This window comes from Nicotiana tabacum, chromosome 12 (genome assembly GCF_000715075.1).
Source record: "Nicotiana tabacum cultivar K326 chromosome 12, ASM71507v2, whole genome shotgun sequence".
NCBI lineage: Eukaryota > Viridiplantae > Streptophyta > Magnoliopsida > Solanales > Solanaceae > Nicotiana > Nicotiana tabacum.
In genome coordinates this window covers 107,245,012-107,317,100 of record NC_134091.1, presented here as the reverse complement: position 1 = coordinate 107,317,100, position 72,089 = coordinate 107,245,012, and the positions used below count along the sequence as shown (strand labels likewise).

The 72,089-nt window shown below is 39.2% G+C and overlaps 1 non-coding gene across 1 annotated transcript; it reads right to left on the bottom strand.

Annotated features, from left to right (window-relative positions):
* Window positions 1-49,607: 49,607 nt before the first annotated feature.
* LOC142167609 (U1 spliceosomal RNA) lies at window positions 49,608-49,766 on the bottom strand. Its single transcript, XR_012697704.1, has one exon. It is a non-coding gene; the product is annotated as a U1 spliceosomal RNA (small nuclear RNA).
* Window positions 49,767-72,089: the final 22,323 nt, after the last annotated feature.

Here is a 72,089-nt window from a genome sequence, read left to right as displayed (position 1 = left end):
GTTTGCTTACAATAATAGCTACTAGTCAAGCATTCAGATGGCTCCGTATAGAGCTTTATATGGGAGACGATGTCGATCTCCGGTGGGTTGGTTTGAGCCGGGTGAGGTTAGAATATTGGGTACTGACTTGGTTCAGGATTCTTTAGAGAAGGTCAAAGTGATTCAAGAACGGCTTCGCATGACGCAGTCTAGACAGAAGAGTTATGCCGGCAGGAAGGTCCGTGATGTTACTTACATGGTTGGGGAGAAGGTTCTGCTCAATATTTCACCCATGAAGGGTGTGTTGAGGTTCGAGAAGAAAGGCAAGTTGAGATACTTAAGAAGATTGGAGAGGTGGCTTATGAACTTGTTTTGCCACCTAATCTATCAGGTGTTCATCCAGTGTTCCATGTATCCATGTTTCGAAAGTATGTCAGGGATCCGTCTCACATTCTAGAATTCAGTACGGTACAGCTGGACAGTAATTTGACTTATGATGTGGAATCGGTGGCTATTTTAGACCGGCAGGTTCGAAAGCTGAGGTAAAAAAGCATAGCATCAATGAAGGTGCAGTGGAGAGGCCAGCCAGTCGGAGAAGCTACTTGGGTGATTGAGCAGGATATGCGGAGCAAATATCCACACTTATTTGAGACTCCAGGTATTGTTCTAAACTCGTTCGAGGACAAACGTTTGTTTAAGAGGGGGAGAATGTAACGACCCAGCCGGTCGTTTTGAGTATTATAACCCCGTTTCCCTATTTACTGCTCAATTTATGCTTTATAATTATTTTATGACTTACCGGGTTAGTTAGTTCGGGTCAGGAAGGAATTCTGAAAAACGAGACACTTATTCCCATAATTGAAAATTTAAGTTAGAAAAGTTGACCGAATATGGACCTATGTGTAAAAGACCTCAGATTGGAATTCTGATAATTCCAACAACTCCGTATGGTGATTTTGGACTTAAGAGCGCGTCCGAAAAATTATTTGGAGGTCCGTAGTGGAATTAGGCTTGAAATACCGAAAGTTTAATTTTTGGGAAGTTTGACCAGAGGTTGAATTTTTGATAACGGGGTCGGAATCTGATTCTAAAAATTTGAATACCCCTGTTATATCATTTATGATGTGTGTGCAAACTTTGAGGTCAATCGGATGTGATTTGATAGGTTCCGGAGTCATTTGTAGAAATTAGAAATTTCAAAGTTTATTAGGCTTGAATTGGGGTGTAATTCATTGTTTTAGCGTTGTTTGAGGTGATTTGAGGGTTCGACTAATTTCATATGATATTTTAGGACTTGTTGGTATATTTGGTTGAGGTCCCGAGGGGCTCGGGTGAGTTTTGAAGGGTTAACGGATAAAAATTTTGGACTTGAACAACTGCTGGAATTTTCTAATATCTGATATTGTTTTCCTTCTACGCAATCGCGTGAATGTGTTTGCGATCGCGTAGGCTTAGTTGGTCAGTGGAGATTTTTGTTCTACATGATCGCGTGGAGATATCTGCGATCGCGTAGGGTTAATTTGAGGTAGTAATATTTTGTGCCTCGCGATCGCGTAGCTATGTGAGTTTGTTGTTCGCGAACGCGCGAAGAAGGTCGCATTCGCGTAGAGGAAATGGGGTAAAAATGGAATTCACGTGTTTGTGCTCGTGATCGCGTGGTTAGGTCCGCGATCGTGTAGGTCTGTGATGTTGTGCATCGCAATCGGTGAGAAAGTCCGCAATCGCGTAGAGTTAAATCTGGCCTATGGAAAATTATTTTTCGCGATCGCATTGGAATGTTTGCGATCGCGTAGAGCAAATGTATGGGTAGAGAGTTTAAGTTCTGATAATGGGACTTCGTCCCATTTTCAGTTTTTGATGGATTGGAGCTCGGGAAGAGGCAATTTACGGGAGTTTTTCTAAGGAAAACAACGGGGTAAGTGTTGCTAACTCAATATTGGTTAAATTACCCGAATCTATGGTTGTTTTTATCATTTAATTGGTGAATTAAGTTGGAAAAGTTTGAAAACCCTCTTGGTTTAAATTGAAGACTTGAGGGTCGAGTTGGGGTCGGATTTTGATAAAATTAGTATGGTTAGGCTCGTGGTTGAATGGGCTTCAGGATTTTGTAATTTTTTTGGGGTCCGAGAAGTGGGCCCCACGGGCGATGTTTGAGCTAAAATTCAGATTTTTATAGAAAATTAGCATTTGCTTATGGAATTAATTCCAATGAATTTTATTGACTGAAACGAATTATTTATGGCTAGATTCGTGGCGTTTGGAGGCCAATTCACGAGGAAAGGACATTGCAGAATAAGAATTTCACAGCTTGAGGTAAGTAACCGTTTTAAATATGGTCCTGAGGGTATGAAACCCCAGAATTTTGTGTCATGTGATTATTTTGGAGGTGACGCACATACTAGGTATCGGGCATGCACTGAGGAGATTGTGACTTGGTCCGTCTCGTGGAAACTATATAGTTGAATAATTTATTGTTAGCTATATTCTCTCTATGTGTTGAAGAAATTTGACTGTAAATCATGTTAGAAATCACGCTTAGGCTATGTTATAGTACTGTTGGGACCCGCAGAGGTCGCGTACTTGTTGAATTATTTGCTAATTGCTATCTTGTACTCAGTCATGATTTTTCTTGCGTATTATACCTCAGTCTTTCTGGATATTTATTGATACACTATGTTATCTTTGTTTGAGCTGATCTTTGTGATTTCTGAGAGCCCGAAAGACTAGAGAGGTTGAGGACTGAGTAAGGCCGAGGGCCTGTTGGTGGAGTTAGGATATTATAACACGTGAGTTGTCCGGACAGGATATTATAGCACGTGAGTTGTCTGTGCAACACGTGAGTTGTCCGTGCAGATTATGGCGCTTGGGCTGTAGGAGCCCCTCCGGAGTCTGTACACCCTCAGTGAGCGCGGGTACCCATTTAGTGTGAGTGCTGAGGGTTGAGAGCCGAGTGATTGAGTTATTGTGGCCAGTAGAGTTATTGTTGCCATGAGAGGTTGTACTTGTTTTTTTATTTGTTGTTGCACTTAGTTGTTATTTGTCATTGTTGTGAAATTCTCTGAAAGATATTACATCCGGATTACATGAACTTGAACTGTATAAATTGATTCGACTTAAACTGCTCGATTTGAAAGCATGTCTATTCTTTGTTGGAATTACTGGAAATGAACTATAATTGTGTAGCTCGTCACTATCTTCAATTCCTTATTTATTATTGTTACTTGCTGAGTTGGTTGTACTCATACTACACCCTGCACTTCGTGTGCAGATCCAGGTGCCTCTGTACATTGCGAGTGTTGATTTTCTCGCACAATTGATTTTTCCGAGATTCAGAGGTAGCTGCCGCTTTTCGCAGACCTTGTCTCTCTTTCCCCTATCTCCTTGTTTACTGTATTTGGTCTTAGACTATTATAGACCGTATTTTATAGACTTGAATTCATATTAGATGCTCATGTACTCAGTGACACCGGATTTTGGGGAGTGTTCGTATCAGTATTTGTGGGATTTTATATTGTGTTTAATTATTATATTTTCAAACTTAAGAGAAATTGTGTTTTATTAAGATTATCGGCTTGTCTAGTATCGAGATAGGCGCCATCCCGACAGGATGAGATTTTGGGTCGTGACAAAACAGTACTGATAGGAAAGCAAGAAATACAGTATCACAAAATTGTGGACTAATATGTTAAACCTATAATTGATTATAGAGTTGCTTGCACTAGAAGTGTCCATTTGGTGAAGAAGTATATGCGTTAGGCTTTAAGTAGGATTAGCACAAAACACTAATATCGATTATGTGGAAGCAACATGGTGTTAGAAGAGGGATTTGTCCATCATTATCTGCCGTACGTTAGGCTTAAAGTTAAGCAATCGTTAAACTTAATTAGTGGCATCGGAGATATTGAGAGGTTTAAACATCAATTTCAGATCAAGGAAACCAATGATTAACTAATCTTTTTTCACATATATTTTTGTCTTATTAAGAAGTTTTAAAATATTATGCTTAAGATATGAACATCCATATGTTGCTTGCCAGAGTACTAATACAATTTTCCAATTCTTGAATTGGTCTGTAAAAAATAATCATGCTATTGACTCCAATTTTTAAAATAAAAATAATAATATCGGAAGGAAGACATCAGTGAGATTGCGAGACGGATAGGACTATGTTGATGGGCAATAAATTTATTTTCTGATTATATATTGCAATTAATTAATTAAGTTAAGGAGAGTTGCTTTTGTTTATTCTTCTCGTTTCTTCATGGAAGCTTAGTATTGGAGAAGATGGCATATTACGGAAATCTGGATTTGTTCATCTCCAGATTCCAAACATCTCCCCCAACTTAATAAAAAACGGAAAAAGATAAAGCCACAAAAAAAATATGATTAAATTAAATTCATCTAATTAATCGATAGGGGAAATAATCTTTTATTACCAGTTACAATTTAAATAAAAAAAATAATCTTACAAAGATCTGCTAATGTTTTATTACCAATCTCCTATGTAATTTCTTACTGATCTTTATGAAAAGTGCCATATAAATAAAAGAGCATTTATAATGAGTTATAAAATCTACCTTTTCGACAGATAAGATCGAAACGATAGTACATTAGGAGCATTATTTATAATTCTTTTTTTTTTTTTTTTTTGGTTTTTCACTTTTAGAGTGGGAATTGGGAGAGGGAAATGAAATTTCCGATTATATTTCGTGTAGTTCATCTAAGGGTGCTGCTCGTCGTTTTACAATCATAACATTGTTGAGGTTATTCTGCACGAAATCATCCCCAACTTTGTTCCAGAATCTAAATGATTAATCCTTGCACTTCCAAAATAAACAAAAAAGCCAACCTTGATTTCTTTAGTTGACAAGTTAGTCATGTATCTAATATTTTCTGTTGAGCTCAGGAGCCGAGCTAGAAGGGCTGCTATGAGTTTGTTCGAATCTGATAGCTGTAGTTCAAACATTATATTTATACATTTTAAAAAATAAGATTATATATGTATAAAGTTAAATTTAAAACTTAATTATAGACACATGATGTCGTCGTCTTAATTTGTCCGCTCTGTAATCTAAGCCAAGATTGAAGCTTAGATTCAGCTTTTCTTTTTATTAAGTAGGAGTAATTGCCAAGAGTTGACTAAAAGAATCAAATTTCAGTGTCATTCTGATATTACACGTTACAGTGTTATAGCAAATTTTCCATAAACCAATTTGTTTACCCTAAAAATCGAATAACAATTAAATTTGTAAGTGGTTTTAATGATACGCGGATTAACTTGACACAAAATAATAAATTAGAGTGCAATTTAAATAAATAACATTAAAGTAAATGCAAACCACACGAATTTGATAATTTCAGCCTTGGAAGGTTAGCCACCCTCGAGCAGAATGCACTTCGATCGGTATCAAGACTTAGAAGAATACAAGCTTAAAGAGAATAATAATAATGTATTACTTCGAAATGCGTGGTATTACGTGTTAAATGAATTATCAGATCCCCTTTATATAGTAGAAAAGTCATACTTTAGGTACAATTCTATAAAAGGTAAAAAATTTCTTGATTTGCCGATTGCCAGTTCCTCATTGATACGTACCGAGATTCCCGCCGTAATATCCGACCGGTCATAGATATTTCGATCTTCTATTATACTAACAATATTTCTTCGAACTCGTTCGGGGCTAAGATCGATTCCAGGATCACGACCCCGATACTCTCAAAGGCAGGCGCTCCAACCTCGGGTTCTAGCCCGGTAGACTTGAGGTCGATCTTCAATCCTTAATTGCCATGTTCCGAACTTGACCTACTATGTCGTAGGTGAGCTCGGTTTCAACCGTATACAGATAGTCCCCTCGTTTTTCGGAGAGTAGACAACGAGAAACGACATGAGCTCCCGATTCTTACTTCGATATCCCGTGACATAAACGACAAAATAAACAAAACGTCCTGTCAGTCAAGTCTTAATGACATTAAATACATGTCAACCGCCGGTCAGCCATTATTGGATGTGAACCACCACTGAAGAACTATAAATACCCCCTAATTTGTTCATTCAAACTTTACATCCAAACCTTATGTTCTCGTACTTCGAAATTTCAACACTTTCTAGCAGTCATACTTTGGTTATTTTGAGATCCTTTGCAAGAATCCTTGTTCATTTTCATCTCAAGCCATCAAGTGTACTCCTTTAACTTCATCGTTTTCATCAATTTTCCTACATTTTCAAAGAAATGGCGAAGACTTCAAAAATCGTTCCCCAAAAAGAAACTCCATCTACCTCACGACAGACTACTGAGGAGACCGTTCCGCGTATTGCTGCCGAGGAACAAATATCGGAACCCCAATTGAAAATGTTCGTCCCTGGAGGATGCTCGATAACCGCCGATTTCAAGGTAGAAAAACCTTCCCCTGTACAAGGCTGGTGTGAGGAGGTCTCAAGATACGTATGCTCGATTAGTGAAGAGGTCCTCCCTACGGTAAAAAAAATTGCAATTGGGTTGGCAAACACGCGGTGGTTCTCGGACCCCATGAAGACATCACCATCCACGTCGACGGATACTTAAGAGTTTACACTCATCCCTTTACACTGGGCCTATTGGATCCGGTGATCATCGACTTCTGCAAAAGATACGAGGTATGTCTCGGTCAAATTCACCCTTCATTTTGGAGGATCGTGATCCTTCTCCGGTTCTTCGTGAGCAAGATAGAGGGATGCTCGTTCACCGTCGACCACCTCATGCGCCTAAATAGTCTGATAACTAGGGGGTTTAGCCTATTATTTGCTCTCTTTTGCTTAGGTTTTGGGTCAAAAATACGTAAAGGAATTTTCGAAAACTAACTTAATGTGTTGCAGAGTTTGGTCAAAAGGAGTCAAACCTGCATGAATACAAGGTTGAGACTGGAGCGCTGAGAGCGGCAGAAAAGCGCGGCCGCGTAAGAACCACCACTGAGGCGGCCACTATTATGCGGTCCGCAAAAGTAGATTCAGAGAAGCTAGTTTGAGTACTAAAATCACCGGTGACCGCGTTGGAAAGGTGCGGCCGCGAAATCTTTGGCGCGACGGCGAAGGGAATTCCGCTGAGAGCGCATCTTGAGGTTCAGAGACCCTGCAAGTCGGGCTTTACTGAAGAACTCGATCTGCGTTAAAATTACACGGCCGCGATGGATGCTCATGTGTACACGGTTGAAATTACGTGGTCCGCGAAACTAAGCCCAATCCGAGCCTAGTATTGAAGAAAAGGAGACCGAGCTCATTATTACGCAGCCGCAAAAGCTCGAGCGCGGACGCGGTCAGAATTACGCGTTCGCAAATCCTCCACAGGGGCATTTTTGTCCTGAAATTTTAGCCTAGTATAAATAGATCATTTTATCAATTTTAGGTCAAGTTTTGTTGAGGAGAACACGTGAACGACTGGTTTTTCCCTTTTTGGGCAATTTTAGAGTAGATTTACCTTCAAACTTTAGATTTTCATCTTATACTTTAATATTATAACTTATTTTTCATCTTTATCTTTGATTTCTCCTGTTATTATGAGTAGCTAGACCGCATAGCTAGGGTTGTGACCCAACCCTAGTGTGGGTATTTAATGGGTCTTGAATTTTAGGGCTTAATTATTTATGGGTTAGTGATATTTAACCTAATTCATGCTAACATTGTAGAAGTAGTGATTGCAAACACTGATTCATGCCTTTGTGACTTAGGCTATTCTTGAGAAAGAGGGACTAAGTCTAGGAAAATTAGGCTAACAAGGAATTGGGGTGAACTCAAGAGATTGATAGCCCCAATTAAAGGGTTAAACATAGAGATAGTAATACCCGACTTGAGCCAATTTCACTTGTATTGTATGAACACCCATTTGGGCTTGAGAAAGCCAAATCGGGCAAAGTCACTCAAACTACCGAGAGGTATAGAGTGAGCACTTATGTGTGATGGTTATAATACGACCCCAATCATAACAATCTTGTCCTAGATTCTTGACACCCATTAGATATTCACCTAGGCGGAAATCACTTCCCTAATGCCTTTTAACACTTGAAAACTTTCACTAAAAATATTGTACTTAGCTTACACAGAGCATACAATAGTATAAAATTAGAATAGAATCAATCGCAACAATGTTTGAAAGTGCAATTAGGAACAACACGCACATCTAGATTAGTTAGATACCCAACTCCAAACCAAATTAACTCCCTGTGAAAATCGATCCCGACCTCGTTGGGTAAAACTGCATCGACCATCGCTGGGGAAAAGAACCCAGAATCTTTGGTTGCGAGGATGGTCGATGCAGGTTTACCCAACGAGGTCGAGATCGATTTCCATAGGGAGTTAATTTGGTTTGGAGTTGGGTATCTAATTAATCTAGATGTGCGTGTTGTTCCTAATTGCACTTCCAAACATTGTTGCGATTGATTCTATTCTAATCTTATACTATCGCATGATGAGTATATGCTAAGTACAATATTTTTTGTGAAAGTTTTCAAGTGTTAAAAGGCACTTGGGAAGTGACTTCCGCCTAGGTGAATATCTAATGGGTATCAAGAATCTAGGACAAGCTTGTTATGATTGGGGTCGTATTATAACCATCACACATAAGTGCTCACTCTATACCTCTTGGTAGTTTGAGTGACTTTGCCCGATTTGGCTTTCTCAAGCCCAAATGGGTGTTCATACAATACAAGTGAAATTGGCTCAAGTCGGGTATTACTATCTCTAGGTTTAACTCTTTAATTGGGGCTATCAATCTCTTGAGTTCAACCCAATTCCTTGTTAGCCTAATTTTCCTAGACTTAGTCCCTCTTTCTCAAGAATAGCCTAAGTCATAAAGGCATGAATCAGTGTTTGCAACCACTACTTCTACAATATTAGCATGAATTAGGCTAAATATCACTAACCCATAAACAATTAACCCCTATAATTGAAGACTCATTAAATACCCACACTAGGGTTGTGTCACAACCCTAGCTTTGGGGTATAGCTACTCATAATAGCAACAGAAATCAAAGAAAAATATGAAATATAAGCCATAATATTAAAGTACAAGATGAAAATCTAAAGTTTGAAGGTAAATCTACTCTAAAATTGCCCAAAAAGGGAAACACCAGCCGTTTACGTGCTCTCCTGAACAAAACTTAACCTAAAATTGATAAAAGGATCTAGTTATACTAGGCTGAAATTTTCGGACAAAAATGCCCCTGCGGAGGGTTCGCGGATGCGTAATTCTGACCGCGTTCGCGCTCGAGCTTTCGCGACCGCGTAATAATGAGCGCGATCCATGTTTTTTCAATACTGTGCTGGGATTGGGCTTAATTTCCCGGACCACATAATTTCAACCGCTTCCGCGTGTGCTTACATCGCGGCCGCGTAATTTGGACACATACCACATTCTTCAGTAAAGCCCGACTTGCAAGGTCTCTGAACCTCAAGATGCGCTCTCACCGGAAATCCCTTCGAGGCCGCGCCAAAGATTTCACAGCCGCGCCTTTCCAACGCGGTCAGCGGTGATTTTAGTACTCAAAGCAGCTTCTCTGAATCTACTTTTGCGGACCGCATAATAGTGGCTGCCTCAGCAGTGGTCCTTACGCGGCCGCGCTGTTCTGCCTTTCTCAGCGCTCCAGTCTCAACCTTGGATTCGTGCAGGTTTGACTCCTTCATGAGATAATTATGGCTTCTTTGCCTCATTTTGACCAAACTCTACAAGCAAGCATATTAAGTTAGTTTTCGGGAATACCTTTACGCATTTATGACCCAAAACCTAAGCAAAAGAGAGCAAAAAATAGGCTAAAACCCCTAGTTATCAACTCCTCCAAACTTAAGCTTTTGCTTGTCCTCAAGCAAACAAGGTAATTCCCACCTCCACAAGAAAAAGAAAGGAAAATTTGAGCTTTCCTAAGGTGACTTCATCAAGCATCAATTAGAACTAACAATTACCCTCAACACAAATGCATTATCAACAACATCATGCTATGATTTCTTGAGTTCCATAGTTCTAATGTGTCACAAAAGCATCAAGAGTTGACTCAATTCATCAAGGAATCTCACTCTCTCACGTAGGTCATTGTGGATCCCAGACTCCTCCTCTTCTACTCTCCATGAGCTAATCTCACCTTATAGAATGTGACACTCAAAATAGGGATTGTAAAGAAGTGCGCTCATCACTCTCAAAAGAATATCACAAGTCTGGCTCTAAGTACTATAAGCTTGCCCCTCATGTAAATCACCACTAATGTAAGCTCACTCAGCTTGAAATCCTATAGGGCTTTTGCGAGATGTAATGAAGACTTTTTGGATCAAGGTAGGATTTAATGAACTATGATGGTATCATCTTTCCTTAAGCACTCCATTTTCTCATTTCGGCTCATACTTTCTTGACTCTTTTGAGTCATTTTCTTCTTCCTTAGGGGAACTAGAGCGACACATTATCACTCTTTCTTCTTCATGACAATCTTTTTTCTCCTTTGAGGCTTTTGAGTCAATCCATGCCTTTCAACATTGTTTTCTTGAATCCTTTCAACCTCTACTTTCTTTTTGACATGCTTCTTTTTGGTTTTTTTATCCTTTCTTTGCCTTTCCTTTCAATAAATTCTATTTGTTTTTTGAACCTTTCATCACTTTGAAATTCCTTGTCTCTCCCCCAAACTTATACTTTTTCCAATTGTTCATCATGAATGCTAAGGAAAGATTGGGTGCCGAGAGAGGGTCATTATAAAATAGATGAGGGCTTGTAATAAGGTTATTGAATGAAAAAGGCTTAGGCTCAAAGGGGTTAACTAAGGATATCATAATGGTAGGCTGCAGAAGTTTTCAAATGTTCAAATAGGACCAAGGAGAGCCTATAATAACTTCTCAAGTCGAGCTACACTTAGAATTTCGCCTAGACAAACATTCAGGGCAAGTTATAAACTTATTGGCACGAGACTTAGACTTGCAATTCAATACTTCACCTCTCTCTCAAGCTAATGGATTGTTAAAGAGAACAGAGTCGAGGGACCACAACAACCCTAGCTAAAATTGAATATCACAGATGGCTCAAAGAAACCACTTGATGATAGTTATAGTCAACTCAAGAGTTTAAAGGTTACAACTAGAGCTAATCTCATCAACAAACTTGTATCTAACCATGAGGTCGAAGGTAAATGTGTTAGTGCCAAGTGAAGCCTACTTGAGACACTTTTATTCATTACTACTATATATCAAAACAGAAAGGAAAACATACTCAATCCCTTGAGAAGGTTATCACGCCATCCATCGTTGGGAAGAGCCACCCGGTTCACACAACATCCACCTTTGGAAAGAACCGTGGCATTAAGAAAACCAAATGCTTATTGATCACGCAAGAATGTAAAAAGAGGCTACAAACTCAAAAAGAAGCTACTAAAGGAAGTAAGAAGCTAAGCTATTAAGGAAAATTACAAAAGAGGTTAGAAAGTAAAATACGGAAAGTAAAATGAATATGTACAATAGGGGAGTGAAACGAATATACACAAAATGGGGATGAATATATACATGGAATGGTAAAGTTATATACATACCAAAAGTGAAAAATAACGAAAATGAAAATAACGATAAGTAAAAATAAAGAAAAATAATATCATAATTATTACATGGTAGTCATCAAAATTATCAAATCAAAATAAGACCCCCCCTCAAATAGAAGTTAGCATTGTCCTCAATGCTAAAAGTAAACCTAAGACCAGGGGAGGGATAGAGAGTAAGGACAACTCCCTATGTGGCCTCTGTCTGCATGGGATCGGGTACTCTGGTAGGGTCCTCAGACTGTGTACGCTCATCAGCTCCATCAGGATCCTTTACCTGAATCTCCAGGTCCTCTGATTGGGGCACCACAAATCCTCTCACCGGCTCTCTATCAGCCTCCTGCTCTGATTCCTGTGCTGTCTGTGCTGCAGGGGCAGTCTCCTCTCTAAGCAGATCTAGTGGAATATCTCCAGTAGAAGTGAACTTCTCTACCTCCTTCTTCAGTAGCTCCACTGACTCTTTTGAACCTTGAGACTTCTTCTTCTTCTTTTTGACCTGCTTGCCTAGCTCCTTGATCACTTTCCCATGAGTATCTAATGTCTCCAGGATTTTCATTTGGTTGTCCAGGAGCTCCTTCTGGTTGTCCAGAAGCTCCTTCAATGAATCCTCCACTGATGGAGGTACCTGAAGCTGTGCTGGGGCTGCCTGTGCTGCGACTGCACAAGATAAGACAGACATCTTTGATGTAGCTGCGTGCAACCAGTTGTTGACGCTGGATAGCATCTGAGAGACCCGCAGTGAAGTCTGAGGATATGCGAAAGAGAAGGACACAGATAATAGGGCTGTGACAGATGGCCCGGATGAGAGAGGTGGCATAGCAGCCGAAGAACCCTCCGTTGTGGAAGGCTCGGAACCAGTGGCCACTACCCTTAGGTCTTCAGACTGGCCAGCGAAAGTAGTGGCTTTGCCTTAGGACTTCGGGTTGTCTGCTCCATGAAGGCTGTACCAAGATAAGGGCCTTTTCGGCTTCACCTTCTTGTCAAAGTGTCTCCCCTCAACCCCCTGGTCCTCTAGGTACATAGTGATGAAATTGGGGTAAGGGTAGGAACTTTATTCCTTCCCGGTTGCCTTAGATATGTTCTGGGCCATGAGGTTCCCCATATTTATTGGCTACCCCGCCATGATGGACACTATGAAGACTGCCCGGGAGAGTGGAATGTCACTGTCATGCTGACACGGATCAAGGCCTCTGCAGATGAAGGTGCACCACACTTTGGCTTCAAAGCTAAGGGTTTTTCTTACAATTGAGACTCCCGGTGTAAGCCAAGCCGATGTTGTCCCAGGGATGGCTATCACCTCTGCAAGCCATGGACGAGCTGCCTCATCTAATGCCACCTTCTCCAAGTACAGGGATTCGTCCACATCATCGAACCCGGCATATGTGTTCAGTGTCTTGCCATCAAATCTGATCTTTCGGTTCCGTAACTTAGTCACATAGGTGCCCTTTTTGATGTGAGCGACATTGGTGTAGAATTCCTTGACCTGGTACTTATTTGCTTCTAGCAACTTGCTAGTGAAAAATTTACATCCCACTCTTTCATCAAATTATCTCTTCACATTCGGGTTGTGAGGGAGAAGGCCTCTTTCTATGAAATGTCGCTCAAGGGTGAGCGACCTTTGTGGCCACCATTACCGAAATTTGTGATAGGCCTTCTCACTCACGAATCTATCTTGAAACACTGCCGGCTTCCTTGAACTAATCAAACCTCCAACCAGGGTATCACCACCTCTCCCGTCATCCGGGACATCCTCTTCATCATCAATATTAATTGGAGCCGCTGTTGAGGCTGGAGTTGCAGCAGGTGGGGCAGGTGGTGTGGAAGTCTCACTACCTCATCCTGAGCCATCAGACGACCAAGACAAGGAGGTAGATTCATTGACGAGGCGGTATGGCTGTGATTGAGCATCTTGTTGGGGTTGTGCAGCTTCCCCTTCAGAAATCTCTCGGGAGGGGACATACTCACTAGTCTCAGAAGAGTCAGGAGTGGGTCTTCGGAGGGTTTGTATCTTGCCAATGACCTTTTTAGGTGCTAAGGGTGCAGTCTGTTTCCCTCTGCCCTGGCCTCGGGAGGATTCTCCACTCCCTTGTGATTTCTCAGGACCGCCACGAGATCGCACCATTATCTGCATACACAATCAGTGAAAGCTCATTAGTATTGTAGTTCAATGAATCAGGAAAGGAAAGCAGATGAAATGATCACAGTGTTTCTCAAAGCAGGGGTCCGCTCAGAGCGTAAAAAAGAGTGCGGCTGCGGAAAGGTCAACGCGGTCCGCGTAAAAAAGAGCGCGGTCCGCGAAAGAGTTGGGACCAGACTACCAACTCTCTCAACATTGGTTTCCGCTAACCACGAAACATAAGACGCGGACCGCGTAAAAATGAACGTGGCCGCATAATTAATTTGTTAATTCTCTGAAGCTCATGAACGTGGTCCGCAAAATTATGGACGCGGCCGCGTAAAGTCAAACGTTGACCACGAAAAAGTCACAGTGTCCGCGAACATATAAGCCTAACCAGTTCGCGCAAAAGCATGAACGCGAATCGCGTAATTTGGACCGTAGTCCGTGAAATTCAAATCATACTGGTACTGATGAATTATTTAAGCCCTAAGGTTTCACATAGTGCATAGATTTAGGCAATTAACAGGCATAGTGAACAACCCTATCCCCCATTAGGCATTAAACATTACCCTTATGCAATTTTAGCATCAATCAAGCATCATTTTGAAATCATGACATGTGTTAAACCCTAAAAAATAAAACTAGAAGAAAAGAAAATCAAAAGATGAAATTAATGTAAAGATTTGAGCATACCAGATGTGGATTTGTAGTAGGAAATTATTTCTTGATAATGAGATATGAAATTGAAAGTGTAAGAAGGGGAAGATGAACAGTGGTCTATTTCAGTGAGAGTGTGGGGTACGAAAAGTGTAAAAGTCCTAAAGGCTTCCGATTTATACCAACCCCAGAGGTCGCTCCGACTTACCTGAGCGAGGTCCGCGGAATTCCACCGCGGTCCGTGCTTTTTACCTTTCGAAGAACCTTTTCTGAACCAGGTCCACTGAGAGCGGATTAACAGGCACGGTCGCATAAGATCAACACTGACCGCAAAATTACAGACGCAGATGTGAATACAACTTCAGATAGTTGATATTCTGGACTTTCTAAGTCCGCGTCCGCTGACAATTTTGCGCCCCTGCGAAAATCTCTTGCTGACCGTGAAATTTTGAGCGCGGTCCGCGAAATTCCCCACACTTAGGCAAACTTTTCTAGCAACAGTCCTGTAGTGCACAAAAAATTCCTACACAAAACTCACAACCAGTTAGTTCAAAATTAAGCGTGATCTAAGAAGAAAATCAAAAAGAGAAAGAAAAACACATAGGTTGCCTCCCAAGAAGCGCCTGATTTAACATCGCGGCACGACTCATGTTACCAACATCATTGGAAATTGATCAAGGCCACCACATGGCTGTCATCAAACTTGCAGAGGTAATGCTTCACTCGGTGTCCATTAACTATAAAGATATCACAATTTTTGTTTTTCAAGTCAAGAACACCAAACGAAGTCACGTGCACCACCTCAAAAGGGCTATTCCATTTTGACTTGAGCTTTCCCGGAAACAATCGTAACCGAGAGTTGAATAGAAGAACTAAGTCTCCTTCCTTGAATTCTTTGTTCCGGGCATATTTGTCAGGTAAGTACTTCATCTTGTCCTTATACAAGGATGAGCTGGAATAGGCACGAAACCGGAATTCATCAAGTTTATTGAGTTGCTCTACCCGGATATTGGCTGCTACATCCCATTCAAGGTTTAACTTCTTGAGCGCCCATATGGCCTTGTGCTCTAACTCAACTGGAAGATGGCACGCTTTCCCAAATACCAACCGGTACGGTGACATACCAATTGGAGACTTGTACGTAGTTCTATAAGCCCACAAAGCATCGTCAAGTTTCCTTGACCAATCCGTCCGGTTTGCATTGATAGGTTTTGATAATATGTTCTTTATCTCCCTGTTGGAGACCTCAACTTGTCCACTAGCCTGGGGATGATAATGGGTTGACACCATACTTGGAAAGTAAAGTGTCGAAGGTCTTGTTGCAGAAATAAGAACCCCCATTACTGATGATCGCCCTAGGAGTGCCAAACCTTGTGAAGATATTTTTTTTTAAGAACACCACCACACTCCGTGCCTCATTGTTGGGCAAATCTACAGCTTCAACCCACTTGGAAGCATAATCAACAGCATCCAGAATATAAGTGTTACCACACAAACTCACAAAAGGCCCCATGAAGTCTATGCCCCACACGTCAAAAATATCGATCTCAAGAATAGTAGTGAGAGGCATTTCATCCTTCTTCGAAATTCCACCAGCTCTTTGGCATTCATCACATCTCTTAACAAGCTCACTTGCATCTTTATACAGAGTAGGCCAATAAAATCCACAGCTAAGAACCGTTGAAGCAGTTCTCGCCTCACCATGATTATCGAATTATTGTATATATGCAAGCAGCTATTATAATGGTAGGCTACGGAAGTTTTCAAATGTTCAAATGGGACCAAGGAGAGCCTATAATAACTTCTCAAGTCGAGCTACACTTAGAATTTCGCCTAGACAAACATTCAGGGCAAGTTATAAACTTATTGGCACGGGACTTAGACTTGCAATTCAATACTTCACCTCTCTCTCAAGCTAATGGATTGTTAAAGAGAATAGAGTCGAGGGACCACAACAACCCTAGCTAAAATTGAATATCACAGATGGCTCAAAGAAACCACTTGATGATAGTTTTAGTCAACTCAAGAGTTTAAAGGTTACAACTAGAGCTAATCTTATCAACAAACTTGTCTCTAACCATGAGTTCAAAGGTAAATGTGCTAGCGCCAAGTAAAGACTACTTGAGACACTTTTATTCATTACTACTATATATCAAAACAGAAAGGAAAACAAACTCAATCCCTTAAGAAGGTTATCACGCCATCCATCATTGAGAAAAGCCACCCGGTTCACACAACATCCACCTTTGAAAAGAACCGTGGCATTAAGAAAACCAAAGGCTTATTGATCACGCATAAATGTAAAAAGAGGCTACAAACTCAACAAGAAGCTACTAAAAGAAATAAGAAGCTAAACTATTAAGGAAAATTACAAAAGAAGTTATAAAGTAAAAAACGGAAAGTAAAATGAATATGTACAATAGGGGAGTGAAAGGAATATATACAAAATGGGGATGAATATATATATGGAATGGTAAAGTTATATACATACCAAAAGTCAAGTGTTAAAAGGCACTAGGGAAATGACTTCCTCTTAGGTGAATATCTAATAGGTATCAAGAATCTAGGACAAGCTTGTTATGATTGGGGTTGTATTATAACCATCACACATAAGTGGTCACTCTATACCTCTCGGTAGTTTGAGTGACTTTGCCCGATTTGGCTTTCTCAAGCCCAAATGGGTGTTCATACAATACAAGTAAAATTGGCTCAAGTCGGGTATTACTATCTCTATGTTTAACCCTTTAATTGGGGCTATCAATCTCTTGAGTTCACCCCAATTCTTTGTTAGCCTAATTTTCCTAGACTTAGTCCCTCTTTCTCAAGAAGAGTCGAAGTCATAAAGGCATGAATCAGTGTTTGCAACCACTACTTCTACAATGTTAGCATGAATAAAGCTAAATATCACTAACCCATAAACAATTAAGCCCTAAAATTCAAGACCCATTAAATACCCACACTAGGGTTGGGTCACAACCCTAGCTATAGGGTCTAGCTACTTATAATAACATCAGAAATCAAAGATAAAGATGAAATATAAGCCATAATATTAAAGTACAAGATGAAAATCTAAAGTTTGAAGGTAAATCTACTCTAAAATTGCCCCAAAAGGGAAATATTAGCCGTTCACGTGCTCTCCTGAACAAAATTTGACCTAAAATTGATAAAACGATCTATTTATACTAGGCTGAAATTTTCGGACACAAGTTCCCTTGCGGAGGATTTGCGAACGCGTAATTCTGACCGCGTCCGCGCTCGAGCTTTCACGGCTCTGAAATAATGAGCGCGGTCCGCGTTTCTTCAATACTGGGCTTGGATTGGGCTTAGTTTCGCGGATCGTGTAAGTTCAACCGCGTCCGCGTGTGCTTCCATCGCAGCCGCATAATTTGGATCGTGGCCGCTACTTTCCAACGCGGTCAACGGTGATTTTAGTACTCAAAGCAGCTTCTCTGAATCTACTTTCACGAACCGTGTAATAGTGGTTGCAAACACTGATTCATGCCTTAATTACTTAGGATTTTCTTGAGAAAGAGGGACTAAGTCTAGGAAAATTAGGCGAATAAGGAATTGGGTTGAACTCAAGAGATTGATATCCCCAATTAAAGGGTTAAACCTAGAGATAGTTATACCCGACTTGAGCCAATTTCACTTGTATCGTATGAACACCCATTTGGGATTGAGAAAGTCAAATCGAGCAAAGTCACTCAAACTACCGAGAGGTATAGAGTGAGCACTTATGTGTGATGGTTATAACACGACCCCAATCATAACAAGCTTGTCCTAGATTTTTGATACCTATTAGATATTCACCTAGGCGAAAGTCACTTCCCTAGTGCCTTTTAACACTTGAAAATGTTCACCTAAAATATTGTACTTAGCTTACACTCAGCATAAAATAGTATAAAATTAGAATAGAATCAATCGCAACAATGTTTGGAAGTGCAATTAGGAACAACACGCACATCTAGATTAGTTAGATACCCAACTCCAAACTAAATTAACTCCCTATGGAAATGGATCCCGACCTCGTTGGGTAAAACTGCATCGACCATCCTCGCTACTCTATAGTGGTGTAGGTTTGTACTCTACCTTTTTGGTTCCGTTGCTGAGAGTTAGTCAGTGTTCGCTATCTATCTAACTATTTGTGTGTCTTGTTTTTCTTTCCTTCTATTTTTCTAACTTTTGTGTATCAATCACTTTAGGTACCAAATGGCTCATAATAATGCTCTCGGACATGTTCTTTCGGGGGAGGAGGTAGATGATAATGATGAGGATGAGGTTAATCTAGAACCTCAAGTCCAAAGAAGAGGCCGCCAGGCTAATGACAACATTCCAAACCCTCCCCCACCTCCACCACGGGCAGCACACCGGCTGCTACCCAATGAAGGTTACGCAAGTGCAATTGTCCCATTCCGAATTCGGGCGGGCAATTTTCAAATTCCTAATGTCATGCTGACCCTATTAGAGCAAAGGGGCTTTTTGTCTGGAGCTCCTCATCAGAACGCATACAAGCATCTAAAGGGTTTTGTAGACACATGCTGGGGGAGCAAGCAGACGAACGTGCTGGAGGACGCTCTGAGATTGAGACTTTTTCCATTTTCACTTAGAGGGAAAGCTTTGGATTGGCTCGAGAGGCTACCCAACCACTCCATACACACGTGGGATGAGTTGGCAGAAAGGTTTATAGCCAAGTTTTTCTCATCAAGTCATATGGCAGCATTGAGGGATGAGATCTTAGCCTTTAAACAAGAATCTAATGAACCCCTACATGAAATCTGGGAGCGATACCGGATAATGGTCAAGGAATGCCCAAACAACTATATGACTGAAGCAATGATTCATCAGACATTCTAAAGGGGCATCAACACGACCAACTAGTGTGTGGTGAATCAGCTAGCTGGGGGAGATTTTATGAAAATGCCTTATGCCGATGCTTGTGACATACTTGATGAGATGGCTTACACATCCTCAACTTGGCAGAATCTGGCTAATGTTCCTCAGGGTGACCCTAATGTCATCCATCTTCACAAGGAACTTCATGATCACGGACAAGCCATAGCGAGTTGACAACTACTATGAATCAGTTAGCAAAGGCCCAGCTTCAGCAAGTTCAAGGGACAAAGTAAGTAAATGCCATGGAAGGGGTAAATGTCATGGTCAACAAGAGGAGACAATGTGGTCAACAAGTACAAAATAATCAAGATCAATATGAGCAAAGTGGTAGTGGTTACAATCAAGACGATTCTTATGATGATCAAAGTGAGGAAGTGTTATATGCCAATAACTACCACGGTCAACGGAGCAATGCTCTAAATCAACAATGGAGATTGCAAGGGAACAATCAAAATTAGGGTAACCAAGGCCAAGGAAATTGTAACAATGGCAACAACAACAACTCGAACAATTGGGTTAACAACAATCCGAATTGGGGGAACAACAATCAGAATTGGGGCGGCAATGGAAACCAAGGGGGTTGGAATAATAATAATCAAGGCAACCGGAGGTCGGTCTTTCAAAGGCCCCCGATGTATCAACAACCCAACAATCTGCCTCCATATTCGTAAGGGCAACGTTCTTCAAACAATGAGATGGGGCGGATAGAGAGTATGTTCAAACAAATGATGGAAAGGAATGCAGACTCCGATGCCCAAATAGCCTCCCATTCTACCTCTATTCGCAACTTGGAAGTACAAATGGGTCAAATTTCTCAAGCATTGAATACTCGCCCTAAGGGGGTACTACCAAGTGATACGGTAGTAAACCCGAAGGGTGGAAACAATATAGGCCATGCTATGGCGGTGACCACAAGAAGCGGTAGAGGTGGAGATGCAAGTACCTCTAATCCAAAGAAGATTGTGAGTGATGATGTTGTGTTGCAAGAAGATGATGAGATTCAAGCCAATGATGAGAATGTGAATAATGAAGTGAGGATCAATATTGATGACAACATGGAGGAGACTCAAAAATGATGTGAACCCGTCTAGGGAACACGTGATAGACATAACGAAAATGGTAGTGCCTAAAGCCAAGGCCCCTTTGCCAAGGCCTCCTCCACCGTATCCTCAAAGGCTTGCAAAGCAAAATAATGATAACCAATTCAAGAAGTTTATTAAGATGATGAAAAGTTTGTTGATCAATGTGCCCTTGGTGGAAGCTCTCGAACAAATGTCGGGATATGCCAAGTTCATGAAGGACTTGATAACTAAGAAGAGATATATGAATTGTGAGACTATCAAAATGACTCATCAAGTGAGTGCTATTGTGCACTTGATGGCTCCAAAGCTTGAAGATCCCAGTGCCTTTACAATTCCATACACCATTGGTAGCACCGATTTTGCAAAAGCCTTGTGTAATTTGGGAGGAAGTATTAATTTGATTCCATATTCTGTGCTCAAGACACTAGGCATTGGGCAACCAAGAGCTACTTCCATGAGATTACTAATGGCGGATTGGATAATGAAAAGCCCGCTTGGTATTATTGATGATGTTCTAGTCTGGGTCGACAAGTTTATTTTTCCTGCGGATTTTGTGATTCTCAACTGCGAAGTCGACTATGAGGTGCCTATAATATTGGGGAGACCTTTCCTAGCAACAGGGAAGGCATTGGTTGATGTGGAAGTAGGGGAACTAACCTTCCGAGTGGGCGATAAAAAAGTTGTATTCCACGTGTGCAAATCAATGAGGCAACCAAATAGCAATGAAGTTTGCTCTTTTGTGGATCTTGTGACGGAGGTGATAGTTGATGACACGAGTGCCATGATCAATGTGGAAAATCCTTTGGAAGCTGTGTTGTTAAACCACGAGGATGATGAAAAGGAAGCCTTGGTTGAATGTGCAAATGCGTTGCAAGGAATGTGATCCTACTCATATGGGCCCCGTAAACTTTCCTTGGACTTGAAAAACCGGAAGACTCCACCAACAAAGCCCTCAATCGAGGAGCCACCAACATTGGAGTTGAAGCCTTTGCCTTCACACCTCAGGTATGAATTCTTAGGCCCTTCTTTCACATTGCCTGTTGTTCTTTCCGCTTGCTTAACTAATGTGCAGGTAGACTCCCCCCTTGCGGTGCTTCAAAGAAGGAAAAAGGCAATTGGATGGACTTTGGCTGACATTCAGGGTATAAGCCCCGCCTTTTGCATGCACAAAATTATACTAGATGATGATGCCAAACCCTCCGTGGAACATCAAAGGAGGTTGAACAAGGCTATGCAAGCGATCGTCAAGAAGGAACTTATCAAGTGGCTTGATACAAGGGTTGTTTACCCTATTTCGGATAGTTCATGGACTTCACCGGTACAATGTGTGCCGAAGAAGGGGGTATGTCTGTGGTCACAAATGAGAAAAATGAGTTGATCCACACTCGTACTGTCACCGGATGGAGGGTATGTATGGACTACAGAAAGCTGAACAAAGTGACCCACAAAGACCACTTTCCATTGCCCTTTCTTGATCAAATGTTGGACAAACTTGCCGTGCGTGCCTACTATTGCTTTTTGTATGGGTACTCAGGGTACAACCAGATTCTCATTGCACCGGAAGTCCAAGAGAAAACCACCTTCACATGTCCGTATGGCACATTTGCATTCTCACGGATGCCGTTTGGTTTGTGTAATGCACCGGCTACCTTTTAGCGGTGTATGATGGCAATATTTACAGATATGGTGGAGGACTTACTCGAAGTGTTCATGGATGATTTTGGTGTTGTGGGGGACTCATTTAAAGAATGGTTGGATAATCCTGACAAAGTGTTGGCCCGATGTGAAGAGACCAACCTAGTGCTTAATTAGGAAAAGTGCCACTTTATGGTCTGGGAGGGAATTGTCCTCGGCCATAAGATCTCAAAGAACGGTATTGAAGTGGAAAAAGTGAAGATTGAAGTGGAAAAAGTGAAGATTGAAGTTATTTCAAATCTCCCTCCTCCTACTTCCACCAAGGGAGTTAGGAGCTTTCTTGGGCACGCGGGGTTCTACCGAAGGTTCATCAAGGATTTCTCAAAAGTGGTGAACCCCTTGTGCAAGCTGCTAGAAAAGGATGCAAAGTTTGTGTTCAATGAAGATTGCATGAAAGCTTTTGAGCTTATAAAGTATAAATTGACAACCACTCCCATCATTACCGCACCCAATTGGAGCTTACCATTTGAGCTCATGTGCGATGCTAGTGACGTTGCGGTAGGAGCGATTTTGGGGAAAAGGGTCAACAAGATATTTCATCCGGTCTATTATGCAAGCAAAATGATGAATGTCGCCCAAGTCAATTATTCGATGACCGAAAAATGTCTTTTCCATGAAAAAGTTCAAGCCATATCTCATGGGTGCTAAAGTGATTATGCACACCGATCACGCGGCACTCCGTTACTTGATGACCAAAAAGGACTCGAAGGCTAGGTTGATGAGATGGGTTCTTCTGCTTCAAGAGTTTTGACCTTGAAATCATTGATAGAAAAGGAAGTAATAATCAAGTGGCGGACCACTTGTCTCGCTTAGAAGAGGAGGGGAGGCCCCACGATGGCCTCGATATTAATGATTCATTCCCAAATGAACAACTCCTCTCTGTGTCTTTGAATTGTATGCCTTGGTTTGCCGATGTTGCTAACTTTTTTGTGACCGATATTGTCCCGAGTGAGATCTCTTCTAACCAAAGGAAGAAACTCAAACAGGACAACTTGGATTATTATTGGGACGAGCCCAATCTTTTCAAGATTTGCAATGATGGTGTGATCCGGAGATGTGTCCCGGAAGAGGAGCAAATGAGTATTCTTGATGCCTGCCATTCCTCGCCCTACAGTGGTCATCATAGTGGGGCGAGAACTGCTTCAAAGGTTCTTAGCTGTGGATTTTATTGGCCTACCCTGTATAAAGATGCAAGTGAGCTTGTTAAGAGGTGTGATGAATGCCAAAGAGCTGGTGGAATTTCCAAGAAGGATGAAATGCCTCTCACCACTATTCTTGAGATCAATATTTTTGACGTGTGGGGCATAGACTTCATAGGGCCTTTTGTGAGTTCGTGTGGTAACACTTACATTCTGGTTCCTGTTGATTATGTTTCCAAGTGGGTTGAAGCTGTAGCTTTGCCCAACAATGAGACACGGAGTGTGGTGGCATTCTTAAAGAAAAATATCTTCACAAGGTTTGGCACTCCTAGGGCGATCATCAGTGATGGGGGTTCTCATTTCTGCAACAAGGCCTTCGACACTTTACTTTTCAAGTATGGTGTCAATCATAAGGTGTCAACCCCTATCATCCCCAGGCTAGTGGACAAGTTGAGGTCTCCAACAGGGACATAAAGAACATATTATCAAAAACTGTCAATGCAAACCGAACGGATTGGTCAAGGAAACTTGACAATGCTTTGTGGGCTTATAGAAATGCGTACAAGACTCCAATTGGTATGTCTCCGTACCGGTTGGTATTTGGGAAAGCATTCCTCTTTCGGTTGAGTTAGAGCACAAGGCGATGTGGGCGCTCAAGAAGTTAAACCTTGAATGGGATGTAGCAGCCAATCTCCGGGTAGAGCAACTAAATGAACATGATGAATTTCGGTTTCATGCCTATTCCAGCTCGTCCTTGTATAAGGATAAGATGAAGTACTTATATGAAAAATATGCCCGAAACAAAGAATTCAACGAGGGTGACTTGGTTCTTCTATTCAACTCTCGGTTACGACTATTTCCGGAAAAGCTCAAGTCAAAATGGAATGGCCCTTTTGAGGTGGTACACGTGACTCCGTTTGGTGCTCTTGACTTGAAAAACAAAAATGGTGAAATATTCAGAGTTAATGGGCACCGAGTGAAGAATTACATCGGCAAGTTTGATGACAGTCATGTGTGGACTTGATCAATTTTTAATGATGTTGGTAACATGCTTCGGGCCGCGACGTTAAATCAGGTGCTTCTTGGGAGGCGACCCTTGTGTTTTTCTTTATTTTTTTGATTTTCTTCTTAGATTAGGCTTTATTTTGAACTAACTAGTTGTGAGATTTGTGTAGGAATTATTTGTGTACTACAGGACTGTTGCTGAAAAAATTTGCCTAAGTGTGGGGAATTTAGCGGACCGCACTCAAAATTTTGCGGTCAGTGAGAGCTTTTCGCGGGGGCGCAAAATTCTCAGCGGACGCGGACTTGAAAAGTCCAGAATATCAACTCTTTGAAGTTGTATTCGCGTCCGTAATTTTGCGGTACGCATTGATCTTACACGGCCGCACCCGTTAATCTGCTCTCTGCGGACCTAGTTCTTAAAAGGCACTTCGAAAGGTAAAAAGCGCGCACTGCAGTGGAATTCCGTGGACCGCGCTCAGGTAAGTCGGTGGGACCTCTGGGGTTGGTATAAATAGGAAGTCTTTAGGACTTTTACACTTTTTTAACCCCACACTCTCACCGAAATAGACTACTGTTCATCTTCCCCTTCTTACACTTTTAATTTTATATCTCATTAATCAAGAAGCAATTTCCTACTACAAATCCACATCTAGTATGCTCGAATCTTTACATTAATTTCATCTTTTGATTTTCTTTTCTTCTAGTTTTACTTTTTCTTTTTTAGGGTTTAACACATGTCATGATTTCAAAATGATGCTTGATTGATGCTAAAATTGCATGTAGGTAATGTTTAATGCCTAATAGGAGATAGGGTTGTTCACTATGCCTGTTAATTGCCTAAATCTTTACACTAAGTGAAACCCTAGGGCTTAAATAATTCATCAGTGCCAGTATGATTTGAATTTCGCGGACCGCGGTCCAAATTACGCGGTCCGCGTTCATGATTTTGTGCGAACTAGTTAGTCTTATATGTTCGCGGACGCGGTGATTTTTCCGCGGTGAGCAGTTGACTTTACGCGGCCGCATCCATAATTTCGCGGACCGCGTTCATGAGCTTCACAGAATTAACAAATTGATTCCGTGGTCGCCCATTATTTCGTGGTCAGCGGAAACCAATTTTCAGAGAGTTGGTAGTCTGGTCCCAACTCTTTTGCGGACCGAGCTCCTTTTTACACAGACCGCACTTACCTTTTCGCGGCCGCGCTCCTTTTTATGTTGTCAGCGGACCCCTGCTTTGAGAAACACTGTGATCATTTCATCTGCTTTCCTTTGCTGATTCATTGAACCACAATACTAGAGAGCTTTCACTGATTGTGTATGCAGATAATGGTGCGATCTCGTAGCAGTCCTGAGAAATCACAAGGGATGGGAGAATCCTCCCGAGGCCAGGGTAGAGGGAAATAGACTGCACCCTTAGCACCTAAAAAGGTCATTGGCAAGAAACAAACCCTCTGAAGACCCACTCCCGACTCTTCTGAGACAAGTGAGTATGTCCCCTCCCGGGAGAATTCTGAAGGGGAAGCTGCATAACCCCAACAAGAGGTTCAATGACAACACTACCGCCTTGTCAATGAATATACCTTCTTGTCTTGGTTGTCTGATGGCTCAGGAGGAGGTAGTGATACTTCCACACCACCTGCCCCACCTGCTGCAACTCCAGCCTCTACAACGACTCCAATTAATATTGATGATGAAGAGGATGTCCCGGATGACGGGAGAGGTGGTGATACCCGGGTTGGAGGTTTGATTACATCAAAGAAACCGACAGTGTGGCAAGATAGGTTTGTGAGTGAGAAGGCCTACCACAAATTCTGGGAATGGTGGCCACAAAGGTCGCTCACCCTTGAGCAACATTTCATAGAAAGAGACCTTCTCCCTCACAACCCGAACGTGAAGAGACAATTTGATGAAAGAGTGGGGTGGAAATGCTTCGAAATTCTTCACTAAAAAGTTGCCAGAAGAAAATGAGTACCTAGTCAAGAAATTCTACACCAATGTCCCCCAAATAAAAAAGGGCACCTATGTGACTAAGGTACGGAACCGAAAGATCAGATTTGATGGCAAGACATTGAACACATATGCCGGGTTCAATGACGTGGACGAATCCTTGCAATTGGAGAAGGTGGCATTAGATGAGGCAGTCCGTCCATGTCTTGCAGAGATGATAGCCATCCCTGGGACAACACCGGCTTGGCTTACACCGTGAGTCTCAATTGCCAGTAACACCCTTAGCTTTGAAGCCAAAGGGTGGTGCACCTTCATCTGCAGCCGCCTTGATTCGTGACAACATGACTGTGACATTCCACTCTCCCCGGTGAACCTTATAGCGTCCATCATGGCGGGGTACCCAATAAATGCAGGGAACCTCATGGCCTAGAACATATCTAAGGCAACTGGGAAGGAAGAAAGTTCCTACCCTTACCCTAATTTCATCACTACGTACCTAGCGGACCAGGGGGTTGAGGGGAGACACTTTGACACGAAGGTAAAGCCGAAAAGGCCCTTCTCTTGGTACAACCTTTAGGGAGTAGACAACCCGAAGTCCAAAGGAAAAGCCACTACCTCCACTGGCCAGTCTGAAGAGCCAAGGTTAGTGGCCACTGGTTCTTCGCCTTCCACAACGGAGGGTTCTTCGGCTGCTATGCCACCTCCCTCATCCGGGCCATTTGTCACAGCCCCATTATCTGTTCCCTCCTCTTCCGCATATCCTCAGACTTCACTGCGGGTCTCTCAGACGTTATCCAACATCAATAACTAGTTGCAGGCAGCTACATCAAAGTTTTCTGTCTTATCTAGTACAGTCGCAGTACAGGCAGCCCCAGCACAGCTTAAGGTACCTCCATCAATGGAGGATTCATTGAAGGAGCTTCTGGAAAACCAGAAGAAGTTCCTGGACAACCAAAAAAAAATCCTGGAGACATTAGATACTCATGGGAAGGTGATCAAGGAGCTGGGCAAGCACGCCAAAAGATGAAGAAGACTCAAGCTTCAAAAGAGTCAGTGGAACTGCTGAAGAAGGAGGTGGAGAAGTTCACTTCTACCGGAGATATTCCACTAGACCTTCTTTTGGAGGAGACTTCCCCTGCAGCACAGACAACATAGACATCAGAGCAGGAGGCTGATAGAGAGCTAGTGAGAGGATTTGTGATGCCCCAGTCAGAGGACCTGGAAATTTAGTTAGAGGATCCTGATGGAGCTGATGGGCCTACACAGTCTGAGGACCATGCCAGAGTACCAGAACCCATGCAGACAGAGGCCACATAGGGAGTTGTCTTTACTCTCTATCCCTTCCCTGATCTTATTTTTACTTTTAGCATTGAGGACAATGCTAACTTCTATTTGGGAGGAGGGGGGGTCTTATTTTGATTTGATGATTTTGATGAATGGCATGTAATAATTATGATACTATTTTTCTTTATTTTTACTTATCGTTATTTTTATTTTCGTTATTTTTCACTTTTGGTATGTATATAACTTTACCATTCCATGTATATATTCATCCCCATTTTGTGTATATTCGTTTCACTCCCCTATTGTACATATTCATTTTACTTTCCATATTTTACTTTATAACTTCTTTTGTAATTTTCCTTAATAGCTTAGCTTCTTATTTTCTTTAGTAGCTTGTTTTTGCGTTTGTAGCCTCTTTTTACATTTCTGCGTGATCAATAAGCCTTTGGTTTTCTTAATTCCACAGTTCTTTCCAAAGGTGGATGTTGTGTGAACCGGGTGGATCTTCCCAATAATAGATGGCGTGACAACCTTATTAAGGGATTGAGTTTATTTTCCTTTCTGTTTTGATATATAGTAGTAATGAATAAAAATGTCTCAAGTGGGCTTCACTTAGGACTAACACATTTACTTTCGATCTCATGGTTAGAGATAAGTTTGTTGACGAAATTAGCTCTTGTTGTGACCTTTAGACTCTTGAGTTGACTAAAACTATCATCAAGTGGTTTCTTTGAGCCATCTGTCATATTCAATTTTAGCTAGGGTTGTTGTGGGCCCTCGACTCTGTTCTCTTTAACAATCCATTGGTTTGAAGGAGAGGTGAGGTATTGAATTGCAAGTCCAAGTCTCGTGCCAATAAGTCTAGAACTTGCCCTGAATGTTTGTCTAGGTGAAATTATATGTGTAGCTCGACTTGAGAAGTGATTATAGTCTCTCCTTGTTCCCATTTGAACATTTGAAAACTTCCGTAGCCTATCATTATGATATACTTAGTCAACCCCTTTGAGCCTAAGCCTTTTTCATTCAATAACCTCATTACAAGCCCTCATCCGTTTTATAATGACCCTCTCTCGGCACCCAATCTTTCCTTAGCATTCACGATGAACATTTGGCAAAAACATAAGTTTGGGGGAGAGACGAGGAATTTCAAAGTGATTAAAGGTTCAAAGAACACAAAGAATTGATGGAAAGGAAAGGCAAACAAAGGAAAAAAAATAACCAAAAAAAAGCATGTCAAAAAGAAAGTATAGGTTGAAAGGATTCAAGAAAATAATGTTGAAAGGCATGGATTGACTCAAAAGACTCAAAGGAGAAAAATGATTGTCATGAAGAATAAAGAGTGACAATGTGTCTCTCTAGTTCCCCTAAGGAATAAGAAAATGACTCAAAAGAGTCAAGAAAGTACGAGCCGAAATGAGAAAATGGAGAGCTTAAGGAAAGATGATACCATTATAGTTCATTATGTCCTACCTTGATCCAAAAAGCCTTCATTACGTCCTTACATTTGTGGTGATTTACATGAGGGGCAAGCTTATGGTACTTAGAGCCGGACTTGTGACATTCTTTTGAGAGTGATGAGCGCACTTCTTTACAATCCCTGTTTTGAGTGTCACATTCTATAAGGTGAGATTAGCTCATGGAGAGTAGAGGAGGAGGAGTCTGGGATCCACAATGACCTACGTGAGAGAGCGAGCTTCCTTGATGAATTGAGTCAACTCTTGATGCTTTTGTGACATATTTGAACTATGGAACTCAAGAAATCATAGCATGATGTTGTGATAATGCATTTGTGTTGAGGGTAATTGTTAGTCCCAATTGATGCTTGATGAAGTCACCTTAGGAAAGCTAAAATTTTCCTTTCTTTTTCTTGTGGAGGTGGGAATTACCTTGTTTGCTTGAGGACAAGCAAAAGCTTAAGTTTGGGGGAGTTGATAACAAGGGATTTTAGCCTATTATTTGCTCTCTTTTGCTTTAGTTTTGGGTCAAAAATGCGTAAAGGTATTCCCGAAAACTAACTTAATGTGCTTGCCTGCAGAGTTTGGTCAAAATGAGGCAAACAAGCCATAATCAACTCATGGAGGAGCCAAACCTGCACGAATCCAAGGCTGAGACTGGATCGCTGTGAGCGGCAGAAAAGCGCGGCCGCGTAAGGACCACCGTTGAGGCGGCCACTATTACGCGGTCTGCTAAAGTAGATTCAGAGAAGCTGCTTTGAGTACTAAAATCACCACTGACAGTGTTGGAAAGGTGCGGCCGCGAAATCTTTGGCGCGACCGCGAAGGGGATTCCGCTGATAGCGCATCTTGAGGTTCATAGACCCTGCAAGTCGGGCATTACTGAAGAATGCAGTCCACGTCCAAATAACGCGACCACGATGGAAGCACACGCGGATGCAGTTGAAATTACACGGTCCACGAAACTAAGCCCAATCCAAGCCGAGTATTGAAATTACGCGGCCGCAAAAGCTCGAGCACGGACGTGGTCAGAATTACGCGTCCGCGAATCCTCCGCAGGGGCATTTTTTTCGGAAATTTAAGCCTAGTATAAATAGATCCTTTTATTCATTTTAGGTCAAGTTTTGTTCAAGAGAGCACGTGAACGGCTGGTTTTTCCCTTTTTGGGCAATTTTAGAGTAGATTTACCTTCAAACTTTAGATTTTCATCTTGTACTTTAATATTATGGCTTATATTTCATCTTTATCTTTGATTTCTGTTGTTATTATGAGTAGCTAGACCCCATAGCTAGGGTTGTGACCCAACCCTAGTGTGGGTATTTAATGGGTCTTGAATTTTAGGGCTTAATTGTTTATGGGTTAGTGATATTTAGCCTAATTCATGCTAAAATTGTAGAATTAGTGGTTACAAACACTGACTCGTGCCTTTGTAACTTAGGCTCTTCTTGAGAAAGAGGGACTAAGTCTAGGAAAATTAGTCTAACAAGGAATTGGGGTGAACTCAAGAGATTGATAGCCCCAACTAAAGGGTTAAACCTAGAGATAGTAATACCGACTTGAGCCAATTTCACTTGTATTGTATGAACACCCATTTGTGCTTGAGAAAGCCAAATCGGGCAAAGTCACTCAAACTACCAAGAGGTATAGAGTGAGCACTTATGTGCGATAGTTATAACACGACCCCAATCATAACAAGCTTATCCTAGATTCTTTATACCCATTAGATATTCACCTAGGCGGAAGTCACTTCCCTAGTATCTTTTAACACTTGAAAACTTTCACCAAATATATTGTACTTAGCTTACACTCATCATACAATAGTATAAAATTAGAATAGAATCAATTGCAACAATGTTTGGAAGTGCAATTAGGAACAACACGCACATCTAGATTAGTTAGATACCCAACTCCAAACCAAATTAACTCCTTGTGGAAATTGATCCCGACCTCGTTGGGTAAAATTGCATCGACCATCCTCGCTACTCTATCGTGGTGTAGGTTTGGCCTCGATCACATGTCCCCGAATCTTTCGGGGGATGGGGGGACTGATCAAGCTTGCGCGTCGGGCTAGTAAAGCCCCATTCTCGAGCATTGATGAAGATCAGGATCAAGGTTGACTAGGCTATTTTGTCAGAGTGAGGACCTCGAACTTGATCCCGGCTGATCGCATGCCATTCCCCGAGAAGTGGAATATATCACGTAAGTAAAATTTTGCTTACAAAATTTTATTTTATTTTATTTTTTCTTCCATCTTATCGGTGTTTTGTGGTGGTACAACTGCCGTTCGGGTCCTAAACGCAGTCCCTCGACTCAGGGAGTGGGTCGAAGGAATCATGTTACAAAGGCCGTATTCCGAGCGTTCATAGCGCGAACTTTCAATGGGCCGGTGGGAGGCCCGTTCTCATGGTGAAATTCCTTTCCCATGTGCGTAACATTTGAGTTCCTCTCGTGTCGTTAAGTTTTCACTTGTTTCAATTTCTTTTGCAAGTTTATTGAAGGATGTCACAATGAGGCCTCCATCCGGTGGTGAGAACCTACCTACCTACCATGTCCCTTGCTTCGAGATATGCCGAATAGAAGAAAAGAAAGAGGGCTCCGAGTTCTTCGAGCTCGGAGAAGAAGAAAACAAAGAGAAAGCTGGTGCGCAAGTCTAAAGAAAGTAGCAGCACTCGAGCACCATCTTCGGATTCACTCTATCGGTTGAGGGACGAATTAGAAGAAGAAGATGAAGCCTTCTATCTAATGGCCCGTGTGTCATCGCAACTCGAAAGGCAAGGGGCCTCCAAACCAGAGAGAGATGCAGTCGATCTGCCTCAAGTTAGGGAGGCCGACGATGAGGCCTTGGACGAAGCTTCTCAAGATGTGGGCAACCCCTCGAAGGAAGCACTTGGTGTGATAGACATCACTGAGTCACCTTTGTTCACTGAGTCCATGTACAATGAGGCTCAGACAGTGATAGAACGTCCAAACGAGGGGACCCACGAAGTAGACGACCCCACAGAGGATGTCACTGGGTTGGGTGACTTGGAGGTGTCGAAGAAGAGTCCATCTTCGGGAACAAGCAGGCCTTCTTCAAGCCCAAAACTAGTTAACCTGTTCCCAGCTCCGAGTGTGGATCCCGACCGGAAGCGGTCGATTGTCATCTCCATTTTGGAGGATACCCAGGTCCTCTCTGCCCCCGTAGGGGTGGCCAGCTACCTTCGGCGTTTGGTGATCGAGGAAGACCAAGCTAAGATGTACGAGGTGGACATGCCCTGCCTGTTCAATGAAGCACAACAGGTGCTAAACCGGGTAACTTCAAATATCTCTTGATGACTTCAATTCGTACTTAGACTAATTTGCAGATAATCCTAACAATTTTCTTTGTGTCTGTAGGCCTCGGTGCTTCATCATGCGACCATTCTCCGATATCGAGATGAGCTAAACCAGCTTGAGGCCGAGGTCTGAGGGTTCACTGAGAAAATAAATACTTACAAACTTCTGAACGAGCAGCACGAAGGGGAGGCTAAGAGCCTTCTAGCAGAGCTGGAGGTGGCTCGGAAGGAACATGCCGACCTGGTCGAGCATGTAAAAAATATTTGAGGTTAGTGACGATGAGCTAGACTTGGTGACTAATCGTCGGAATCCGCAGGTCTAATAGAAAATTGACTGGATCGCCCAACTTCGAGCCGAGATGGATGTTGTCAAGGCCGTGACCGATGAATGGAGAGGCAGGATGGACCGTATGGCCTTGGAAAAGGAGACTGACTGGGTGTAGGTGACTTCGGCTAAGACCCAGCTTCGAGCGGCAAAGGAAAAGGCCGAGGTGCAGGTTAAAAACTTTGAGGAGCTCCAGTCTCAGCTAAGTGCGGTCGTATCTGATTGAGAAAACCTTGCCAAGGAGCTCGAAATGGACAAGTCGGTGGTCTTGGTTGTTAAAGCCGATGCCGACGAGATGGTGGCCCAATATAAGGCCGATGCCAAGGCAGCCTAGGATCGAACGAAGGATATCGTCGATCATGCAAAACGGCTATCCCGAAGGGAGGCCCTTGAGGATATTCATGCTCGGGGTTTCGACTTATCGACCAAAATCGAGAGTGCTAAGGGGCTCGAAGCCGAGACCAAGAAATTGTCTTATCCTGAGGATGAAGAAGGCTCAGAGGGTTCGAGCGGATTCGAGGGTGGAGGAGATTTTGAAGACTTTGGCGACGAGGCGGGCTCTGGTGAAGACCATGCCATTTAAGTGCCTTGTACATTTTTTTTTTTTGTATTTTTGTACTTTTGTATTTTTTTGTCGAGGTAGATTGGACTTTGTAAAGACTTCATGTATATATAATACAAGGCTTCCTTTTCCCTTCGACAATTTATAAATTTTGTTTTCCTTTGTTTTATTCATTATGTTTGCAAATCGCCTTAGCATGAACTAGTTAAGTTATGTTCGGTGGTTCGAACATGCCTTGCTCGCAATGATCGTAATGACTTAGCATGAACTAGTTAGGTTATGTTCGGTGGTTCGAACAGGCCTTGCCATTGACATTATTTTGTTTAAGGCATCGTGGGAGTTCGGTATGACCAGAACTTTTCCCTAAAGTACTTATAATTTTTAAATTATAGTTTGCCGAGGGTAGCCTTTAGAACCGGATTAGAAATTTTTCAAGGCCTTATTTTTTCTTACGGGTATTGGACGTCTCTGAGCCGTTTTAATATGGTCGTAGCCTTTTAGTTCGGATGTTGCCCTGTGGGCTTGTCATCTCGAATTATCCGAACTTGCCTAAGATAACAGTCCCCGAATGAGGATGGTCGTAGGCTTTTAGTTCGGGCGGTACCTAATAGGTCTTGCGACCCCGGGCTCTGATAGCAAGGGCCATCCGAGTTTATTTCTGGATGGCAGTCGCCGAGTGGGAGCAATCGTTTGAACCCGGATGAAAGAGGCCCTTGGGCTCGATACCTTTAGGGGATCGAATGTAGGAAATTCAGAAAGAGAATAAATATTTTAAGGGATAAGATATTTATCCGCAAGGTAGAGACTTCTTTTTATTTTTGTGCGTAATATATACGATTACAAATGCGTACAAGCTTTATGTCAGGGCTCGAGCAATCTATGTGGGCAAAATTCATTTGACCGTTTGGCCCTTTCAGTAAATCGTATCGTCCGAGCTGAGACCATTCAATCGAAATGTTTCTTTCCTTCCTAAAGTCGTTATCCGAGGGTAATGCCCCCAGTGTTCGGGATCGATCGTAGAGAGGCCTCAAATTCTCTTATCGTGATCTTCGATACCGGTTCGCAACCACCATTCAATTCTAAGTTAGCACGATTTACTGTTGTCTTGTTAAAAACCTTGCTGGAAAACCCATTTGGGACAAAACCGGTTTAAAGGAAAAAGAATGCAATGCATGCTTTCAGGCCTAAAGATTTTGCCGTTCTTTGATGGTCGCCTGCAAGTGTTAGTTCGAAATGAAAATAAGTAAAAGGAATGAGTGAGGTCGTACCTTAGCAATAATATTGCTTCAAGTGAATTACGTTCCAGTTGTTCAGTAGTTGCTCACCGTTCATTGTTCCGAGTTTGTACGATCCCTTACCGGTGATCTCGATAATTTGATAAGGACCCTCCCAGTTCGGTCCCAACTTCCCTTTTTTCGGGTTCCTGGAACTTAGCGTGACCTTGCTTAGGACCAAGTCCCCAACATTAAAATGTCGAAGGTTAGCTCTTCGACTGTAATACCTCTCGATCCGCTGCTTTTGGGCGGCCAATCGAACAAGACGGCTTCGCGCCTTTCATCTAATAGCTCCAGGCTTGTATTCATGGCCTCGTAGTTTGATTCCTTGGTTGCATATCAGAACCTAATACTTGGTTCTCCGACTTCAACCGGTATTAGAGCTTCAACGCCGTAAACCAATGAGTACAGAGTGTCCCAGTATTAGACTTCGAGGTTGTACGGTATGGCCATAGGACTTCGGGCAGGATTTCCTTCCATTTTCCTTTGGCGTCGGTTAACCTCTTTTTGAAGTTTTACAGTATGGTTTTTTGTTGGTTGATTCTGCTTGTCCGTTCCCACTAGGGTGGTAGGGTGTTGATAGGATCCTTTTGATCTTATGGTCTTCAAGAAACTTGCTCACTTTGCTGCCGATAAACTACTTCCCATTATCACACACAATCTCGGCCGACATTTTGTACCGATATATAATGTGATCCCAAATGAAGTCGATGACTACTTTTTCTATGACCTTCTCATTCTCATATGTCTAGGCTTCCACCCACTTAGAAAAATAGTCTGTCATAAATAATATAAATTGAGCTTTAACAGGTGCCCATGGAAGGGGGTCGACGATGTCCATTCCACATTTCATGAACGGCCATTGCGAAAAAATCGAATGCAGAAACTCCCCGAGTTGGTGAATCATCGGAGCATGTCTTTGACATTCATCACATTTTCGTAGAACTCCTTCACGTCCTTTTCCATATCGATCCAGTAGTACCCGACTCTGATACTTTTCGAACTAACGATTCGACGCCCGAATGATTTCTTCAGGTGCCTTCATGTATTTCCCTCAAAACGTACTCGGTATCACCTGGTCCTAGACATATCACGAGTGGGCCATCGAATGTTCTTCTGAAAAGGTTTCCATCTTCGGACAAACTAAACCGGGCTGCCTTCATATGCAGGGCCCTCGATTCCTTTGGATCCGAAGGCAGTTTTTCGGCCTTCAGATATTCTATATATTGTTTTCTCCAGTCCTAAGTTAGGCTCGTTGAGTTAATCTCAGCATGGCCTTCTTACACTACCGATCTCATGAGTTGTACGACTTCTCCCGAGTTAAACTCGTCGTCCTCGACCGATGATCCTAAGTTAGCAAGGGCATCGACCTCACTGTTTTGATCCTGAGGTACGTGTTGCAAAGTCCATTCCTTGAACCGATGTAATGTTACCTACAACTTATCCAGGTACCTTTGCATTCGTTCTTGTCTAACCTCGAATGTCCCATTAACTTGGTTCACTACGAGGAGGGAATCGCATTAAGTTCAATCACCTCCACCCCCAAGATTTTGGCTAGTTCGAGACCTGCAATCATGGCCTCATATTCGTCCTCGTTGTTAGTCAATTTCACAGTCCTAATAGATTCTCTAACCACATTGCTAGTTGGTAGATTTAATACGATACCAAGTTCGGACCCTTTTCTGTTTGAGGCGCCGTCCGAAAAGAGGGTCCAGGTCCTCGAGGACGTCCCCGAATTCACTTACAACTCTCTTTCGAGCTCGGGTATATGGCCAGCGTAAAGTCAGCCACGAAGTCCGCAAATAATTGAGATTTAATGGCGATCCGAGGTCGATATTCAATATCGTACCCGCTGATCTCCACGGCCCATTTGGCCAGTCGTCCCAAGAGCTCGGGTTTATGCATTATATTTCACAATGGGTAAGTAGTCACAACACATATAGGATGGCATTAAAAATATGGTTTCAGCTCCCTAGAGGCTCTTAGCAAAGTGAGCGCTAATTTTTCTAGGTGAGGGTACCTAGTTTCGGCCGCACCTAGAGTCCTGCTAACATAGTAAATTGGAAATTGCGTACCTTGCTCTTCCCGGACCAGGACTCCACTTACCACTAATCTCCAATACAACCAAGTACAAGTATAGTTGTTCCTCTGTCTTCGGCGTGTGAAGCAGCGGTGGGCTCGATAGATAGCGCTTGAGTTCCTCCAAGGCCCGTTAGCACTCCGGGGTCGACAAGAAGTTATTCTTATTCTTCAATAATGAGAAGAATCGGTGGCTCTTATTAGAGGACCTTGAGATGAATTTCCCTAGGGAGTATATGCATTCGGTTAATCTTTGCACGACCTTCACGTTGTCCACAACTGTGATATCTTCGATGGCTTTGATCTTGTCGGGGTTGATCTCGATTCCCCAGTTGGATACCACGAATTCATAGAATTTACCTAATCCAACTCCAAACGCATATTTCTCCGGGTTCATCTTCATATTGTATTTCTTCAATATGCTGAAGAAATGTTTTATACCTAATCCAACTCCAAACGCATATTTCTCCGGGTTCATCTTCATATTGTATTTCTTCAATATGCTGAAGAAATATTTTAAATGGTCCTCTGCTCGTAGGGACTTAACCAACATATCGTCAATGTAAACCTCCATTGATTTTCCTATTTGTTCCTTGCACATACGATTTACTAGGCGTTCGTAAGTGGCACCGACATTTTTTAATCCGAATGACATCACGTTATAGCAGTATGTGCCATATTTAGCAATGAAGGAGATTTTTTACTGATCACCTGGGTTCATACGTATTTGGTTGTAACCGGAGAAGGCATCGAGAAAACTGAGGATCTCGTGGCCGGCCGTGGCGTCGATCATGCGATCGATGTTGGGCAAAGGGATGGATTCCTCGGGACATGCCTTATTTTGGTCTTTATAGTCTACGCACATTCTTAATTTATTACCTTTTTTAGGGACTAACACTACGTTTGATAACCAATCAGGGTATTAAACCTCCCGAATGGACCCTATTTTAAGGAGTTTTAATACCTCGTCCTTGATGAAAGCATGTTTGACCTCGGTGTATCAAGGTGGGACCAAGTGAAACAATCTTCGTTAGCTATAAGAAATTGAATGAGTTTTTTTCTGAGCTTAGGGCTTAACCCCGTGCCCAGGTATACCTTTCGATCGGGCAAATATTCGGTTAGCATGACTTGTTCCAGTTACTCGACCATTAATTTTGTAGCGTCGGATTCATCAAAGGCTATGAAAGATCAAGGGACTCTGTAGTCGTCTCCCTCGTCTTCTCTTTGTTCCTATAATTTCGTCGAGGCTGGTATCGGTGATTGCTATTTAGACCCATCTTTGACCATCCGATTCAGAGTCTCCGATGTCCAGAGTGTGGATGCCGGGATCACCTCATTGACCGCGAACATCTCATTGACAGTCGATTATTCACCATAAACTGTTTGGACTCCTCTGGGTGTTGGTAATTTCATCACCTGGTGCAGTGTCGAGGGTACTGCTCTCATGTTGTGAATCCATAGCCTCCCGAACAAAGCGTTGTATCTCATATCCCATTCGATGACATAGAACTTGGATTCCTGCACAGTTTCGGCGACGTTCATCGATAATTTTGTTTCCCCTTTAGTGGTCTCGCATGTCATATTGAACCCGTTCAGGACTCAGACTGCAGGTACATTCTGATCTTGTAGGCCGAGTTATTCTACGACCCTTGATTTGATGATGTTGACTGAGATACCTGGGTCAATTAACACACGCTTAATTCGAGATTTATTTATGAGTACCGATATTACCAGTGCATCTATATGGGGTTGCACGATCCCCTCAGTGTCTTCTTCATTGAAAGACAAGGTTTCTTCCGGTATATAATCCCGAGTATGTTTTTCCCTTCTGATGGATACTTTGGTGCATTTCAGCATCGAACCTTGGGGAATGTCAACTCCACCTATGATCATGTTAATGACGTGCTGAGGCTCTTCCTGCCCGGTCTGCTTATCAGAATTCATGTTTCTGAAGTTATTCTTGGCCCGATCACTCAGAAACTCTCGGAGATGCCCGTTGTTAAATAGCCGGACCACCTATTCTCTTAATTGTTGACAGTCTTCCGTTCTGTGGCCATGAGTGTCATGATATTTGCACATTAGGTTAGGATCCCTTTGGGATGGATCAGACTGTAAAGGTCTAGGCCATTTGGTTTCTTTGATGCGTCCGATGGCAGATACATTAGCGGTGACATCAACGTTGAAGTTGTGCTCCGATAATCTCGGTGGTTCTTTAGGGCCTACGGGCCTGTCGAAGCTGTTTTTTCTCATGAGTCCCTGGTTTCTCTGACCTCGATCACTTCTTCTTCATTTCTCATAGAGTTCCGCCCAGACCCGCTGCTTCTTCGGTCTCCATTGTACAACCGATATTGATCCCTATTTTATCTCGGTTCATGATCGATGTCTCTCCTGACGGTTCTCAGGGGATACAAAGACCAAGAAAGGCCCCAAGCTGATCATTTTCGACCTTAATTTTCGATTGATATCGGTTATGGTCATCAGCCCAAGTAACAGCCGGATATTCCACTAAGTTTTGTTTCAACTGTTGTGAAGCCAACGAGCTCCGAATGTTGAGTCCTTGGGTGAAAGCCTAAATGGCCCAATCATCAGCGACCGGTGGCAGGTCCATCCGTTCCATTTGAAACCGGGACACGAACTTTCTGAGCATCTCATTATCCTTCTGCTTTACTTTGAAAAGGGTCTCTCCGAATGTTTTCGACAAGGCAGATTCGATCTCATTATCCTTCAAGTCGTTCCCTTTAATGGAAGACGTGTCGGAGGTAACATGATCGTTTGGGTTGGCCGTTCCGTTGTACTTAGGGATCTAGGGCATGCATAAATTCTTAGGGATCGGCTTGGAGCCGCGCTTAGAGGAAAAGATTTTTGCACGAATTTCTTGGAATCCAGCATTACAGTATCGGCTGTGCACCCGAGATTTGGCCGACCGTGGAATTGTAGGTTTCTACCTTTTTGTCATTAGTTTCGATTTTCTTCTTCCCTGATTCTACCCGTTTTGTAAGTTCCTCGAGCATCTTTATGATTTCGGGGTTAGTCCCCGATTTATTTTCATTCGACTTATCTGCGACCGGTTCATCCCTACAGACTACTTTTCGGGACGGATCGGGTTAAATTCTGTTGGGTACGCTGCTTCAGTTCTATAATTGAGTTATCGCCGCCTGTTGAGCTTGTAACATTTCGAAGATTATCCGTAAATTAATCCTGTCTCTTCTAATATTTTGTGTATTTTGAGTTGATGACCGGGCTCCACCACGGACGCTATTCTCGGGGTCTGTAGGCAGATTTGTGCCGATAGCCATGTGTGAGTTAGCGTAAATCGGGCCCGTAAACGGAATTTCGATGGGATCAACGGGTGGTACCTCGTCACTGGAACTATGTTGTTATTTTCGCCGTAATGGCCGGACTCATTGTCAATGTGTAGTGGTGCTGACTAAGAGTTTGACATTTTGAGGTTTAACCTGAAATTAGAGATACTTCAAAGAACATGTGTAAAGTAGTGTGTGTTATGGAGATTTTTATGGGATAACCACTATTATCCTTAGCCCCACGGTGGGCGCCAAACTGTTTACCCTCAAAATCGAATAACAATTGAATTTGTAAGTGATTTTAAAGATACATGTACTAACTTGACACAAAATGATACATTAGAGTGCAATTGAAATACATAATGATAAAGTAAATACAAACCATACGAATTGGACAATTTCAGCCTTGGAAGGTTGGCCACTCTCGAGCCGAATGCACTTCGATCGGTATCAAGACTCAGAAGAATAAGAGCTTAAAGAGAATAATAATAATGTATTGCTTCAGAATGCGTGTTACAATGTGTTAAATGAATTATCAGATCCCCTTTATAAAGTAGAGGAGTCCTACTTTAGGTACAATTCCGTAAAAGGTAAAAAATCTCTTGATTTACCGATTGCCAGTTCCTCATTGATACGTGCCGAGATTCCCGCCGTAATATCCGACCGGTCACAGATATTTTGGTCTTCTCTTATGCTAACAATATTTTTTCGAACTCGCTCAGGGCTGGGATCGATTCCGGGATCATGACCCAGATACTCTCGAAGGCAGGCGCTCCAACCCCGGGTTCTAACTCAGTGGGACTTGGGGTCGATCTTCAGTCCTTTATTGACATGTTCCGAACTTGACTTACTATGTCGTAGGCGAGTACGGTTTCAACCGTCTATACAATTATAGGTAAATAATTTAATTAAAGAAAATGCTATCATTGTCTCTTTACATGAATTGCATAGGGACAAACTAAATGCATTTTTTTTTTGAAAAGGATAAAAATAAATATTTCCTCCAAAAAAAATATCTTTTGTTTTTGCAACCAACAAAAAGTGAAGTTGGAGAACATTCCCTTTGCTTTTGAGATTTCTATATCATGCCGTATTCTTTTTAATTATTACATTAACGTCGCCTTCAGCTTTCAGATTTCTATTGAGGAATTTATATAGAATATATACTTCATCAAATTAGACGAGATACTTTTCTTTTTTAATTCCAAAATAAATGACATATTTTTAAATTTAAAAATAATTCAATTTTAAACTTTTTATTTTACCCATTTCATCCTTAATAAGAAACTTTTATTACCACAAAAATATCATGGCCCCACAAAACTTTTATCCATTAAGCTTTTAAGACCACAAGTTTCAAAAGTCTTATTTTTTTTCCTAAACTCCGTGTCGAATTAAACTACCTCATCTAAATTGAAACGGAGGAAGTAACATATTTAGTGGGCGTTTGGACGAGAATTATAAAATTCCAAAATAAGGAAAAATAATTTTTCAAGTGAAAATGGTATTTGAAATTTAGAGTTGTGTTTGAACATGAATATAATTTTGGGTTGTTTTTGAAGTTTTGCGAGTGATTTGAGTGAAATTTTTGAAAAATAGCTTTTTGGAGTTTTTCAAATTTTCGAAAATTTTCAAGTGAAAATTAAATTTTTTATGAACAAACGCTAATTTAGAAAAGAAGTGATTTTTTTTTTTTAAAAAGAGAATTTTTTTTTTATGTCCAAACGGACTCTTAAGATTGTGAGCGGTGATCCCATAGTTAGATTTATTTTTTCATAGTTTAATGGTAGTAAATCTGATGAATTGATAGCATTACATTTCTGGGTACACCTTAAATTTTAACTCTATGTGACTAGCGAAATAGTTATTCTTTATTATTTGGTAATGGAAACTACTTATTAAGATTCACGTTGGATAGACCCATTAAATTGGTATAGTGTTATCAAAAGATTTTTTATTCACAGAATTCGAACCTAAGAATCCGATTAAGTGGGGAGAGATCTCAACTTGCAATTACATAAAGGACATTGTAAAAATAGTGAACACTAGGACATTCCTCGTTTATTTTCTTTCTTTTCTTCATTGATTACGTTTCAAATATCAAAATGACCTGAAGGATCTGCAGACTCAAAGTGATCGTTACTATCTTTTTTTTGGTAATTAAGAAATTTTATATACGAAAATTGAGTTTTTACTGCACAAACAGACAAAAAATAAAATATAAGAGAGAGTGGACATCATCGCCATCTCTCAGACTATTTATACAACTACTTCTATCATATTCAAATTCTTCAACTAATCCGAACAGTTAAAACTTAGGGTGTGTGGTACGAAGTAAAATGTTTTATGGAAAATGAGTAGTTTTATAACTTTTTTTTTATTTGTTTGGTGAGTAAAAAAAATTTTTCGAAATATATTTCTTAGTGTTTGGTTAGAGAGTAAAAAATATTTTTAAGAAACATAATTTTTTATGCTATTCTCCTCACCCCCTCTCCTCCCAAGTCCCCTTATTTCCTGTGTTCTCCCCCCTTTCCCAAATACCCAGCGTTTTTATGATTTTATTTTCTTCAAGAATTTAATTATTCTTCTAAGGAAATATAGCGAGAAAGGTTGAAAAAGAGTTTTGGAAAATATTTTCCCCAACTGGAGAGCAAGTATTTTCCGAAATTTTTAAGCCAACCAAACATGAGAATATTTTTCTTTGTACAAAACACACCCTTAAACATCAATTTATCTTTTAAAAACAAGTTAAGTTCGATAATTACAAAGAATTTGAGTAAATGCAATTTTCATCCGTAAGACCTGGATGGTTTTAATTGCATCAGAAATGTTTACCGTTGATTCCATTTGCTCCAAGATTGTATGTTCAGTGTACTGGTCCAGACTTCCTAATAGTATTCAAAAGTTCGTACTGTCATTATAGGTAAATCTTCATTTTGATATTTTGGACCGTCCGCAAATTGAAATTCTTAAATGCATGCCCGTCATGTTTCACCCACGTATATACAAAACTAAGTTCTTAATTACTTGATGTTAATTTAGAAATAAATTGTTTTGTAGATCTTCTGTCAAAATATGCTGCAACATGAAGGTCTAATCTAGTTTGAACATATATTTACCAAATTGCAAACCAAACGAACACAAACGGCAAAAACATGACAAAAAAGAAAGTTGAAAAATGGAGAAAATATCTTGAATCAGGATAATGGAAAATATTGAAATAAGGCCACCTTTTGATTGAAGCAGCCAAGGCAAGAATGCCACGAAACTAATCTATTTGAGAAAGCTTTGTTGATAACATAATTAAGAATATAATAGCATGCTTTACTAATAACTTGAACTTTTATGATAAGTTGGTCACACGCTTAAAAGGTGATGCTCTTCAATTCACTTGAATGCATATTCTCAAAATAGTTATTTTATTACCAACACTTTTCAAGTACTTGAATATTCTTTGGGCAGATTTATAGCCTAGATTATGGGGTACGTGAACACATGGAGTTGAGTATTGAGATTTTGATGATTAATAAAGTTTGTTGAGATGAAATGTTTAAAGAACCGAGTTCTCAACGTAGCTGTTTAACCGCTCTAAGAACCAACTCCTCAGGGTTAAGGACCAGCTCTTCAAGGATGATGATTATGCATCTTTACAAGACTGTAACTTTATCTCAAAGTTACCCAGGTTCGAATTTGGTGGAAGAAGAGTGCTAAACATGATAAGGGTTGTTGCCTAAGAAGATACACATGCATAAGTGAGAGAGATAAGAGTTCCAAGACTTGCGGAGTCCTTGGAACAGTAGGAGTTGTATCAAACGAGAAGCTAACTACGCATAGGACTCCTAGAATATATCGGAGTCCAGGGAATTTAAATATTATCCTTATGGACTGCTGGGATCATCCTTTTGCAGATCAACTGAAAAACTACATTTTATAAACTCTAGTCGAGTACCAATGTTGTGTTCTTCTTGAGTCAGTCTAGTGAATGTATTTTAGGAAATTGAGTTGTAATCAAAGTGTCACAAACAATTAGTGAGTTGGAGTGAGTGTTTGTTTTACAAGTTAGAGTAACATGTAAATCAAATAGTTTTAGTAGGAGTACTGGAGAGTAGGGGTGTACAAAGAAAATCGATAAATCGCACCAACCCGATAATCCAAGTCAAACCGGAAAAATAAATCGGTTGTAGTTTGGTGTTGAAAAAACAAACCCGACCATAATTGGTTTGGTTTGGTTTTAACTAAAAAGAATCAAATCGAAACTAAACCAACCCGATATTATATTTATTCAATTTTTAAAAATATTTTATACATATAAATATTTAGTGTAATATAATTTATAAATATTTCTTAAACGTGTCACAATTTTATCTTTAAACGTATTATTTAAAGTTTGGACTTAACATTCTTGAATGGTCTAATAAATTTTATAGCTCATAAAGGTAGTACGTCAAATAAAGTTCAAATCAATACTAATGCTAATAAAGGAAATTCAATTCAACACTAGGAATGCCAATCGTGTTGGATATCTATTTTTTTCGTTTTGCATTGATTTATAATTAAAATGTATAACGTAGTTTATCTTTTTCTTTAGTGCTCAGTTGTGTAATTAATACTATTACTTATTAGTTGTACTTATTTTAGCATGACCTATATAGTATTTTTATGTTAATTTTTATTACTTATGGTGTATTAATTAGTAATATTTTTTGTGCGATTTTATTTTCTTTGTTATTTGATATTAAAAGTATAATGTTATGATTTATCTCATATTATTATTTTATTTTCTTGAAAAATACATTATATAGTTGTATCCTACTAGGACTAAAATAAATCTTTGGTGCACAAGTTACATATTTTGTGCTATTAAGACTTTACCTGAAAAACATCCAAAAATCCGAAAAACCCAAAATATGTGAGAAAAATTGAGATTGAAAAATCCGACTTTATTGGGTTGGTTTGTTTTATAAATTTAAAAATATGATACCATTGGTTTGGTTTAGTAATTGAAAATTCTGAACTAACCCGACCTTTGTACACCCCTACTAGAAAGTATTGAGTTACGGTTTTGTAATCGATACATTTGGCTCATTGTTCTAGTGAAACTGAAGTTGAGAATCCTACGTAGTAGGTCATGATTTTTGTACCTTTTTAGCCGAGCGATTTTTCACGTAAAAATTATTGTGTTTACTTTACTGCTTATTTTACTTCACGTTTAAGGAGTAAGGTAAAGAACAAAGTTCTTTAGTAATCCATAAAGGCACTCAAACTAACATTGGTATCAAAGCGGGTTCTCTCACACATGACTAACAACTAGAGAGATATTGGAAGTAAAATGAGTGCTCCACCTGGAATTAACGAAGGACAATCAACTACTAGACTACTCCCGTTCAATGAAAAATATTACAGTTGGTGGAAAACTAGAATGGAAGATTTCCAGACTATGAACTATGGACCATAGTGAACCAAGGTCCATTAAATCCTACTAAACAAAATGCGTAAAATGAAATTGTTCCTAAGGACCCGTCTGAATTTGTGGCAGCAAATTTCAGAATGACGGAGAAGAATATAAAGGCCAAGAAAATCCTTATTTGTGTACTTGGTCCTGATGAGTACAACAGAATATCAGCTTGCTCCAATGTAAAGGAAATCTGTGATGCACTCCAAACTGCTCATGAAGGAACAAACCAAGTGAATAGATCAAGGATAGAATTACTTATGAGAAATTATGAGCTCTTCTACATAAAAGAGTCTGAGCCCATCCAGGAGATAATGACTAGGTTTACCCTAATAACTAATGAATTGAAGTCACTTGGAAAAGTGTTCACCTCAGAAGAGTTGGTTAGCAAAGTTCTAAGGATCCTTCCAGCTTCATGGAATCAAAAGTCACTGCTATTCAGGAAGCCAAGGAGCTAGATAAGATCTCACTTGATGAATTGGCTGGAAACTTAAAAACTCATGAAATGAGAAAGATAGAACTGCGCAAGGAAGAACTAAAGAGGGATATGACATTGGTCCTTAAGGCGTCTGAGGAAGATGAATCTGAAAGTGATGATCTTGATCTAGCAATATTTTCTAAGTTCATGAAGAACTCTAAAAATGCATCTAAGAGAGAGACTAACGGTAAGCCTAAGCGGATTGACAAAGATACTTATGATGGGTGCTACTATTGTAGTAAGCTAGACCATATGGTCAAGGACTACCCAATGTGGGAAATTGAGTGGGGGAAATAACGAGCTGAAAAGGAGAAACATGAAAAAATGAGAGAAAAGGGTCCCAACAAAGAAAAAATCCCAGGTAAAGGATTCACTGAAGCAATGAAGCAGGCCTTTCTAGCAGTATATGAGGACAATGTAAGTGCTAAAGAGGAAGAGAATGAGGATGAGTCATAAGTCTTTATGCTGTAATTGATGGACATCACACAGTGGAGACAGAACCTCCAGTACAACTTGGAATGCACATTGAAAGACCTCCTCTATTTGATAGACATCACTATGAGGAATGGAAGATGTGTATGGAAATGTTCCTTCATGCCTCTGACTTTGGCCTATGGGTAATTGTCAGTCATGAACCAATCATCCTTACCAAAATGGATGGTGAAGGTAAAAAATATAACAAGAGAGAATAGGAATATGATGATGAAGAGCGTAAGCTAATCCAGAAAAATGCTAAAGCAAAAGACCTGCTCTACAAAAGTTTGCCCAGAAATATTTTGTACATGGTGTCCTCTTACATCTCTGCCTATGATATATGGAGGACCTTGGAAGCTAATTTTGGAGATGAAAATATTGAAGTGACACTGCTGGCAATTGAATAAATCCAAACAGAAGAAGAAGCGATAGGGATAATGGCCATGAGTGATTCAGAGACTTAAGATGAAACATATCAGGTAAGTATCTCTAACTTGAAGAAAAACATTCATGCTATGTCTAAAAAATAACTGATAGTCATAATTATGACCATGATGAGTGAAATGGATAAAATGAGTGCTGGAAATGATCAGTTAATAAACAACCTTTCATGTGTCAAACTTGATCTCAAAGAACTTGAATCTGACAAAGCTGATCTAGAAGGACAGTTCAAAGATCTTAAGAGCCAGGTTCTTGAGCTTACTTCTAAAAATGAGAAGTCACCTGATACACATGGTATGAAAAAAAATGAGTGATATGCATGATAAGCTTGAAAAGGAACTAAATAGGTCAAAAGATAATCTTTCTGACGCTTAATGTAGGAATAAAGTTCTGCAAGAAAATCTAGAAAAGGCTAATTATGAACTATCTAGGCTAAGAAAATGGTATAGATCCTCATACGCTTTGAACTTGCTAAATGAAAACTCCAAAACTAACAAATCAGAAATTGGCTATAGAAAACCTATTCCCAACTTTGATTCAAAGTATGTAGGAATTTCTGATAACAAAACATGCACACACTTTGAAAAGGTAGGATACTTTAGAGATACTTGCCATGCCTTAATTCATGCTCAGTTTAAGAATACCTTTGGTCTTGCTAAAAATGTGAAGAAGTAAGAGGAACCAAAAGCCAAACCTATTGTCCAAACTAAGAGGATTAAGGTTAACAAGAAAATAACTATTAATCCCCTTCCCCTCCGGGCAAGGAGAGATCCAATTCATCCTTTTTTTTTAAAAAAAAAAGGACCCAAGCTTGTGTGGGTTCCCAAGACTAACTTATGATTTCTGGTGTAGGGTAAAGTGAGAGGGAACAATCAAGATTGGTATCTAGACAGTGGATACTCAAGACATATATCTGGAAAAACGAAAAACTTCCTCTCACTCACAACCGTCCAAGGAAGGAGTGTGTCATTTGAAAATGAGAAAAAGGCCAGATAACAGGAATTGGTAAGGTCGGTAAGTCACTCTCTCGTGCTATAGAAGATGTGTATTATGTCGCAGGCCTCAAATATAATCTCCTTAGTATTTCTAAAATGTGTGATAAAAGAAATGAGGTAAAATTAAATTACAAAATCTGTATTGTCACTAAGCTTGATACTAATGAATTTGTGTTAAAAGGTAAAACACATAGCAATATTTACAAGATATCCATTATGTCTCTTCCTCAGAGTGAACACACATGCTAAATTGTAGTGGAGGATGATTCATTGTTATGGCATAGAAGATTGAGTCATGCCAACTTTTCTCAACTTAACAAGTTAGCAGCAAATGACCTGGTCCTTGGACTATCAAAAGTTGAGTACTCCTCAGACAAGGTATGTGATGCATGTATTAGAGGAAAACATGTAAGGCCACCTTTTAAATCTAAAAAGGTTGTCAGCACCTCCAAACCTCTAGAACTCTTTCACAAGGACCTATGCGGACCAATGAGAGTTAGGACTAGATGAGGCAAGGGGTATGTATTTGTCATTGTAGATGACTTTTCCAAGTATACATGGACTTTAATTTTGGAATCTAAAGATGAAACCTTTGATGTTTTCTGTGTTAGAATGAACAAACATAAACTGGGCTGTAATGTGCTAAGTATAAGAACATACCATGGAATTGTGTTTGAAAATTCTAAATTTATCGTGTTTTGTAGCACACATGGCATTGATCATAACTTTTATACACCTATAACTCCACAACAAAATGATGTTATAGAAAGAAATAATAGATCTCTAGAAGACATGGGGAGGACCATGCTGATTGCTAGTGGACTGCCTAAGAGCTTCTGGGCTGAGACAGTCAATACTACTTTCTACTTGCTAAATAAATGCATGGTCAGACCTATTCTTGAGAAAATTCCCTATAAGTTACTTCGAGGGAGAAAGCCCAACATCACTCACTTGAGAGCATTTAGGTACAAATGTTTAGTGTACAATAATGGAAAAGAAGATCTAGGTAAGTTTGATGACAAAATTGATGAGGGAATTTTCTTGGCTTACTCTCCACATAGTAAAGAACCAGGTCCTCAACGTAGCTGCTTAACCGCTCTAAGAACCAGCTCCTTAGGGTCAATGACCAGCTCCTCAAGGATGATGATTGTGCGTCTTTGTAAGACAATAACTTTATCTCAAAGTTACTCAGGTGCGAGTTTGGTGGAAAAAGACACCTAAACATGATAAAGGTTGTTGCCCAAGAAGATACACATGCATAAGTGAGAGACAAGAGTTCTAAGACTCGTGGAGTCCTTGGAACAATATGAGTCCTAGAAGATCTCAGAGTCCAGGGAATTTAGATACTATCATTCTGGACTGCCGGGATCATCCTTTTGCAAATCAACTGAAGAACTACATTTTATACACTCCAGTCGAATACCATTTTTGTGTTCTTTTTGAGTCAGTCTAGTGAGTAAGTTTTAGAAAATAGAGTTGTAATCAAAGTGTCACAAATAATTAGTGAGTTGGAGTGAGTGTTTGTTTTATAAGTTAGAGTAACATGTAAATCAAATAGTTGTAGTAGGAGTACCAGAGAGTATTGAGTTACAGTTTTGTAATCGATACATTTGGCTCATTCATCTAGTGAAGTAGAAGTTGAAAATTCTACGTAGTAGGTTGCGATTTTTGCACCTTTTGAGCCGAGTGATTTTGCACGTAAAAATTATTGTGTTTACTTTACTACTTATTTTACTTCACGTTTAAGGAGTAAGGTAAAGAACCAACTCCTTTAGTATTCTTTAAAGGAACTCAAACTAACACATGGTCTCTCTGTCAACTATATATATATTGATCTAATATTATATGCCGGCCCCATGCTCCAAAAAGCCTGAATGATGCACTTGGTTGAATACTGAGTTATTTACCTAAATGAACATGGGTTAATTTTCAAGTAATACTTTTTTTTTTATTTTTAGTGGTGCACCCATGTTCTAAAAATCTTAAATCCGCCTCTGAATAACCCCCTCCATACAGTATGACCGCCATTTTTGGAGAATCTTTCACTGCTTATTATTTACAACTACAAACTCCCTTTTTGTTGTCTTTGCGTTGACTCAAATTATGTCCATATTTTCTTTAAATGGCAGGAATTGCACGAACGCAAGCATCCTTGCCACAAATTATGTCTTAGGCTCGACCACTTGAACCCATCTCAGGCGGGCGCCCTTCCAAAGTGCAAAGATGGTCACCACCTTAGCCCATAAGCCTTCATGAACCCCATTGATCCTGTCCAAGTAAGTATGATGTCGGTAAATTAGATAAATACTACAACAGATAACTGGCAATTATTTCAACTTGAAGCATGACATGATATATAATTGACATTGTTATTGGGGAAGCGATTGATTAGTAGCTAATATAGCAAATGCGCCCACACGTAGCATTGAATTGCTAGACCCTAAGACTTCCCATCGAATAATTTGACCTTTAAATGCCTCATTCTTTCCCCTTATTTTCCCATAAAGCAACTTGACTCTCTTGACAAAATTTTCAGCATTGTTGAAGGAGTGCTAATTTTGAGAATCAAGAAATCACTAACGTAAGTGCCATGAAATTCTCCCATAATCAGAATGTGCGACTCCAGGGTGTAGTCCACCAATTATGATTTTAAATGTAGGATTATTATGATGTTAAATGTAGGAATATAGTCCTCGCCACTCATGAAAACGATATATATATTTAGTCAAACCTTCAAAAATGATATTTGTCGCATCTTGAAAATTGAAATCCTCTAATCTTTGATACTTTGCAATCGAAGAAATGAAGGGCAAGTGTGGTATGAGGGGGGAGTGTTAGTAATTATACTTTTTTTTGGGCTAAACCAGCTATAAATATTTTTAACATGGTGTAATATTATCCGTTTTAGGCCAAGCTCGCCCGATTTTTTTCAAAAGGCCTCACACCATTAAGAGATCGACTTTGTTCGCCCACTCAATAAATTCCTCGATCTAAGTTCCAAGTGGCACATTACCACAATCCATAGGTCAATTTTTGAGATACTTTGTGTGTCATCCACATTATTAGAGTATTATTGGCAACCGAAGCCCGCAACAAACTTCTTCTTGTGTGCGCATCTCCAAGCCCGTCAGGGTAAGCAAACCGAGCTCCACACCATCACTTTGCAATCATTATACTTGTCGCGTCAAACCTGCATTTCTGATACCAGTTGTTGGGCTAAAACAACCACAAATACTCTTAATATGGTGTGATATTATTCGATTTCGGCCAAGCCATCACGGTTTTTCCCAAAAGGCCTCACACCATTAAAATTTAAGAGATCCCTACACCCCATCTTTTCAACTACTGATGTGGGACTTTGTTCACACGTCTAATACTTTGTCCCTCACTAATTGCGTAAGAGTTTTAAGGGGCTCATAGTGTTATGGAACACAAAACTCAATATCTTAAGGATTTGAGTTAGACTCTCACATTCTTTCGTATAATAACACAAGCAAATTTTGATAATTAAGGTTATTTTCGCAATCGTCATCTCTATATCTAATGTATCAGAGGAGACTTCTCTCTCAACTCAACCCATCGAGCCACTCTGATTGTTCTTCTCTATCTTTTGGATCAATTCAGTCATAGAGCCACTAATTACTTGCTCAAGGTCCACTGCTTAATTAGCATGTTAAGCCTACTTTCTCTCTCTCTACTTAGGACTCATTCTTCATCCTCTTCAGCCTACTGAGTCTGGTCTCTCCCTTTACTTTAGGTCTATTCTTCGCTCTTCCAAAAGAAAAAAAAAAGTTATAAGAAGAAATATCCAAATTCCATGCCTAAGACCCTAGAACCAAGTAACACATGTGGAAGGGTGTTATAAATACTCTCATTAGTCATTAGTTGTGTAAAGTTTTCTAAAGTGGCTAATTATGATATTCTGAGTTTCTGACCCAAAGTACATTACTTGAAGGTAATGCTCAAATGCTTTCATAAGAAGAATTAATGAGAATAAAAAAAGTTACTCTTTCCGTCTCAATTTATATGACTATATTAGCATTTCCAAAGTCAAATGAATTATATTCTGACCACAAAAATTTCATAAGCTTTTGAAATATTTTAAATTATTAATAGTTTTGACTTAAGGTGCTTTTTACGTAACTTCCAAATATGTAAATTCTATTTTGAAAAACTTAAAATCTATGTCCAAATGCACGGTCAAAATTAAGAACTCTAAATCTCTGAAAGCAAAAATTGTGAGACACATAAAGTAGAGGGTTTCGGAAGTTAAACTGAGGGATGAATGATCATCTCTTAATCATGAGAATGATCCCTTTTCTCCTTTTCAATCTAAACTCTAAAGTAACTTTCAAAGATACTAAGAATGGCAAATCTTAAAAGATAGTGATTCCTTCTCTACCTCGATAGAGTGTTGAAATTGTGAAGTTTATTTGAAAAGATGGAGAAAATGACTAGTAAAAAGCATGAGAAACTCCCAAATAAAGATGACTTTTTAGCTCTGTATGGCCTATTTAAGCCTTATCTTTGAATTAAGACCCTTTGTATTATTATTCTATTCTATATAATGCACTGAAAATATCATTGCAGATGGGCTCCTTAAAGATTTGATGTGCCTTTGATTTGAATAAATATTTAGTGATACTCAAGTCTTTTTCTTTCTATCATCCTCAATCATTTTACTTCGATAGCACATCAAAGGCCGCATGCTTCGACTTGAAAGGCACTTTATACTTGCACCAGCCACATAATAGTATTACTTTTTCTATCTTCTTTGCTGAATTATCTCTTTTAGTATGTTTATATAAAATCTTAATAGTGTAAAGCAATTCCTGACATTGAATTTCTCTCTTGTTCATTGTTTTCAAGTTTACAACCGTTCGAAAATATTATTGGTTAGGATCAACACACAAGGGTGCTAATTAGTTATTGATCCCTTAATTAAGCCTCCACCTAAAACCCTAATACGCTAATTTTAGCCTTTATAAATACCATTATGGTTATTGAAAAGAACGTTCTTTTCATTATAATAGAAAAATGATAAAGGTTTTGAGTAGTAAGACTAAATCTATGAATGTAGAGCATTTTTAGGTTGTGGATAAAAGGAGTTAGTCTGTTCTCGACGATCAAATGAGTCAAGTTGTAGTTGCTCAGATCCGATTCCACAAAGAGAAACCCGTAAATCTCCTAAACTAGTATTTACATGACATACTATAAAAATTCTCAAAAAAATAAAAAGGATTGTGTGATTTGAGAATTTTAAACTCTAGAGCATTTTTAGCATGACTCAAGTTGTAGTTGTTGTAGATCCGTTTCTTCGAAAAGAAAAAAAGTCAAGTCTCCTAAACTAGTATGTGCATGACCTACTATAAAAAGTCTTAAAAAAAGATAGGATTTAAGTGTTTTGAGTATTTTGAACTCTTTTTTTGTTCAAAGAGAAAATTTTCACTTCAATAAGGATAGAAAAGTCGTAAGATAAACGGGGACTCTTTTCCCAAGAGAAAAATGTTTAGAAAATTTTCAATTGTTTCACATGGAAGTCTCAAATCCGAGGTCAATCACTCAGGTATGTGATGGTCCATCCATGTGTAAGAGGAAGACATTTTCCTTTTGAATTTGAATTGTGAAGCCAACTAAAAGAATAGTAAGAAAGATTTTATGATAAATATTTTTTTGATTTCACATTGAATATTTGACTCTTGTCAAACTCATCATATCATTGATGACATCAATGAAGCAATCCTAAACACTATAAATAAGTATCTTGCTCTCATTGTAAAATATACCAACAAAGAGAGAAAGAAAGAGTGAGGTTTCACAGATAAGGTATAAAATAATAGTCTGTGAAAAAAATAGAGAGTGAGCGATATTGTAGGAAGGTGAGAATATCAAAAGAGGGTTATTTTTTTTGAGTGTTGTAGTGGTCTTTGGAATATTTTACTCGGACCTACAAAGTGTAAAATTCCTTGCTATAGTGATATCAGTTGCTCGTCTCGGGGCCGTGGTTTTTTTCCTTATTCAAAAGGGTTTTCGACGTAAAAGTCTTGATGTCGTTGTCACTCTTTTATTCTTGTTAATTACCGTATCTCGGTACTACGTTATTATTTCACTTTTATTACTGTGAATATTATTTCTGTAGGGGGTTTATTCCCAACAACTAGTATTTGATGGGTCCATCCCATGTGTAAGGAAGACATCTTCCTTTTGGCTTTGAATTGTCAAGCCAACTAAAGGAATAGTAAGGGATTTTATGGTAAATATTTCTTTGGTTTCACATTGAATATTTGACTCTTGCCAAACTCATCATATCATTGATGACATCAATGAAGCAATCCTAAACACTATAAATAGTTGTCTTACTCTCTCTCATTTTATACACCAATAAAGAGAGAAAGAAAGAGTGAGGCATCACAAATAAGGTATAAGAAAATAGTCTGTGAGAAAAATAGAGAGTGAGCGATATTGTAGTGAGGTGAGAATATCAAAAGAGGGTTATTTCTTTTGAAGTGTTGTAGTGGTCTTTGGAGTATTTTACTCGGACCTACAAAGTGTTAAATTCCCTGTTATAGTGATATCAGTTGCTCATCTCGGGGCCATATTTTTTCCCTTATTCAAAGGGTTTTCTATGTAAAATTTTTGGTGTCGTTGTCACTCTTTTTCTTGCTAATTATCATATCTCGGTGCTACGTGATTATTTCGCTTTTAGTACCATGACTATTATTTCTGTGGGGGGTTTATTCCCAACAACTGGTATTAGAGCACAAGTTCTGCTCGTTCACAGAAATACTATTCACTGTCGGTAGTACTATACTCGATGAAAAACAAAAATGTCCGGAGTAAAGTATGAGGTAGTAAAATTTAATAGAGATAGCAATTTCTCAATATGACAAAGAAGGATGAGAGATCTGTTTATCCAACAAGGATTACACAAGGTACTAGATACTGATATCAAAATGCCTGATACCATGAAAAGTGAGGATTGGGCTAACTTAGATGACAGGACTGCTAGTGCAATCAGGTTACACTTATCAGATGATGTGGTAAATAACATCATTGATAAAGACACCGCACGTGGTATTTGGGTAAGGTTGGAAAGCCTATATATGTCCAAAACGCTAACAAATAAATTGTACCTGAAGAAGCAGCTATACACCCTACACATGGGTGAAGGTACGAATTTCTTTTCACATTTAAATGTTTAACGGACTAATCACACAGCTCGTCAATCTCGAAGTGAAAATCGAGGAAGAAGATAAAGCCATCTTGCTATTGAACTCGTTGCCATCTTCGTACGATAATCTCGCATTAACCATCCTGCATGACAAAACTACCATTGAGTTGAAAGATGTCACATCGGCTCTTTTACTCAATGAGAAGATGAGAAAGAAGCCTAAAAATCAAGGACATGCTCTCATCACAGAAGGTAGAGGCAGGAATTATCAAAGGAGTTCGAGCAACTATGGTAGATCCGGAGCTCATGGGAAGTCTAAGAACTGATCCAAATCAAGAGCTAGAAATTGCTACTATTGTGATCAACCAGATCACTTCAAAAGAGATTGCCCAAATCCAAGGAAGGGCAAATGTAAAACTAGTGGCCAGAAGAATGACGACAACACAACCGCCATGGTGCAAAATAATGATAATGTTGTCCTCTATATAAACGAGGAAGAGGAATGCATGCACTTATCAGGTCCAGAGTCGGAATAGGTGGTTGATACAACAACATCTTACTATGCCACACCGGTAAGAGATCTTTTTTGCAGATATGCAGCAGGTGATTTTGGCCTTGTGAGAATGGGTAACACAAGTTACTCAAAGATTGCGGGGATTGGTGACATTTGTATCAAGACAAAAATGTCGGATGTACATTGGTTCTGAAGGACGTGCGACATGTACCTGATTTGCGGATGAACTTGATATCTGGAATTGCTTTAGACCGAGATGGATACGAGAAATATTTTGCAAATCAAAAGTGGAGACTCACTAAGGGATCATTGGTGATTGCAAAGGGAGTTGCTCGTGGCACGTTGTACAGGACAAATGCAGAAATATGCCAAGGTGACTTGAACGCGGCACAAGATGAAATTTCTGAAGATTTGTGGCACAAAAGGATAGGTCATATAAGGGAGAATGTATTGCAGATTCTTGCCAAGAAATCACTCATTTCGTATGCCAAAGGTACAATGGTAAAACCCTATGACTACTGTTTATTTGGTAAGCAGCATAGAGCCTCATTTCAGACGTCGTCTGAAAGAAAATTGAATATACTTGATTTAGTATATTCTAATGTTTATGGTCCAATGGAAATTGAATCGATGGGCGGTAACAAATATTTTGTTACTTTTATTGATGATGCTTCACGAAAATTATGGGTTTATATTTTGAAAACCAAAGATCAGGTGTTTCAAGTTTTTAAGAAGTTTCATGCTATGGTGGAAAGGGAGACAGGCCAAAAGCTAAAGCGTCTCCGAAGTGACAATGGAGGTGAGTACACTTCAAGGAAATTTGAAGAGTACTGTTTGAACCATGGGATCAGACATGAAAAGATAGTTCCTGGAACCCCATAACACAATGGTGTAGGAGAAAGGATGAACCGCACCATTGTGGAGAAGGTGAGAAGCATACTCAGAATGGCTAAACTGCCTAAGTCATTCTGGGGTGAAGTAGTTCAGACAGCCAGTTTCCTGATCAATGGGAGTCCATCAGTTCCGTTGGCGTTTGACATCCCAGAAAGAGTTTGGACCAACAAGGACGTGTCTTACTCGCATGTGAAGGTGTTCGGTTGCAAAGCTTTTGCACATGTACCAAAGGAGCAGAGAACAAACTGGATGATAAATCTGTTCCTTGCATATTCATCGGATATGGAGATGAAGAATTCAGATATAGATTGTGGGATTCTGTAAAGAAGAAGGTCATCAGAAGCAGAGATGTAGTCTTCCGAGAAAGTGAAGTTGGTACTACTGATGATATATTAGAGAAGGCCAAGAATGGTATTATTCCTAACCTTGTTACTATTCCTTCTACTTCTAACAATCCCATAAGTGCAGAAAGTATGACCGACGAGGTTCCCGAGCAGGGGGAGCAACCTGGTGAGGTTATTGAGCAGGGGGAGCAACTTGATAATGATGTCGATCAAGTGGATCACCCCACTCTGGGAGAAGAACAACCTCAACCTCTGAGGAGATCAGAAAGGCCAAGGGTAGAGTCATGCAGGTACCCTTCCACGGAGTATGTCCTCATCAGTGATGAAGGGGAGCCAAAAAGTTTTAAGGAGGTGATGTCCCATCCAGAAAAGGACTAGTGGATGAAAGCCATGCAAGAGGAGATATAATCTTTGCAGAAAAATGACACGTACAAGTTGGTTGAACTTCTAAAGGGTAAAAGACCACTCAAATATAAGTAGGTTTTTAAACTCAAGAAAGATGAAAATGACAAGCTAGTCAGATACAAAGCTCGATTGATGGTAAAAGGCTTCAAGCAGAAGAAAGGTATTGATTTTGATGAAATTTTCTCACCTGTTGTCAAAATGACTTATATTCGAACAATTTTGAGCTTAGCAGCTAGCCTAGATCTTGAAGTGGAGTAGTTGGACGTGAAAACTGCATTTCTTCACGGAGATTTGGAAGAGGAAGTCTATATGGAGCAGCCAAAAGGATTTGAAGTAGCTGAAAGGAAACACATAGTGTGCAAACTAAATAAGAGTCTTTGTGGGTTGAAGCAGGCACCAAGGCAGTGGTACAAGAAGTTTGACTCATTCATGAAAAGTCAAACTTACACAAAGACATATTCTGATCCATGTGTATACTTCAAAAGATTTTCTAAAAATAACTTTATTATATTGTTGTTGTATGAGGATGACATGTTAATTGTAGGAAAAGACAAGGGGCTGATCGCAAAGTTGAAGGGAGATTTGTCCAAGTCATTTGATATGAAGGACTTGGGCCCAGTACAATAAATTCTGGGTATGAAGATAGTTTGAGAGCGAACAAGTAGAAAGTTGTGGCTGTCTTAGAAGAAGTACATTGAACGTGTACTGAAACACTTCAACATGAAAAATGCTAAGCCAGTCAGCACACATCTTCCTAGTCATCTAAAATTGAGCAAGAAGATGTGTCCTACAAGTGTGAAGGAGAAAGGGAACATGGATAGAGTTTCTTATTCTTCAGGAGTCAGAAGCTTGATGTATGTAATGGTATGCATCAGACCTGATATTGCTTATGCAGTTGGTGTTGTTAGCAGATTCCTTAAAAATCTTGGAAAGGAACATTGGAAAGCAGTCAAGTAGATACTCAGGTACCTGAGGGGTACCACGGGAAATTGTTTGTGCTTTAGAGAATCTGATCCAATCTTGAAGGGCTATACGGATGTTGATATGGTAGGTGACATTGATAATAGAAATTCCACTACTAAATATTTGTTTACATTTTCAGGGGAGCTATATCATGGCAGTCAAGGTTGCAGAAGTGCGTCGCACTCTCTACAACTGAAGCGGAGTATATTGCCGCTACTGAACCTAGCAAGGAGATGATATGGTTGAAACAGTTCCTTCAAGAGCTTGGCTTACATCAGAAGGAGTATGTCGTCTATTGTGACAGTCTAAGTGCAATAGATCTTAGCAAGAACTCCATATACCATGCAAGGACCAAACACATCGACATAAGATATCACTGGATTCGAGAAATAGTAGAGAATGAATATCTAAAAGTCTTGAAGATTTCTACAAGTGAGAATCCCGCAGATATGCTGACTAAAGTGGTACCTAGAGACAAGTTCGAATTGTGCAAAGAACTTGTTGGCATGAACTCTATATAAAAAACTGGAGTTACCTCCTTCAGGTGCATGAGACTGGAGGGGGAGATTTGATGGGTCCATCTCATATGTAAGGAAGAGATCTTCCTTTTGGCTTTGAATTGTCAAGCCAACTAAAGGAATAGTAAAAAAGATTTTATGGCAAATATTTCTTGAATATTTGACTCTTGCCAAACTCATCATATCGTTGATGACATCAATGAAACAATCCTAAACATTATAAATAGGTGTCTTGCTCTCATTGTAATACACACCAACAAAGAGAGAAAGAAAGAAAGAGTGAGGCATCACAGACAAGGTATAAGAAAATAATTTGTGAGAAAAATAGAGAGTGAGCGATATTGTAGTGAGGTGAGATCAAAAGAGGGTTATTTCTTTTGAAGTGTTGTAGTGATCTTTGGAGTATGTTACTCGGACCTACAAAGTGTAAAATTCCCTACTATAGTGATATCAGTTGCCCGTCTCGGGGCCGTAGTTTTTTCCCTTATTAAAAGGGTTTTCCACGTAAAAATCTTGGTGTCGTTGTCACTTTTTTTCTTGCTAATTACCGTATCTCGTGCTATATAATTATTCCGTTTTTAATATCGTGACTATTATTTCTGTGAGGGTTTATTCGAGCTCGTTTTATAAACTTTTTCCATCCAAAATTAGAGTTGGTTAAATTATCATTCTGTTGAATGTCTTCTAGATAAGTTCTTCTCTTTTAAAAATATCAGTCCACGTTCATGCGCAGTTGAAATTTGGTTCAATCTCTTTAACTGAAAGTGTTTTTTTATAAAGTTTCAGCTTTCTTAATTAAAAAAGCAATGTACTTTAAATTTGACCTTTAATTAATTGTATCTCTGGCTTAATTTTACTTGTTACTTTATTGATAAAGCTATAGCTTAGTGCTCGCATGAATTAGAATAGTGGAACAAAATTCTAAAGTTCTGCTATAGCTCGATATTCAAGACTTATTTCATCAAAGAGTACCATAAAACGAATCCTAGGATATGTGGTAATATTTGAATTTTTTATTGATACAACAACTACAAACCCAACCCAACATAATATTGTAAGTGAGGTCTAGGAAGAATAGAGTGTACGTATTTTTACCCCTACCTTGTGAAGGTAGGAATATTATTTTTTCGATAAACCATCAGCTTAAGTTAGACACAGTCATAACAGTGTTTAAAGGAAGTGCATTAGTAAAAAATGACATAAAAGAAATAGTATCAACGGCAAAATACTAAAATAATTGAAGCAAAAAAATATCATGTAGCAATAGAAGTCTAAGGAGTTGGGAAAAATACGTGAATATAATACTAAAACTACCGGTAACAAAGAAATATACTCGACTACTTGTTAATCCTCAATCCTAATTTTTGACATCCACGCTCTCGTGTTGATAGTTTTTTTCCTATTGAAATACGGGAGCTTTTTTATTGATAAAGCAAGAATTTGAAACTCCGTACGCAGAACAAAAGAAAGCATAGATTCTTCATCTTCTTTTGGGTTAAGTTCATACTGAATCTAGATCTTTTGAGGTTATTTTTTCTCTTTAAGAATTTATTGAGGTGCCATAGCCTCTTTAGCATTTACTTTTGCAACATCAGCCCTCAAAATTTTATAAAACTATCGTTAGTGCACAAGTTGAGTTAAATTTTGTTGGAGACATAATTATGTAAGCAAAAATATATTATTTTTAATAATTTAAACTTTTAAATTAGGTGACCACACTTGTCAACATGTGGTGAGCACCCGAGATCTTATGTCAAAGTCTCACCGTCTCTCGTTATCAAATAAAATTCTATTTACTTGATCGGCGAAAATGATTCAACTGGCCCACGAGACATAGCAAAATTCAAAAATTTCAACATTAGATGTCACATAATTAAAAAAACTTCAACATCAAGCACACGTATTGACCTCTTAGCTAATTCCATTTTTCGGTAGTGGGAGTGACTTGAGACCTTTCTCAACACCATGGTTGAGAGTGAAAAACTTAGGTTAAAGAGTTTAGTTGTTGTGGAAAAACTAGAAATACTCCACGCACAAATGATCTTGTAAGAAATAGCTAAGCGAATTTGATGGTAGTAACATTCAATCTATCCTAGAAGAAAGTAATTAATTCCTTCAGGTTAATTTGACGGTGTGTATAAAAAAGAAACAAACAATTTTGATTCTAAAGGTTAGAATATATGCTGAATTAAATATGCCAAAATGCCATTAAGTTAATCCCTGAACTATTAAAGTTTAGTTTTTTTCCTTCAAAACCCAAATCACATTCAAAAATCCTTTATTTTATAATCCTCCTAATAATTGCATAAATCGATTTCAATAATCAGTATCAAACTTCCCAGTTATATCCATGAATGTGTGTTGACATCTCAATATTATCTCCCCAAGTGAAGCGTTAACACTATGAACTAAAGGATCTTATCAATTACGTACTAATACACATTTCATATCAATGAATGATTGATGATCAAATTGACGAGGTCTTGATGTATATATGTCTAAGGGGGTCGAGCAATAACTACAATAACATTAGTAGAGGCGGGATTAGAATTTCAATCATACGTGTTCAGAATTTTAAGAATTTTAAGTTAATGGGTTCTAAATTAGTAAGATATAAATAATCAATAAATTGTTCAAAGATAAATACATAAGTCGTCGAAGAACAGTGGCTCCGCCCCTGAACGTTAGTATAAACAAATGATAAGGGAACTGAACTTTTTTTCACTAGGGAAGATATAAACATAGCTATCGCCACAGACATTTGATGTGGACAAGCTGAGTACTTAGCCTGAAAACCTTCTAAAGTTAACATCCATTGCAATTTGTCATCTACTCTTGGGTTACAGTATCATGATTAGCTGACACCTAAACTGCCACCATTTTCTTTCCCACTTTTCTCTTTTTGAAAGAAGGTGTTGTTTGGGTAAAACTGTTCCAATATTTAACATGACGTGATATTGTTTGTTGTTTGCTCAAGTGATGTTTTATACTTCATTACCACACAAGAGGGATTTGATTTGTGTGGTGCCTGATTTTCGCGTGCACTGAATTATTAAAAGACATGATTTATCTATGCATTCCTTACACTACAGTTGCAGAATAAAATATGCAGAAAGTAAAGAACACAATGATGTTTATGTAAAACACACCCGGCTCAAAGGTAAAAAAATCACGATCTACTACCCAGTAGGATTTTTTCCCAAACACTTCACTACAACTATGAGCCAACAACAGAGTTTACAAACTCTTGCAAACCTAAGGATTACCTCTGAGCCTTGTAGCAACAAGCTACAAGTTATTGCGACTGCTTCAAGTTAACTCTAACTTGAACAATATATACAACTAGAGTTTATAACCTCTTGCAAACCTAAGGATTAACTCTAACCCTTATAGCAACACGCCACAGGCTGTTGCGACTATTTCAAGTTAACTCTAACTTGAAAGATACAACTCAGGTACCTAGTACAATTTGCTTCTTAGAAAGCTAAAAGGTACAACTCAAAATGCTTACTACACTTTGAACTAAAAATAAAGAAAGACATATAAAACTCTTTATGGAGCTGGTTCTTTAATCTGGTTCGTGTAGCTTCAGGATCTCACTCTTAAATCTCACAAGAATTGCTCACAAAATGACTTGTTATTTTGCTCTCAATTCGTGCTTAACTTCAATATGTGTGCATCCCATATAAAAGAGAACAAAACTTATATTTATAGAGTTAGTAGAATAAGGATTAACTAGAAGTCTAATACTTTACTCTTTCTTGATAGACGAGTTCTCATTATCTTCAACTTCTAACTCTTTCCTTATCTTGGATAGAGTTCTGTTCAAGTAAGGAGTCTGACTCCTTATCAAATATGCAACATTTTCGTTCAGGGATTATCAGACATAACCACTTCTGCTTATCCCTTTCACGTACATGCCTTTTGCTTGATTCTGCTTGTCACTTGTGTACACTGTCAATGGACCTGGTTCATGCATGTGTTCCTTTGTCAATCATCAAAATCAAAACCGCTCAGGTCAATAAATTTCCCCTTTTTTATGATGACAAACTCAGTGCTTTTCATAAGCATGGAACGCGTTTCAACTAAGCTCAACATCAATATGATGTTAGAACACTTTTAATTTAAAGTCTCAAATCATCAAGGACCAGATTCATTAGGTTATGAACATCACAGTCCAAAGAAAAATCATACCTTATCTTCCCCCTTTTGGCATCATCGAAAAGTTGCACAATTAAGGTAAGTAACCAGGTTTTAACAAATATCACTCATGGCCACTAGGGCTACTTTAAATGCAATCATGGATTTAATTTTTGCCTTTTCAATCTAAAGATATTAGCCATCTAAGAAATATCAACAAATAATTAGAGCAAAAATAATAAATTTTATTGATTGATAAGATCCTACCACAAGGCATAAGAAGAAATAAAAATATAGAACTATGAGCAAAAAATAATAAAAAAAACAAAAAACATCACACTTGGGTTACTGGTTACAAACTAGCCTTAGGAATGGCTTAAAACTGGGAAGGACCGGGTTCTTGGTTCTTGGCTTGTAGCAGTTTTAACATACCTTGAAGAATACTATCATTATTCTCCTTTTACTTTGCAAGCTCATACTTTAGAGAGTCTCTCTTAGCCTCTACTTCATCCAATCGTTTCTTCAACCTTTCAATCTCAACATCCTTAGCCATTTTCTTCCACTATTTGAGTCTCATTGCTCCTTTTGGCAGACCTAATTCTTTTAGGCACAATTGATCCCTTAACCTAAGCCTCTGTTTCTCGATAACTCTTTTGAGAAGTCTTTCTCTTTTTGGCACTAGGTGTGGGTACTTCTACATTCTCATATTCTTCTTCAAGAACCAGGTTCATCTCCTCAATCTAGACTACTCCACTTGGCTTACCAACTCTTTTTTTCAAGCGACTTTCTTGGCATTCTCAGCTAAGGCCCTTTTTACATTGGCCTCACTCTTCTTCTTCTGGCTCCTTGTAGTTCTTCCTCTTGTGGGAGGAGTTGCTACAGGGATATAAGGATCACTCTTTCTATTAGTGCTACCCATGCCTTTTCATGCAGTCTTTCCAACTTTGTTCTTCTTCTTTTGATTGTAACTATTTGACCCCTTTTGCAGCAGATCATGACTCTGTCTATTTTAGCAAGAGAAGGAACTGGTTCATTTGTAACTAGTTGGTTCAAATATAGTTTGGGATAAAGTGGGACTCTTTTCAGTTCATGATCCATATGAAGTTATTTCAAGTTATGCGGAGTGTAGAATACATACATTATAAGTTCTATGAACTAGGTTTTCACTGAAAATTCTCTTGTGTAAGACTGATTTTTTTCACGAAAATAAGGATAATATCATTAGACATCAGTGGTTCATTTTAGCACATGACACAAGAGTATACTAATAAGAGCACGTGTCTGAGCAATATCTAATTTAATTATTCATAAAATTCCCAAATTATCTAACCAAGAATTGAGTTAGAATCAGTTTCTTTTAGGTGATCTTAATCATCCCTAATTCTAACATGTTCCTTTCAAAGTGATCCTTACTCAAAGCCTTTTTGAAAATGTTACTAATTTCCTTATCGGTAGCACAAATTCCACAGTGATCAACACCTCTCAAAATTATCCCTCTGAAAATGATGACCAACATCTATGTGCTTAGTTCTTTTGTGATGGACTAGGTTCTAGTCATACTAATTGCACTAGTGTTATCACAAAAGATGAGGATACTACTCAGCTTCAGCAGTAGACAAAGCCATAGAGTTTTACTTTTTGGTGGCCTAAGATACATGACATGAGCCAAGAAAGTGTGCCATACCTGAAGTGCTCTTTCTATCCACAAGAAAACCTGCATAATCAGCATCAATATATCCTACTAAATCAAAATTACTACCTTTGGGATAGCATAGGCAAAGATCAGTGGTGCCTTTTAGGTATCTCAAGATCCTCTTGACTACCTTCAAGTGAGGCTCCTTTAGATTTGCCTGAAATATAACACAAAGGCCTACAATAAAAATAATGTAACGTTTACTAGTAGTGAGATATAACAAAGAGCCAATCATTCCCCTATACATCTTCTGACCAACAGATGAACCAGGTTCATCCAAATCCCATTTTGTGGATGTTGCAATAGGAGTGCCAATTTCTTTGGATGTTCCTTCCTGGTTTTGTTACTGAGGAATAGGTTCATGGACATATTCCCTCAAGGTTTGAGGATCATTTCCTCTCTAGTCAATTCCCCCTGTCAAGTTTCCCTAGGAGGAAGGACCCATTCCATCACTTGTTCCTTCTTGTGATGCAACTTCATCATTTGAGTTTCTTATTAGTACAATCTTTTTATCTTGTTCCTTCCTCTCAGAAAGAATGTTAGTTTCAAAAACAACTTGTACACTTTCTTCTACACACATAGTTCTTTTGTTATATATCGTATAAACTTTGCTATGTGAAAAATATCCCAAGAATATTCCCTCATCACTTCTGGGATCAATCTTACCTAGGGAGTCTTTTCCATTATTTTGCACAAAGCACTTGCATCCAAATGCCCTAAGATGGGATATATTTGGTTTTCTCCTTTAAGTAACTCATAGGGAGTCTTCTCAATATTAGGTCTAGTCATGCACCTATTTATGATGTAGCATGCAGTGTCCACAGTTTTTTACTAGAAGCTTTTGCCTAGTCCTAGCCATTTCCTTCAATGTCCTATTCTTTCTTTCAACTACTGCATTTTGTTGTGGAGTCCTAGGAGCAGAATAATTATGATCTATGCCATGCTCATCACAAAATTCAGCAAATTTAACATTTTCAAATTCAATACCATGATGAGACCTAATTGATGCAAGTTGATTACCTAGTTGTTTCTTAGTTTTTCTAACAAATGAAGTGGACATGTCAAATGCTTCATATTTAGATATTAAAAATAGTGTCCAAGTAAACCTAGATTAATCATCAACAAGCACCATAACATATCTCTTACCACCTATGTTCAATGTTCTCACTGGCCCACAAAGATCCATATGAACCAGTTCCATCGTCCTAGTAGTACTTACCATTTTTTTTCTTTTAAAAGAGGATCTTACATTCTTCCTCGTTGCACAAGCCTCACAAAATTTATCTTCCTTAAACTTAAAGTTAGGCATCCCTACCACCAAGTCCTTGAAGACTAGTTTATTGAGTTGGCTTAGACTGCCATGTCCAAGTCTCTTTTGCCAAATGAGGGGATCATTATCCAACACACTAAAGCAAGTGCGCTCATTATCTGAAAGTGTAGACAGATCCATAACATATATGTTGTTCACTCTTTTTCCCTCCAAAACTATCTTGTCAGTGGTAAGATTAATCACAAAGCATTTTGTAGAGGTGAAGGCTACCATGTTACCTCTATCACACAATTGTGATACACTTATTAGACTGTACTTCAGTCCATCTATCAAGTGGACATTCTCAATAGAGTGAGAATCAGTCTTACCTATCTTTTCAACCCCAATTATCTCATCTTTACTTCCATTTCCAAAGGAGACATTATCTCCTTTAAGGTCATCAACTGAAAGGAACTGGTTCTTGCTTCCTCTCATGTGCTTTGAGCAGCCACTATCCATGTATCATATTTGGCTACTCCCCTTTACTTGGACCCGCAAAAAAAATCAGGGGTTAGTCTTAGGAACCCAAACTAGTTTGGGTCCCTTTCTAGAGGAAAAGGGATAAATCACATTCTTTTAGCCCAACTGGGCAACCTATTTTCCCTAGAATAAATTTTTTGTTCTTTTGACTTTCCTTCTCTTTTGTAGTGCATTCACTTTTATAGTGACCAGTATTACCATAGTGTGTGCAAATCTTGTTCTCAGGGAGTGTGAGGTAGTTGCTTTTGGGATCCCACTTAGGTGCAGAGTTCCCATAGCCAAATCCTCTTATGTTGCTACTATGATGTTCTTGTAGCCATGAAAGTACATCAGAGGACCTGTTCCATTTACAAGTGTTGTCTAGCTCATGCTTGACCTTGTTCAGATCATCCGTTAGGACTCTTACCTATTCATCCCTCTTATATAGCTTATCTTTTATATTTCCTAAATCTTTTTCTAGTGTGAGTTGTGTGACACTAGCTATTTATTTACCTATTCCTAACTTCAATATCATTTTTAGATTTCTAAGACAGATGTGTCAAGTGAATGAACCTGGTTCTTCAAAACATTATTTTTCTTTTTCAGTTTCACAAGCCCTAATTTCCAGGTTTTTGCACTTTACTTTTAAAAAGTTACACTCTTTTGACAACTGTTATTTTTCATAACTTATATTCTTAGATTGATCAATTAAAGTTAGCAATAGTTCTCATAGTCTATCTTTAGAAATGAATTTAATTTTATCCTTAAGTCCAGAAGACTTATCTCTAATTCTTCATCAGGTTCATCTTTAGATTCTTGAATTGCTATAAGAGATCGTTCAGTATCATCATCATCATCATCATCATCATCATCATCATCACTGTCCTCATCTGAACAAGCTTTCCAGGCAACAACCATTGCTTTGGATGGCCCTTTGTTGTATTTCTTCTTATCACGAACATATTCCTTCTTTCTGTTTCTTCTTTTAGATCTCTTCTTAATCCACTCGACTTCCCACATAGGACATTTATTGATCAAGTGGTTATTTTTACCATATTTGAAGCATCCATTAGTCATCTGCAAGTGATCTCTTTTCCTCTCCTTCCATAAGCAAAAGTAGTGATCATTGGATAGTGGTGGCCTAGTGGTGGATTGTTGTTTATAGTTTTCAGGTAGTGCACTTATCTTAATCTATTCCTAAGGTATTAGCCTCTTCAAGGATAACCTGATCTGATACCAATTGATGTGTTATACTTCAATACCACACAAGAGGGGTATGGGTGATTTGTGTGGTGCCTGATTTTTGCGTGCACTAGATAATCGAAGGACCCGGTTCTTCTATACATTCCGTACACTACAGTTGTAGAATAAATAATACAAAAAGTAAAGAACACCGGAATTTTTACGTGGAAAACACCCGGTTCAAAAAGTGAAAAAACCACGACCTACTACCAGTAGGATTTTCCCCAAACACTTCACTACAACTCTTAGCCAACAACAAAGTTTACAAATTCTTGCAAACCTAAGTATTCCCTCTAACCCTTATAGCAACCAGCCACAGGATGTTGTGACTGCTTCAAGCTAACTCTAAGTTGAACAATACAACTAGAGTTTACAACCTTTTGCAAACCTAAGGATTAACTCTAACCCTTATAGCAACACGCCAAAGGCTGTTGCGACTACTTCAAGTTAACTCTAACTTGAAAGATACAACTCAGGTAGCTAGTACAATTTGCTTCTTAGAAAACTGAAAGGTACAACTCAAATCGCCTACTACAGTTTGAACTAGAAATAATGAAAGACACATAAAACTCTTTATGGAGATGGTTCTTCAATCTGGTTCATATAGCTTCAGGATCGCTCTCTTAAATCTCATAGAAATTGCTCACAAAATGCCTTGCTATTTTGCTCTCAATTCATGCTTAACTTCAGTATGTGTGCATCACCTGTAAAAGAGAAAAAAATGGATATTTATAGAGTTAGTAGAATAAGGATTAACTAGAAGTCTAATTCTTTACTCTTTTTTTGGTGGAGGAGTTCTAGTTATCTTCAACTTCTAACTCTTTCCTTATCTTGGATAGAATTCTCTTCAAGTAAGGAGTCCTGCCCCTTATCAAATATGCAACCTTTTCATTTAGGAATTATCAGAAATAACCACGTATACTTATCCCTTTCACGTCCATGCCTTTTACTTGATTATGCCCGTCACATGTGTACACTGTCTATGGACCTGATTCATGCATGTATTCCTTTGTCAATCATCAAAACCAAAACAGCTCTAGTCAACATCAAGTAATTAAAGTTTCTTCGAAATCCTACACCATGTACATGTATCAATACACTTTATATGTAACTTTATTTTACTATCAACGGTTGAAGTGCATGACCATCTCATATAACAGTTTAATCTTTTACAGAGAGAATAGTTTATTTACTTAATTATGTTTTCAACACGCCTATTCATGTGGCGACTTAATTCTGAGGAGCCAAGTATGTGAAAATTCTTTTTTATATTTGGTGGCGGTAACACTCGAATGCAGAACCTTTGCATGCTCTGATACCATATTGAACTGTGTGACCATCTCAACTAAAAGCTTAAACTTTTAGAGATAGTACACTTTTATTTACTTAATTATGTCTTCAACATTAACTAGATAATAATGAGAGACTTTATTCGTACACCCGATCGTCTGAGTATGAATTGACACCCATGTCCATTTCAACTGTTTTCTTCATTAAATACCATATTAGTTTTTCCACCATTTGGTGAGCTAAACTACAATAAACTAAACTAAACTTCCTGAGCGAAAAACTTATAAACTATGAGCTAGTATTATAATTCTTTCTCACTGTGTAAATAAACGTACTACGAAAATACTAGAGTGCCTCAAACGCAAACGGAAAAACATTCCAAAACATAATTAGTTTAACCTAGAAAGCATCAATTGACTTTTGATTATTACAAGATGATGCTAAAATAGTAACACAATTTGAATAATTAATGAGAGCAAAACAAGTTTGATATTTTATATTTCAATACCACACAAGAGGGGCGATTTGTGTGGTGTTCAATTTTTACGGGCACTAGATTATAGAAAGACCTGATTTTTCTATGCGTTCCTTAAACTACAGTTGCGGAATAAATACTGCAGAAAGGTAAGAACACAAGTATTTTTACGTGAAAACTAACCGGCTCAAAAGGTGAAAAAACCACGACCTACTTCCCAGTAGGATTTTCCCAACACTCCACTACAACTCTGAGCCAAACAACAATGTTTACAAACTCTTGCAAACCTAAGGATTAACTCTAATCCTAGTAGCAACACGCCACAAGCTGTTGTGACTGCTTCAAGTTAACTCTAACTTGAAAAATACAACTCAAGTACCTAGTACAATTGCTTCTTAGAAAAGCTGAAAGGTACAACTCAAAAGCGCCTACTAGAATAAAACTAGACTTAAAGATAACACATGGAATTGGTTCTTCAATCTGGTTCACGTAGCTTCAGGTTGGAACTCTTGAAACTCATAGGATTTGCTCACATAATACCTTGCTATTTTGTTCTCAATTCTTGCTTAACTTTAGTGTGTGTGCGTATATATATATATATATATATATATATATATATATATATATATATATATATAGAGAGAGAGAGAGAGAGAGAGAGAGAGAGAGAGAGAGAGAGAGAGAGAGAGAGAATTAGGATTAACTAGAAACCTGATGCTTTACTCTTCTTTGGTAGAGGATTTCTAGTCATATTCAACTTCTAACTCTTTCTTTATCTTGGATAGAGTTCTCTTTAAGTAAGGAATCCCTCTCCTTATCTAATATACAATCTTTTCGTTCAGGGATTATAAAAAATAATCACTTATTATCCCTTGCATGTGCATGACTTTTGCTTGATTCTGACCGTACCCTATGTACAGTGTCCATGGACTTGGTTCATGCATGTATTCCTTTGTCAATCATCAATACTAAAATTTCACAAGTCAACAAATTCCCCATTTTTTATGATGACAAACCCTGTGCTTTTCAGAAGCATGGAACCTGGTTCAACTTAGCTCAACATTAAACACAATATCAAAATATTTCCATTTAAAGTCACAAATCATCAAGGACCAAGTTCATTAGGTTATAAATATCACAGTCCAAAGTAAAAGCACACCTTATCTTCCCCTTTTTAGCACCATCGAAAAGTTGCATAATTAAGTCAAGTAATTAGATTTTAATAGATATCACTCATGGCTACTGGGGCTACTTCAAATGCAATCATGAATTCAATTTTTTCTTTTTTAATCTAAGGATATTAGCCATCTAAGAAATATCAACAAACAATTAGAGCAAAAGAAGTGAATTTCATTGACTGATAAGATCCTACTACAAAGCATAAGAAAAAATAAAAACATAGAACCATGAGCAAAAAAAATAGAGAAATCACACTGGGATCACTGGTTACAAACTGGGCTAGGAACGGTTTAGGACTGGGAAGGACCAAGTTCTTGGTTCTTGGTTTGAAGCAACTTCAGCACGTCTTGAAAAATACCTGCATTCTTATCTTTCTCCTTTGCAAGCTCAGACTTGAGAGAGTCTCTCTCAGCTTCTACTTCAGCCAACCTTTTCTTCAGCCTTTCAATCTCAGCATTATGAGCCCCACTCTCTTGCTCCAATGCTCTAACATTGCTATTTTTAGGTACTCTCTTGGATGAACTTGGTTCTTTGATCGTAGTTTGGACTTGGTAGTCACAATCAGTCAAAGATTTGGTCCTAAAGTAGTATTTACTAGTACAAACATCCCCTTTCTTGAGGGGAACCTTAAAATAGTCAAGCACAACTCTTAGGATAAAGCCATAGGAAATTGTATGAGTCTTGGAGCCACAAAAAAAACCTATGAAGGAGCTAGATTATGAACCTTGGTTAATTAATTTGCTTCCCACTATCCAAGCTCTCTTTAAGGACCAGGTCCATGAAGGTAGAAATATGCTTTTTTTCCTGCTTGGGCAGAACCTCTTTGTTCACAAACTCAAAACATATCTTGTGAGATGGATTCATTTCACTTGTGTACATAGCTCTAGGTTCTTGCTCCGAGTCCCTACCAATAAACTTCCTGGTGATGGCCAGTAAGGTGGGAAATATTTTTAGACTAGGCCACTTCAAATTTTTATAGTCATTATAGCCCTCAGCAGGTATACCTAAAATCTCTCTAAGCTTTTTATCAACGAAGTTGATCTTTACTCCTTTCACTTCACCGGTGACCCTTCTATTTCCGAGTATCAAAACATAAACCAAATCCTTAGTACAACTGTTTGCGTAATAGAAAAGTACTAAAGAAAAATAAAGAAAAAGAGAGTCAAAGCCTGTGGATGTCATAACAGCTACCTCGAAGTCTCCAAAAAATGACGCCAATATGGATCTAGCAATCACCACGTTCAGATGTACATGGATCTGCAGACGAAGTGCAGAGTGTAGTATGGGTACAACCGACCCCATGTACTCAATAAGTAACATAAGTAACCTTGGGCTGAAAGCAGTGATAAGCTCAGAAAAACACAGTCAGAATTCAATATTATGACAACACAAGTTTGATGATGACAATAACAATAAGTAACTCAAAGGAATTATCATAATCGGCTTACTCATATTACCGAAATTTAGACATCCTTTCAAGTTTAACAATTTAATCTCAACACTGATAAGAACATGTCAAATACAACTAGCATGAAGAATAGTTCATCTCTATGCCTACATGTCAAGAATGCATGTCAAACGAATGACTTCATGGTGATATTCCCAAATACTCTCACTCTCAGCATACTCAATATGTATGCCTTAAATACCCACTCATCACATAGACACAATCACTCAACATTGTACGGGTGCCTGGCATTAATGCCCTTCACCAAAGCATGTGTATATATCATTGTGTTTGCGCTCACTTTTGGTATGTCAGACTCCGGAGGGACGGATTATGCCCAAGCTCTAATCAAATCCAATAATACCTGTTGCGACATGCAGCCCGATCCGCATAATAATATAAGTAAAGCCAATTTAGAATGCTGCAGCGTGCAGCCCGATTCATAATAACACTCTTAATACGTCTCTACATCCCACTTCAGTCATCAACCTTTCAAGTCTCAAGGGCTTACAATCTCATATCACTCAGCCTAACAACTCCACATAAAGAACAACAATGATAACA